This window comes from Lynx rufus, unplaced genomic scaffold, assembly GCF_022079265.1.
Source record: "Lynx rufus isolate CCGP_SWC_20201006 ecotype Redwood Valley unplaced genomic scaffold, mLynRuf1.p SCAF_11, whole genome shotgun sequence".
In the NCBI taxonomy this organism is placed as follows: domain Eukaryota; kingdom Metazoa; phylum Chordata; class Mammalia; order Carnivora; family Felidae; genus Lynx; species Lynx rufus.
This window is the reverse complement of record NW_025814825.1, coordinates 12,581,900-12,641,646: the sequence shown is the minus strand read 5'-3', so window position 1 is coordinate 12,641,646 and position 59,747 is coordinate 12,581,900. Positions and strand designations below refer to the sequence as shown.

The 59,747-nt window shown below is 47.8% G+C and overlaps 1 protein-coding gene across 1 annotated transcript; it reads right to left on the bottom strand.

Annotated features, from left to right (window-relative positions):
• Positions 1-1,134: 1,134 nt before the first annotated feature.
• On the bottom strand, positions 1,135-21,211 carry EIF4EBP2 (eukaryotic translation initiation factor 4E binding protein 2). Its single transcript, XM_047072884.1, has 3 exons — positions 20,989-21,211; positions 4,259-4,444; positions 1,135-3,342 (listed from the first exon to the last, which is right to left on the bottom strand). The coding sequence occupies exons 1-3, from the start codon at positions 21,131-21,133 to the stop codon at positions 3,311-3,313; spliced, it is 363 nt and encodes a 120-aa protein (XP_046928840.1). The 5' UTR covers positions 21,134-21,211; the 3' UTR covers positions 1,135-3,310.
• Between the last annotated feature and the right edge of the window lie 38,536 nt (positions 21,212-59,747).

The window sequence follows — 59,747 nt, the reverse complement described above, 5'->3', positions numbered from 1 at the left end:
TCACGCTGCCCTACTGAGACACCCCTGCGGAGGGAACCCAGGCTTCCTACCAACAGCCACAAAGAGAGCGTAGCAGTGGCCTCTCCGGCCCCAGATGACTGCAGACCCTACCAACATCTTGCCTGCAACTTCCTGAGACCCTGTGCCGGAACCGTCCTGCTCAGCCGCTTCCCAATTCCTAACTCCAGAAGCTGACAGGTAATGTTTGCTCTCTCAAGACTCACGGTATGGGAATAATCTATTACACGGCAACAGAGAATGAAGACAGGTAGAAGGACAAACACGAAGGCCGCTGCTCTACAATGTGCTCTTGAGAATGTGAGTGAGTGGGGATCTGGGCAAACCGTACCAGAAGGAAGCCAGACCGAGACAATGGGCGTCTCCTGCTGGAATCTGGAGGAACAAGGTCATTTCTCATTAAGATGGACTGTCCCCAAAGCACAGAAACATGGTTTCCCCATAAGGGCAACAAGTGATCACCAAGATTTTAAGAACCATCTCATTCAAAAGGTACCCTCAGGGGACTCCCTCCCCAAGGGACAGATTATTCATTCTTCTGGATCTGGCTTGCCCTGAAAATCATTCTACGAGGCACGGCACAAAGGTGCCGTCTGTTACAAGTTACTCTGTTGCCTTGTGAAATGATCTTTAAAATGCAGACTCACGGAGGTTAAGGTATCTCTCCTAGTAGTGGCCTCCAGGAGAGAATTGCACCAAGCAGTAAGGGACTCCTTGCAGAGAAGGACTAAAGGACTGGGCCGCTGCTCTATTATACAGCTGCTAGAAAAATGGCCTTCGATTAGGGAGCTATGTGCAGAGATTCCCCAGAATGGCCAAAAAGGGGAAAATGGCACCTTGATATTACCCAAGCTGGCATGTTTCCAAGGCACTCCCCGCTGCTCAGCAAGGAGGCCAGGTTTTCATGTGCAGCAATAAAGATCAAGAAGGGGGCGCTCTTCTGCTCGTGGTCCAACCAGCCTAGCGGGAGCTGGAGCCAGGTTCCACGGATGCCAAAGTCAGCTATGAAGAACGAGAAGCCTCATTCCCAAGGAATCATGCTCCTAGGGGACAAAGGGGTCCTGAGCAAACTTCCCATGCAAACTGCAGTGCAACTGAAGTTTTTCCAAGAGTAGGTAAAGTGAAATTTGGAGTTTAATTAAAATCAGAACAGGGATACATTAAACAAACAAACAAACAAACAAAAAATACTTTTCTGATCATCAATTTTTGAGACTGAAAAGCATCCCCCCCAATTTTGGAGATCCAGCTTATTCCTGAGAGACATCAACCATCACAAAAGGTTCACTCTTTGAACTATTCACATTTTGTAGTAAAAAACCAGAACAAAGTTCCTCAGACATCCTTCCTCTCTTCTGTCTAAAATGTGTTTGTTAACAGGGTCTTTTCATAGCTCGAAAGAAAAACAAACAGCTTTCTTTCTTAGGCAATTGGTCTGTTATTCTCACTCTGGGATGTGATCTCTTCAGAGGGCTCAGGATACCACACGTAACCAGAAGTTCCCAGGACACCAGTGGCTACTTTCCTGGTGGTTCTTTGAGGGGACGGAGGCGTTAAGTCTTTCTACGAGGGGGTCACTCTCCCGGGATCACCATGCCAGTCAATAGTGAGGAGAGCGGGACAGGGAGGACAGGGAATGAAAAAGCAAAGGGTGAGGGAAAAGAATGAGGCTTTCATAAACAACCCACGGCAAGGAGAATGGTCCAGTTTTACAAACCACCCACTACAAACTGCAAACATGCACACCCAAAACTAGAGGGAGAAGCAAAGAGCTCATCAGGAACTGGGGTAGACAGAGGAGGGTGACACGGAACAGCAGACTCGCCTGTGGACATCTCTCACCTTCCTAACACTGGAAGATGTGTAATTAAAAAGTTGCTGTTCAAAACTGTATTGAAAACATATCTAAAAATAGGTCTGTAGTCATCTTAAAAATAAAAGACCCCTCCTCAGATAAGAGGAGTGAGATCTTATCAGATACCAACACTTGAGGTATCTTTGATGTATATCTGAAAAATGGCCTGGGAGAGAACAAGGTGGGAAGGAGGGCAGGAAGCGGGGAAAGAGAGGGACAGTTCCGAGTACGATGGGGAAGGCAAGAGAACCGGGGAGGGGGTGGGGGTGGGGACACACTTTTAAGCCCATGCTCATCTACCCCAGCAGCCTAAGCAGGTCCACAGAGAAAAACAGTTTCGTTCTTTTCTAAGAGCATTCTGAAAGTCACCTTTTAAACTCAAAACATAAGAAACTGCAATCAGAGACAGCAAACATCACAACGCTCAGTGGACTGAAAAGCAAGGACTACTGAGACCAAGCACCCTCGGGGTTCGCCACGCTCCCAAGGTCATTCTTCGGTGTCACCCAGCGCAACACGATGACCAGGCCTTCCCCAGAGCGCCTGTGTCACTTGGACAGGCCTGTTCCAGGAGCGACAGAACCACTTGGGCGGCTCAGAGACAAGAGGACCGTGGGCAAGGGGAATGCCAGCAGGGAGGCAGGACAGGAGGAGAGCCCCGCTGCTCACCGAGGACGCCCTTCTCAGGTAGAGCTCAAACCTTTCTGCACCAATGTGCTAAGCGAAGGCCTGGGAAGCTGAACTCGGCTCTCAAAGACACAAGACACTCCTGCCAGAGGAAGGTGGGGAAGCGGGCCTCCAAACGGCACCACACAGGGATGCTACCAGAACGCACAGGCTGTGCTCTGCCCCTAAGGACAAACACCTCAAGGTAAAAGGGAGAGCGCGCCCTTCTCGTTTATCATTTCCCTCTGGTGGCTGTGAAGACCGAAAACCCAGATTCTTGCAGCTCTGAACCACAGATGGGAGACACGGAGGGCAGATAGAGGGTTAGAACATGCATAATGCTGAGCCCAGCAAACCTATCACTTCCCCAGACTTCCCAGGCAGGCAATTGTTGGTAGGCTGATACTTGATTTGGGATTAAAAGAAGAAAGAGGGGGCTGGGGGAGGGAGGAGAGGTTTTCTCAACAGTAAAATGACCACGGAAGCCAGAGTTGAACTGCTTTCCTCTGTGGGCTGCTTAGGTCTAGGGAAATATGCCAAGGACCTTGGAGCGAACTTGACTACCTGGGAAGGGGGGCAGGAAACGGAGAGGAAATAGTCAGATGAAGCTCATCTTTGCATCATTTGGCACCCAGAGGAAGGAAGAAGGGGACGCGGGGGCTGTGACGCTTGCCGACACCGCCCCTCCTGTCTGCTGGTTGTTGGTCCTCTGGGCCCCATCCGGTGACACAGCCTCGGTGCTGCCGCTTTTCTTCCGATCCTGCAGGGCACTCAGATGTCCATCTCAAACTGAGCGTCATCCCCTGGTTAGAATCAAGACAAAGTTTAGTACAAAAAGGAAAAGCCAGGCAGCTCTTTTCTCTGCACGTGGGTCAAAAAATAATCCAAACGCTCCCATTCTCTGCTGCCTTAAAACAATGATTTGTTTGCTTTGGCTGGGCGTTTTAATCTGGGAGGGGGAAAAGTGGCAGTCGGGGCCCCTGGGTGGCGGTTAAGCATCCGACTCCTGGTTTCCCCTTAGGTCATGATCTCACGGTTCGTGGGATCGAGCCCTGAGTCAGGCTGATCGCTGACAGCACGGAGCTCGCTTGGATTCTCTCTCCCTCTTTCTCTGCCCCTCCACCACGCGCCTGCTCTCTTTGGTGGTCTCTCTCAAAATACTTAAAACTGAAAAAACAACAAAAAAAGACTGGCAGTCGAACCACCCACAAGGAGGAGCATCTGGGGGAAAAAAATGCAAGTGAAAATCTGCCTAGCGACCCCTCCGTCTGCAGGTGGCAGTCCTGGAAAATGGGGGAAACAAACCATATTGTTTCCCCTGGCACCACAAAAAGGACATTCTTCTTGTAAGCAACGGGTCTATTTCTGGGAGGCAATGGAAAAGGAACCTATTCGATTCTGTTTTCTGTGTGTTACTCCCAGTCCAATACAGCCCAGGCTAGGCAGTACCTGAGACCTGGTTTCATGACGCATCTTAAGGATTTACTATTCCCTGGTTTTGGATTTCCCGCCGCCCTCGGGTTAGATTTGCTTATGATTTAGAACACAGGATTTCCAGAACATTTCAATGAGCCTTGCTGATGGGAGGGGAGAACCTGAGAGACACATGAATGAATGTCAATTGTAACTGAGGCCTCGACAACTGTTCCACCCACAGCCGAATGACATTTGAGTTCCCAAGCGTACCCTCTTGGTCCCCCAAAACCAGCACTCTCTTACCAACTGCCTGCTTCCTGTCATGATTGTTCAAGTTGTTCAAATTGTTTACTTCTACTTTGGAGTCTTCGATTAAGGTGCCAGGGCTGGTGACCCCTGGGATATTGGGCAGATGGCAGGGCGGGGTCTGAGCCATGGGAGAATTGCGACGATCCAACAGAAACTTTCGATCATAAATGATTCGCGTTCCTGGAAAACAAGGTTGAAGAGTCTGAAACGAATTAAGGGGTTCTCAACAGATAATATTCCCCAGGAATTTATTTTAAATTCCATCCAAACCTAGGCCTTGAGGGTTCACAGTTCAAGCAAACAGGCTAAGTTCTCCCCTCCCTGCCTGGGCCCAGGCTCCTTTGCCACTCATCTTTTAAGGCTCAGCCCCAACATCGCTACCTTTACAAAAAAAAAACCTTGAGGGGCGCCTGGGTGGCGCAGTCGGTTGAGCGTCCGACTTCAGCCAGGTCACGATCTCGCGGTCTGTGAGTTCGAGCCCCGCGTCGGGCTCTGGGCTGATGGCTCAGAGCCTGGAGCCTGTTTCCGATTCTGTGTCTCCCTCTCTCTCTGCCCCTCCCCTGTTCATGCTCTGTCTCTCTCTGTCCCAAAAATAAATAAACGTTGAAAAAAAAAAATTAAAAAAAAAAAACAAACAAACCTTGAAAAAAAAAAATTCTGCCCCCAACCTTACTCAATACATATCACCTATCATAAATGTCCAGTTTATCGATTTGCCTCTGTAAAGACTGGGATTTCCTTATGCCAGGGCTAGGTCTTATTTCTCTCTGACCAAGGTCCTGCCATGTAGAGTTTTTTTTAAGCTTACTTTTATTTATTTTGAGAAAGATACAGAGAGACAGCTGGGGAGGGGCAGAGCGAGAAGGAGACAGAATCCCAAGCAGGCTCCCTGCTGTCAGCGCAGAGCCCCACGCAGGGCTCGAACACACAAACTGTGAGATCGTGACCTGAGCCGAGATCAAGAGTCAGACACTTAACCAACTGAGCCACACAGGCGCCCTCTAGAAAGTTTCAAATGAAGTAATAAATAAGTATGTGAAAAAAAAAAATCACCAACAGATAGATAGCTGCCTGTAAGTTAAAGGCTTTCTAAAGGCACTGAGGCCAACGTTCTTCCCAGACTGAGCTAGAAGGGGCAGCCCGTCTCTGAGTAGAAGCTAGAGTAGAAGAACTGAGTAGAAGCTAGAAGGGGCAGCCCGTCTCTACTTTACAAAACAATCTGCATACCAAGAAGTGCCACCAGAGTGTTTCACAACAGTTCCGAGGAGTGCATTTGACCTGACGAACAGTTAAGAAAACCTGCTGCTGCTGTTTCTTCTGTCATGGTCTTCCCAAGGTACTAATGGCCAGAAATAAGATCTAAAGCTAAGCAACAGGGGCACCTGGGTGGCTCAGCTGGTTGAGTGTCCGACTTCAGTTCAGGTCATGATCTCACGGTTCGTGAGTCGGAGCCCCGCGTCAGGCTCTGTGCTGACAGCTCAGAGCCTGGAGTCTGCTGCCGATTCTATGTCTCCCTCTCTCTGCCCCTTCCCCGCTGGTGGTCTCTCTCACTCTCTCTCTCAAAAATAAACAAACATTAAGAAATAATAATAAAATAAAATAAAATAAAAGTAAACAACAACTTAGAGGAGCTGATGTTGGCTTAAGGTAGTGGATGCCTGGGGCTCTGCTGCTGACTCTGAGTACAGCTGGCTCAGTGATAAAGAACTTGGCCACATTTAGCGATGTCTGCTGAAGGCGGGAGGGGAGAAGGGGGGGATGGCAGCCACACGCACCCGCCACCCCTGCCTACGGAACAAAGGGAAGTGAAGGCATCTTGCTCACACCAGGCTTAAATCCAAAGAAGGAAACGGTTCGGGCATCGACGTTAAAAGCAATATTATATGAAAATGAGATTGTGTACCAAGTCATCCATTTAAAGAGGTAGAATGTAAACACTACCTGCTGCTCAATGCTTTTAAATTCTCAAGTGAAAATACTCCCGTCATAATAATGAGAGTCTGATTCAGGCAGATTTCCTCAAACAACACGTGACAGCTATGCCCCAGGAAACAGAAGGACAAATAAAACAGCTAACACATCTACCTGAAATGTGAGGAAGCAGGTAGAAAAAAGCAAGGCATTTATTGCAAGAGGAACGGAAACTCTGGACAGTGTTTCTAAAGAACAAAGGAGATGAACATTTAATCTAAAGAAATGATACCAACATTACGCTAAAGGGCTGGAAAAGGAATTGCAAACTCAGTGGTTTTCCTGGGATTCAAATCTGTGGTAGTACCACGACAACACTTTCATGCAAATGCCAGGAAGTCATTTCTTTTCAACTAGATGGAAAATAAGAGTCACACTAATGGCTTCGAGGTGAGAAAGTGGCCAGGAGAGACTCTACCCTGCAATTTGCCCCCCTATCCTTCCTTTTGCAACCAGAATCAAGTGCTAATGAACATATTCTCCTCTCCATAATACTACAACACCTGTCACAGGAAAGAATGACTAGGTGTCTCAGGATGGAAATGTTCTCTGATGGGCACCCATCAGCACATGCAGGCATCTTAAAACAAAACCTTTAAGGCTTTCAAACCAACTCCAAAGGATATCAATTTTGTTTTTACTACCTAGTTCCGTTAAAACTACACTGCACAAATAATCATATCTACAGCTTGTAAGAGGTGAAAATAAAGTATCTAGCTCCCAGCCTCTACCTGATAAAGTACTCAGAAAAATGCCGTGCCGTATTTGGAACCTATTAGGACAGTCTTTTTTGCAAGTAACTGCATCGGAATCTTCTGACAAGCTTGTTAAAAAAGATTCTATCTGAATCGGAATTCTTAGGGATTAGAATCTGGAAATCTGTATTTTTAGAAATTTTTTAAATGTTTATTTTTGAGAGAGAGACAGCGTGAGCGGGAGAGGGGCAGAGAGAGGAGACCCGGAATTCCAAGCAGGCTCCTGGCTCTGAGCTGTCAGCACAGAGTCTGATGCCGGGCTCAAACTCACAAATTGCAGGATCATGACCAGAGCCAAAGTCGGACGCTTAACCGACTGAGCCACCCAGGTGCCCCTGGAAATCTGTATTTTTAAGTTCCCCAGACCATTCTTCTGTTCACTAAAGTGAAGAACACAGCTTCAGGGGTACCTGGCTGGCTCAGTCAGTGGAGGATGAAACTCTTGGTCTTGGGGTTGTGAGTTCAAGCCCTATATTAGGTGTAGAGATTACTTTAAAATAAAATCCTAGGGACACCTGGGTGGCTCAGTCGGTTAGCATCTGACTTCAGTTCAGGTCAAGATCTCACAGTTTGTCGGTTCGAGCCCCCACGTTGGGCTCTGTGCTGCCAGCTCAGAGGCTGGAGCCTGCTTTGGATTCCGTGTCTCCCTCTCTCTCTGCTCCTCCCTCACTGGTGCTCTCACTCTCTCTCAAAAATAAAAATAAATAAATAATCCTTAAAAAAAAAAAAAAGAACCCATCTTCAACCTTCTACCAAGAGCCTAGTAACAGTGATCCGAGAATAGATGAAATACTAAAGAAGTATGAGGAATTAGGAGGAGAATGATGAAAGGGCCTATCGAGGTCACCCCAACAGGTGAAGCCGAGACCCAGAGAGTGACTTAATGGAGCTCACAGCAAACCAGAAGCAAAATTGGAACTGAGCCCATGGTCTCCAGACTCCCAGGGCAGCCCTCTTGCCACTCGGCCCCAGTCTCTGGGCCGCCCAAAGTGGGGGCCACACCGTCCGAAGCGAAAGCAGTGGGAAGGTAACTGCCGCTTCCCTATAAACAGGGCGACAGTAGATGGTACGGGTTTACACAGCAGACCCCACCCCGCTTGCCCTAAGCACGGCTTTTCCAGAGGGAAGAGTGGGATGCCGGTGGGGTTACTGCCCCCTCAGGAGTGTGACAGAGATGGGCAGAGGTGGCTTCTGGGTTTTTTTTGGTCTTCTAGTTTGCCAAGGCCTGAGTACTGATGTTATTTGATAAATTAGTTAATCCGGTTTTGTGTACGTAACAGAAATAAACAGTTTTGAAGGTCCCATAGTCTAAGAAGTCTATTTCAGAATAGTAAACGGGGACTTGCAGACTACTGTAATAAAGGAGGCGCTGGAGAGGATAACCTCTGAAGGACGGCAAGGCACAACTCAGGTCAACAGCTCTAATTACCCTAAGTGCTTTTTTTGTTTTGTTTTTTTGTTTTTAGTTTACTCACTTATTTTTGACAGCGAGCGAGCAGCGGAGAGGCAGAGACAGAGGGAAAGAAGGAATCCCAAGCAGGCTCCACGCTGTCCGTGCAGAGCCTGACTCGGGGGCTCGAACTTACAAACCACGAGATCATGACCTGAGCCAAAAATCAAGACTCAAGAGGCTTAACTGACGGAGCCACCCAGGCGCCCCTGGTTCTTTTCGTTTTTAAGGCTCCACGAGATCAGCAAAGGCTGCAAACTTCAAAAAGGAAGTCTCCGAGTCGTAGAGGGGGCTAGAATCAACCTCCTATTTTTACTCACAGGATGACTGAGCCACAAAGGCCCGCAGCCCAAGCGCGGCAGGACTCCCACCACAAACCCAAACCCAGCAGAGCAGCTTTGCATACGCCTCGCTCCAACCTTGGAAGAATACCCGGAAAAGTTGGAAATCCCTGGTTCCTGGTTTAACGAAGACACATGTCTTACGTCCCATCTCAAAATAAATTCAGGACAAGGACAGTAAAAATTTACCTCCAACCCTCTTTGCTTTGAAAAAATAAGAACTATAGTAACACCTTAAAAAGGCATCTGGAAATGATGAGGAGTCATTCTGGATGGCAGAACACTTAGTTCAACTTTCAACAAGTGAATAATGTGAATTATTTTAGATGGCAATTTTCTGTGTACAGATTTAAAATTTTTTACCACCTTAAACAGAAATCAATCCAAGCCTTTCTTGATGAAGTGGGGTCGCGGGCGTGAAGATCACTTCATAAACTGCGCTGTGGCCCACGGAGTCTCTGGGCTCATGCGCCTTATCTGCCTTCCACTGCACAGCCACACCAGCGCCCCTTCCCTCATCTGTAGTCCCTCCCTCACTGTTAGGCCTCTGAACTGCCTTTTTCCCTCCAAATCTCAGTCAGCTCAGGCTGCACAACAAAATACCACAGACTGGGCGGCTTAAACAGAAAGTCATTTTCGCACTTCTTGAGAAGTCCAAGATCAACATGCCAGCCAAGGTCTGTTTCTGCTGAGAGCTCTCCCCTGGGTGTGTGGACAACCACATTTTCATTGTGCCCTCAGATGGGGCAGGGTGGGGGAGCAAGCTCCCTAGGGCCTCTTCTTACACGGGTACTGATCCCATCATGAGGGCCTCGCGACCTTATCTAAACCTAATTAGTTCCCTTGGCCCCATCTGCAAATATCATCACCTGGAGGTTAGAACTTCAACATATGAACTTGGAAAAGGGGGCACACCCTCTATACCCATCCTAACTCGATGCTTCTAACTTTGTAGGGCCTTCGAAATCAGCGATATGCTTATTAGAAGGCTATGTAAAATAAAAGCAAACAGGCTGAGGGGGGGCCCCGATGGCTTTCCAATGAAAGGGACGGAGCTTTAGTGGATGGACTTTACACATTTGCTGTGTCACCTCCACTTTTGTTCATAGCTAGGTTTCCAAAGAGTGAGATTTCACTGTGAGATGTTCTTCGACTAACATTCAGCTTGCAAGCTGGAACAAGATTATTCTTATTTCTGTAGTACGCCAAGCTTGGAAACTCTGGGGAGGAGATGGTAAAAAAAAAAAAAAAAAAAAAGCACAGGATAAAAGCAAGCTTTATATTTCTAAATTATATACTGGCAATAACCCATGCTTTAAAGAACTGTAATTGGACCAACTAGGAAATAAGTAGTAGAGATTCTAAGATAAACTTTGAAGAACTTCTAAGACCTTGCAGAGATGAAAAAATACATTTTTTTGCAGCTTTACTGAGCTATAGTTCACATATAATGCATTACAAGTATATAAGTTTTTAGTGTATTCACAGAATTGTGCAACCATCACCACAATTTTAGAACACTGCAATCATCCCAGCAAGATAACCCGTAGACACATGCAGTAATCCTTCCCCATTGTCCTCTGACCTCTACAGCCCTAGGCAACCACTGTTTTCTGTCTCTACAGATTTGCCTATTCCGGACATTTCGTATAAATGGAATTGTACAGTATGTGATCTTTTGCGGCTGCTTCTTTTAGTTGCGTATGTTTTCAAGGTCCGTCCTTGTTTAGCATTTATCAACACTTCACTTCTTTCTAGTGCCAAACGATACTCCATTACAGGTATATATCACGTTTTGTCCAGGAATCAGTTGCTGGACAACTGGGTTGCTTCGACTTTGAATAATGCTGCCATAAGCGTACACCTACATGTCTTTGTGTGGACATGTTTTAATTTGTCTCGGGAATATACCTACGAGAATTGCTGGATCATGTGGTTAACTGTTTAATCTTTTAGGAACCATCAGACTGTTCCAAAGTGGCTCTACCATTTTCACATTCCCACCAGCAGTGAGAGAGGGTTCCAATGTGTACACATTGCAGGCAACGCTTGCTATCTTTTTTATTATAGCTATCTTTTGGGTATGAAGTGGTATCTCATTGTGGTTTAAGTTTTTATTGAAATTCCAATTAAGATGCAGTGTAAAATTAGCTTCAGGTGTACAATACAGTGAGTCAATACTTCCGTACATCATCCTGTGCTCATCCCAAGTGTCCTCAATCTCCATCACCTATTTCACCCATCCCCCCACCCACCTTCTCTGTGGCAGCCATCAGTTCTCCATAGTTAAGAGTCTGTTTCTTGATTTGCTTCCCCACCCCACCCCCGCCTTTGCTCATTTGTTTTCTTTCTTAAATTTCATTGTGGTTTGATTTTATTTACATTTCCCTGTTGGATAATGGTGTTGAGCACCTTTTCATATGCCTATCGGCCATTCTGATGTACAATGTCTACTCAGATCCTTTGCCCATTTTTTAGTGGGTTGTCTGTTTACTATTAAGAGTTTTTTATATCCATGAATACAAGTCCCATATTGATCTATGATTTGCAAATATTTTCTCCTACTCCGTGCATTGCCTTTTCACTTCCTTGATATTCTTTGAAGCACAAAAGTTTTTAACTTTGATGCAAGTCTGATTTATACCCTTTTCTTCTGTTGTGTTTTTGGTGCCACGCCAAAGAAAACTATTTGCTAATCAAGGTCATAATGATTTGTGCCTATGTTTTTTTCTAAACGTTTTACAGTTTTAGCTCTTAATACATTTAGGTCTTTCAGCTGTGGGATCAAGTTTTTGTGTGTGGATATCCAGTTGTACCCAGTAACATTTGTTGAAAAGACGATTTTTCCCCCATTTAATTGTTTTGGCATCCTTGTCAAAGACCAATTGGTCATTAATTGTGACAGTTCATTTCTGGACTCCCAATTCTATTCCACTGATCTATGTTTATCCCTATGGCAGTGTCACACTGTCTTGATCTGTAATCATTTCAAAATGTGAGTCTTCCAACTTTTTCTTTTTTTGAAATTGGGCTATTTTAGGTCTCTTAAGTATTAAATTTTGGGTCAGCTTGTCAACTTATGCCAAGAAGCCAGCTGGGATCGTGATGGGATTGTGCTGAACGTGTAGATCAATTTGGGAAGCACAGTCATCTTAACAATGTTGTCTTCTGATCCATGAAGGTAAAATGGCCTTCCATCTATTTAGGGCTTCTTTAATTTCTTTCAAGAATGTTTTGTAGTTTCCACAGTGTAAGTTTTGTGGTCTTTTCATTAAATTAAAATCCTACACATTTTATTTTTATGTTGTTAGAAACGGAATTGTTTTCATTTTTGTATTGTCCATCAAAAGGGTACAGAAATACACTGGTTTTTGTATACCAATCTTATAGCCTGGAACCTTGTTAAACTCAATGAGTTCTAAGTGGATCTAGTTGTTTAGTGGATTCCTAAAATACATTTGATTTTGAATGCAAACAAAGCAAATTAATTCAGAAGAGACGACACCCTGAAGAACTGGAGTCTTAAGTGATGCCATTAATATTCTCAAATATGGCCAGGGAAAATAGAAGTACAGAAGCATAGAATTTTAAGTGCTTGAATTTTAGATCGCTGCTAGTTTAATTGTAGCAGGTATAGAGCAAAAATGAGGAATCAGGCTGTCAGTGGGTAGCTAAGGATCTATGGTGTGATTTAAAAGCACCTGATCATTCAAAAAACCAAAACTATTCAAAGAAAAACATTAAGACTCAATTATGAATAAAATGGCAAGAAAAAAAAAACCCTTTGTTTCCTTTGTCACGTATTGTGTTTACCACGAGATTGTACTTTTTCCAAGAAACTAAAAAACCTAAAATACTCAAGGTCTCTCATACGTGTCCCACGCAGAGGCATACAGTTTTCTGAAGCAAGAAATTCCTGGTAATTCACATTTCACCCAAACTACCTGCCACATTTATGTCAGGCCAATTTAATGTCAACCAGTCCGGCCACAAGTGACTAGAAATGAGTTAATCCTGAATTCCTGAAGAAGGAAAACGAAAGACCACACAAGAAATTCAGACCTTGAATATAACATTTTTTTAATGTTTATTTTTAAGAGAGAGAAAGACAGGGAGCACGAGCAAGGAGGAGCAGAGAGAGAATTCCAAGCAGGCTCCACACTGCAACACAGAGCCCGATGCAGGGCTCAAACTCATAACTGCAAGATCATGACCCGAGCCAAAATCCAGTTAGATGCCTAACCGATGGAGCCACCCAGATGCCCCTTGAACATACCATTTTAAAACGGGGCATGATTCTGATCAACTGATGGGAGTGTTAAAAAAAAAAAAAAAAAGTATTTCACCTTGACCATGGACGTTTTTCCTTCTGGTGAGTTTTCTCCATTTCCTTTTCTATGAAAATAATCACACCCCTTGGTTTTATATGGAAAACCTAAGAACCAAAATATCATATACGGTATACACAGCTTTCAATGATTATAATCAAACTATAATAAAAGCGAAGCAAAATAAACACAGGAGAGTATACAAATGTTACAGGCCCTGATATTGCAAAAATTATGGAAAAGTTGACCTATCAGGGGAAGTAGAGGCAGGACGGATGGTATAATTTCATATAGTGGAGAGCTAAATTGACAGATTGAGACACGGAGGTTTGGACTCCATTGTTTTGCACTTTAAATAAAGGCAACTACCAGAGGAACCAGAACCAATAATACAATTTACAAAAGTTGGTAGATGGAGAGGAGGGGAAATGAGAGGTAGAAAGTAATGAAAATGTTCATCTTTCGTAACAGGGAGTCAGAGGTATTATCGAAGGTTAACCAAGAAACTGTGGCACACATATGTATGGCAACAGTGATAACCAACAGAAGCACTATACACAAAAACTGTTAAAAGTAGTTGTCTACTGGCATTTTACTTTGGATTTTAGGTGCTTCTGTTTTAATTTTTATTTTTCTATTTTATTTTTTAACTATGCATATAATACTTCGTTCTTCATGTTTTTACTTCAGAACAAACAGGAACTTTTCGATCTAGGTTAACATTAGATATTTATAAATTTTCTTCATCCCTTGATGAGCAGTTACTAGGATAAATCTGATACCTTGACCCATTACTTTCTAGATGCTGACATTACTAGGAAAACATAAGAGTAAAACGGCAGAGTTCCTTTGGCGGAGAACAGAAAGGCGGGGGGGGGGGGGGGACTTCTACCCTTTGATCTAAAAACTAGTGATTTTCAAGTGGCAAGGAACAAGAAAGCCAAAGAAAGAGACCCAAAATTACACTTGCCAAGATGGTTAGGTACATCAACAAGGTCATTCAAGCCTAAGGGTCTCTTTCAAGACCAAGTGACTTAGTTTAAGTAATTAATCCAGGCATTATGCTATAAACATCCAAGAAATTGCATTAAGTTCAAATTAAACCACCTAGAGAAGGCCCATTGTAATGCGGTTAACTGACAGAGTAGTAGTTACTGTACTTTCACAGAGTCCCCATCATAAAATTCTGTTCAACTAAGGCTGCTTGCTGTATTAGAATTAAGCATCCACTCATGCAAAATGACAACTCAGAACAAGAAACATCAAGTAACTTGCCCAAATCGCATAGCTTGAACAAGCTGGTGACAAAATCTTCCAAAGCCTGAGATGGACCTACACCTCCATACAACAGTGTCTCAAGGAGGAAGGGACAAGGACTCAAACAGGGTGTCCCTCGGGGGATTTTTTTCTACATCCAAGAGAATATCTTTCTCAGCAAACCCTTAGCAGATTTGCCCCTACATCTCATTTGGCCAGAACTGGGTCAGATGCATTCCAGACGAGACACTGGGGGAAGCCATGACTGGTAGCCATGGTGCATATCCTGGGGCTTGGCACACTGCCACTCTATAAAAAAAAAAAGTCTGTTTAAACCTCTGTTCTTCAGGGAGGCTCTGGATGAAAAGACAGACTCCTAAAACGCTCTATGCCAGATAACCCAGAGGAAACTAAAAGCTGCTCAAGCCAGCATCCTCCAGGTATGCTGATGATGGCCAAACCACATTCGGTGTGTGCAAACAAGTCCCTAAAGGGATAATAAAATCAAGAGAGGGACAATTTTTTACATCAACAGAAGGCACAACTGGAGCCTCAGGATCTTATAACTTAGTATGACCAAAGTATTATGGCTAATGGGACACATCTAAGATGTGTGAAAAGCCAATCCCACTATCCTTTCACTCCAAGTCTCAGTAAGTGGGAGCAAAGATTTTCAAGATATTGTCAAAGGATGGCTCCCGGCCCAATCACTTAGGACACATCATCACAGAACACACACCCAAGGCTGAAAGTTGATAATGACCATGCTCCTATCCTGAAGGCCTCGTGTTAGAAGAGGCCTTAGAGATCATCTGGCAAAAGCCTGTCATTTTCGACATGAAGAAACTAAGATCCAGAGAAGTTAAAAGTATTTGTGAAAGGACACACAGTGACACAGGGCTCAGGAGACCAACACAAATGAGCTAGCGTGCTAAGCAACCCTGGTGTTCTTGAGTCTCAGCCGCAACATGAGTTGGAAAGATGATCTTTTTAGCTGGTAACAGGTCCAAAACGGTATACGAACCACAAGCTAATCTTAAATAAGTGCCAAATGATTTTAAGTCTGTCTAGCCTTGACCATCAGAAAATCTGGGTCAAAATAAAGTACATCAAATATGCAAAAATCCTCAATCACATATTAGCACAACAAATTTAGCTACATACAGAAAGGGCTATATACCATGACCAAGTGGGATTTATCGCAGGAATACGAGGCTGGTTTAACATCCAAAAATGGACATAACACATCATGTCAACAGAATAAAAAACAAAATCACACAATCAACTCAAAAGGTGAAAAAAAAATATGCATTTGACAAAATTCAACCCCCTTTCATGACAGGAATAGTCAACAGACTAGGCATAAAAGGGAACTTCCTCAATCTGATGAAGGGTATCTATGAAACTCCCCAGCTAACCTCTTATCTAATGGTGAAAGACTAGATGTTTTCTCTCTAACACTGAGAACAAGTCAAGGGTGTCCGCACTATCTTGCCACTTCTGTTCAACATTGTACTGAAAGTTCTAGCCAGAGCAATTAGGCAAGAAAAAAATAAAAGGCACCCAGATAGATAAGGAAGAGGTGAAACTATCAGTATTTACAGATGACATGAGCGTGTCTATAGAGAATCCCATGTAATCTACAAGAACTGAATTGTATTTTCCAGTCAATCTGTCCTTGCTCGCTAAGGCTTTTACTTTCTTAAACTACTCGATGAAATGAAGAGCTTCTGTTTGTCGGGGCATTCATCCTAAAGATACGAAAGATTATTTACTTAGATGTAAACACTCAGATATCTGAGCTTTTGGCTTCAAGCTACAGCCTGAGAACAGGTGAAGGGGCCCTTCAAATACTAGTCACCCTTGGGATGGACAGCTGTCGGGTGTTAAAACTCAGGTTCTAAGGGACCTTCATAAAACAAAGGTCCATGATGAACAAATTTGAAAATGGAAGTCTAGGCCTTACCTATTCAGTAAGTTGAATGGCCGCAATTCTCAACTGCCTTTTATTATAAATTACTGAAGTAGCGAAAATCTTCTAAACATTAGTGTTTTCATCCAAATACCTGGAAGCCAAGAAAAAGGTCTGCCACTCACCAACAAACTATTCTCCTGCTCAGGCTGTCTTCCTCTCCAACCAGATGGACTAGCCTACTGCACATTAACTGTACCACGTCTGATCCGCAAATCTACACACACACACAGACACGTGATCAAGCCGACGCTGTGGCCAAACCATGCAAGACCCCTCTTATAAAATTGTCTTTAGGACTCCAGTCCTACAAGTCTTTTGTAGTAACCCCGCTAGTGCCGGTTTACAGATTCGTCACTTTGCCCTCTTCCTCCTGCCCACAACAGGCCTCAGCAGAACTGAAGGAGCTGTGCACAGCGCCTTGGTGCATGCTACCCTCCTCCCTGGTCAGACCGCTTCTGGCTTAGGACAGACATTGCTATAGGCCTTCAGGATGCAGACTGCTGCCTCCCCCACAGGCTCAGAATTCAGTCCTGCGGAAGCCGAAATGCACAACATAAAAACTGAAGTACATCCTCCTTAATATATGGTTTGGCAGCTGATGAATACGAGACTACAGCTGAATCGCCCACAGAATGACAAATATGTTAATAATTAGCATTATTCTGAGATGAGTAAATGCCATCTTCCTCAAACACAAGGCAGAGAGACTGAACGCCTTTCATTATGTTTTTCATGTACTTCTCACATGTAATAATGAAGTTCTTTGGTTAATAATGAAGCTAGAGAGCCAAATAAGTACAGTTGTTGGTTTAGAAGGTTTTGGCCTAGAATAAACCCAAGCCAAGGTCACAGACAGTCAGATACTGGCCTTCCTTCCCCAAATCTACACACAACTCCATTCGTCTCCCAAGAAACAAACCAGATGAAAACTTAGGACTCCCACCCGATACTCTTATTTTATTATAGCTCACTCCAAGTGGATTATTTTCCCTTCTTCCTACCTTCTCCTGTATTTCCAGACCTCCCAATGGCCTTCAGGTAATTCTGCCTCAATGAACCAATCACAGCAACTCTCCAGCTGGCAGAGAGGAAGCCCAGCAGCGCGAACAAGATTTTAGACCATCAGTTAGTTCCCCTCTGGTGCTCTTGTTACGGCAACAGCACTTTTCCACAGCTGATGAGGATGTTATGCAGGAAAAGAAAGGCAGAAAGAAAGGCTAAAAAGAGTTCTCTATGTTTCTGCTCATTTCCCAGAGCACAACACTCCCAGAGGGAGAAATTTCAGAACTTACGAAAGCATTAGCTCCCTTCCAGCTAACCAAAGTGTTATAAAAGTGAAGACAACTACGGTAACTTTCCCTTCCATTGAGGCTAGATGTAGTGTCTCAAAGGAAGAACCAAATATCATTCTCACTCCTCCACAGGCAGATAAAACAAAATAAAATCCAAGGGCTTTTTTTTTTTTTTGGCCTTGAATTTACTTAAAAATTGTCCTCCTTAACAATGAGAAAAGGTACTCTTCCAGCAATTTGAGAAACCCAAAGGTCACAGAGCAAGTTGTTTCCACCCACCTCTCATTTCCCAAACCACAGGAAGGCAATTGTGAGAAACCTTTTCAAGGATAAGCTGTATCCTCTGATTCCCAATGAATAAAGCACTCTCAAAGAAGGAGAAATGGTAAGTTCACTGTGTTGTGAATGTCCCTGCCCAGTCTGATCTTTTAGGGCATTCAGCACATCAACTGTTATCCTGGAATGCTCCAACATGTGTAAGACACTCCAGAAGGTCTCCAGAAGTTTGAGACAGGACATGCCAATCCCCTTCCTTCCCACTAAATAGAGATCACCAGTACGAACCTACTATCATTTTTCTCAATGTTTTCACATGTTAGCACTTGATTCTATACGTCTTTTGTTCTAGAACGAAAAATCTTATCACTCCCCAACCCCCTTCAAGATTTTATGATCATTCAGAGCAAGGACTGCATTTCCTACTTTTGTCTGTGGTCCTCTTTTGTGCAAAGCACTGCACTAAGCCCACAAAACTCATTTAAGATACCTAACCACATTAAGTCAGGTGCCTGGAAGAGACCAAATAACCAACTATCTTACCCTGGTTCAATTACATGGTGGGAGAGAGAGGAATGTAACAAGAGAGATGAACAAACCTTCAGAGGATGGGAAAATTTCCAAAGGGGGGAAATTTAATTAGTAAGTACTGTACATCTAAACGGCACTGAGTTAATAAGTGATTAAATCCAATCCCAACAGTGCTATATCCTATAAACACATTATGTAAGTCTTTGTGTTAAAAATCCAAAGAAAGGGCGCCTGGATGGCTGAGTCAGTTAAGTGTCCGACTCTTGATTTCATCTCAGGTCATGATCTCACGGCATCAGACTGAGCCCCGAGTCAGGCTCCTCGCTGGGCAAGAAGCCTGCTTACGATTCTCTCTCTCTCCCTCTGCCCCTATAGACGCGTTCTCTTCAAAAAACAAACAACAAACATCCAAAGATTACAACCTGCTCTACCAACAAATACAAGTTCAATATGATAAATAAGCCAAGACGACAAGTATTTAAATGAGACAAAAAAAACTGTGGGTATCGAAACTATCTGGAGACAGGCTAAGCGATATTTGAGAAAGCAGTAGTGGCTGTGTAAGTTGGGAGGAAGGGTAAATGAATCAGTATTTCTGGCGGACTCTTTCCAAGCATTTTAGGAACTAATCCAGACTATGAGACAGGCTTCTATCTTTAAAGCAATTCTTAAGGACTATGCCCTTATTTTTAAAAACACGGTAGCCTGGTTGGTTGAAATACACCCAAAGGGTACCCCCTCTGTAAGTCTTCCTTCAGGGGAAAAATGATTAATATATAGCTAAAAGTTTAGTTCCTCTCCCACATAACTAATAGCTGAGTGCAGTTGTTACCATGACATATGTTCTCAACTGCTGAAGGCACAGGCATTTACTGACAAATAGCACAAAGAATTCTGCAAGAATCCACATATCTCTATCACCTTGGAAAACAATACCCATTTCTTAAAAGCTCTCAGTTCAAGTTCAGGACAACTCTATCTGGAGCAGATACTGGTCTGCAAAAATCTTTCAGGATCAAAAAGCAAGACCTCAGCACGCCCAGGGGCTGGCCTTGAACACATCAGGTCAGGAGAGAGGGTTGTCCAATGAGGCAAGTGGCCTCGCCAAGTCAGCTGACTGGCCTGCAAAGTTAAAACTTCTTTACTCCACACATATTGAGGAACTCCTCCTGTTTGGGTCATTTTAAAGTCCTCCATGCCCCCCTCTCCCCCCACAGTGGCCTGGATGGATTCCTCGGTAGAGCGCTCTTCCTAGATTTTTATCCCTTGTTGTTGGCAAGAAGGTCTTCCTACTCTATGGGCCTTGCTATTGTGCAACCAATCCAAGGATCGCCCAGGCCTAACTGCACCGGGTTGGTTGTAGTACAGCTGGTGAGCCGGCCCACAGGAACGAAGCTAGCAATCTCCTAGGGCAGGGGCTGCAGCAAAGTTCAACCCTCTCGAGAGGCCACGCCATCACCAAAAGAAGGCAAAGTTCCGAAGTTAAACTGAAGCGCCATTCCCTTCAATAAGGTCCCATGAGATCGCTCTCTAGTCTCCTCCTCCCTCTGGAGAACAGCCCAGTCAGGGTACAGACAACCTTTGAGCTCCCTTTTCCCGTGACCAATTCAACATGCTTCACCTCTACCCCAGTGTTCTTCCTTGTAAACAGTTCCTGGTCATACTTCGAAAAGCAATGCTCAGGAAACTCTACCTGCACTGCCCTTGCCCAGGGTCAAGCAATCCCATCGATCCGAATGCCCTTCCTGACAATGCCCTCTTCGTCTACCCCCAAAAGCGTCACCGCCAAAACCCTACCGTTAGGGCTGCCAAGTGCTCCACTACCCCCTTGGCTATTACTTGAGTTATTTCTTTAGCATTCTCTCATTCTCCCCCCCTAGCCTGGGGACTCCCCTCCCACCCCCCCTCCGTGGGGCCTCGTCCAGCAAGTAAACAATGCTGTCAAAGCAGGATAACGCTGGGCGAGGCGTCCAAACACTGCATTCCAGCCTCCTCCCGCTGTTCTAAAAGCAGCAAAACAAGTCATCTCAGGGTCCCAGGAGCGAATTACTCTGCCCAACTTCCTTTCTAAAAAAGCCCGGGAGAGAGCTCCAAAACCAAGCCCTGGTGTGCACAAACGCACAATATGCAAGAAACAGAGGCAATGCAGGGTGAGAGCAAGGCCAACTATAGACGAGTTTGCCCAGGAGGAGGCAGAGAGGGGGGAGAAAACTGGGTCGAGCGCGTAAAGCTGCCACGAAGCGGGAACAAGGGCTTTTTTCACCGCCCCCCCCCCGCCCCCAGCGACGGGAGAGCCACGTTCTCAGAGTCGGCGGCGCTGAATCGAGTTGCAGCCAAGAGATAATGCGAAGTTAAGGTTCCCGAAAGCAGTCTCCCGGGGGCTTCCGCGGAGCTGGGGTGGGGGGGAGGGGTTGGGGGACTCCGGTAGAGCTGCGGTGGCCGAGGTGGCCCAGCGTGGACACGCCCTGAGTTAAAAGCCCGCGGCGGGAGAGCGGCGTTAAGAAACCGGCTGCAGGCTCGGGGCCGCGGCTGGGCGGCCGGCGCTCACCTCCCGGCGTGGTGGAGAAGAGCGTCCCCCCGGGCGTGGTGCAATAGTCATGAGGTAGCTGCGCGGCGTCGCTGATGGGCACGGTGCGGGTGGGGATGGCGCGGCTCTGGCTGGGCTGGTGGCCGCTGCCGGAGGACGAGGACATGGCTCTGGGCGCGGGCTCTCGGGCTTTGTCCGGCGGGCGGGCGGGCAGGCGGCTGCGGCGGCGGCGGCGGCGGCTGGGGGCCGGGGCTGCTCGGGCTGCTCCGGCGAGCGGAAGGGCGGGCGGGGCTGGGCGCGCTCCGCTAGCTCCTCGCTCGCTTCCTCTCGCTCCCTCGTCCCGCTCCGCTCCCGCCGCCGCCCTCTCAGCCGCCGCCGCCGCCGCCGCCCGATCCTCCGGCCTCCGCCAGCAGCCTCAGCAGCAGCAGCAGCGGCAGCAGCGGCGACGACGACGACCGGAAGCGGGCGAAGGCGGGAGCCAGAGGGAGTTCGGGGAAGCGGATCGGCGGAGGTGACGTCGCGGGGGGCGGGGCGAGGCGGCGAGGGGCGGGGCGGGCGAGGGGGCGGGGCGAGGGCGAGGAGGGACCGAAGACAGGCGAGCCGGACGCAAGTGGGTGGGAATCTACGCGAAGCGTTTGGCAGCAGCTCGAAGGTCGGCCCGGAAAACTTAGGTGTTGTTTGTTGCTGTTGTTGTTTTGTTTCAAATTGCCAGTCAACACTACTTTACTTGAGCCAACTTCTGTTTTCTAGCCACGTAAACAAAAGTGTAAGTTTACTTTTAATTGCTTCGTATTAAATATAGGCAATGCCCGCACTATGTATTAGGAAAAAAATCAGAGCTGAAAGTTTAAGTACTGTCTACCAGTTTCCCAATTTCCCTTTCCCGGGTAAACCATTGGTACCAGCTGTGTACTTGTGAATCCTTCCGGAGACAGTCCTTACACACACACATAATGCAACATATAAACATTAACAAAAGAAACATTAATAATTCTCCGTGTCGCAAGGATTATTATTATGTTAGAGAGAAAGGAACCGAAGCACAGAGAAAGGTTGAGAACACAAGGTACCTGAAAATTCTAGATTTGGAACGCCATTCTTTCCTCTAGGGGTTCTCAAACTTTTCAGTCTCAAAGTTTACATTCCTAAGAATTATTGAGGAGCCTGAAGAGCTTTTGTGTGTGTGGATTATATCTGTTTATAATTGCTATATTAGAAATTAAAACTGAGAATTTTTTAAATGTTCATCAGTTTATAAAATAATGTCATTACATGTTAACATGACATGTTTATTTAAAAAATTCTATTTTCCGGGGCGCCTGGGTGGCGCAGTCGGTTAAGCGTCCGACTTCAGCCAGGTCACGATCTCACGGCCCGTGAGTTCGAGCCCCGCGTCGGGCTCCGGGCTGATGGCTCAGAGCCTGGAGCCTGTTTCCGATTCTGTGTCTCCCTCTCTCTCTGCCCCTCCCCCGTTCATGCTCTGTCTCTCTCTGTCCCAAAGATAAATAAACATTGAAAAAAAAATTAAAAAAAAAATTCTATTTTCCAAAACAAAAAGAAATCACTGAGAAGCGTGGCATTGTTTTACTTTTTGGCAAACATTTGAATGTGTGTTCCATAGAAGTCAGCTGGAGCCTCACATCTGTTTCTGTACTCAAACTGTTGTGATGTATTATTTTGATTCAAGTCTGTGAAGGAAACCCAGACTCCTACAAGTACGTCCTTAAAAAGAGGAAACTTCACAGAACCTTGGAAGGGGTCTCAGGGACCCCCAAAATTCCAGACCACTCTTTGAGGACTGTTGCTCTAGGCAGCATTGTCTCTACCCGCAACATATCCAAGATGGAATTGAAAAGAGAATCATGACTACCACCAAATATCTACCATCATTCCCATTTTGCGAATAAGGAAATTGAAGCTACAAGATATTAAGTGTTTAGCCAGAGTAAAACGGCTACTACCTCACTACTGAGAGAGCCAAACAGTTGCTTAGTAAAGATGGAAACAAACAAACTTACATAGTGGAGCAAATACTGTGATTGGTGGTCAGGTTGGGCCAGAGCATGACATGGAACCAATTTTGTGGTGAGTGTCCAAGAATTCAGGAAGAAGAACCTTTGACGGTCCCCAGGGTTGGAGGGGACTGAGCTCAACCTTGGAAGTTCTATGGCTTTGCATATGTCTAGAAAGGAGGCACTTTCCAGGGGAAAGAAAAGGTGAGATACTCGTTTACATCTGTATAAAACAAAGTGTGTGATTACAGCGTGCACCCCTCCTTGATCTCGCTTTTGATGATAGATTTTGGGATGTTCTGAGACGAACAGGGAGATCTTTCCGGCCAAAGATTGGGTTGGAATATGGAATGAAATGAAGTAAATAAGGTTGACACCAGGGTTCAATTTTGAAATTGCAGAGACAGGGAAGTATCATCTGTTTTTTAATTCATCTTGACAGGCAGCCTGGAGTGCAGGAAGGAGCTCTTCTATTAACAACTGTGTGACCCCAGGCAAGGTACTCACACTCTCTGGGCCTCATTCATATTAACGCCTTTACCTCACTGAGTAGTCCTGTGAGCGAAGCATATAAGGTGTTTAACAAATAATCGTCTCCTAGGAAGGTCATATTGAAATTAATGGAAGTTTATTATTTTCCTCTTGGGAGCTCCGGTGTCTTCGTTCCCCACATGGAAGGTATCATAGCCACCTGTCCTGATTTCAGAAACCCCACAAAACTGCTTTCGTGGGGCTTTTGAAATTAAACATGTGTGTGTGTGCACGTGGTCGTGTGTGCGCATGAATGGCTGGATATTATCACCTCTAGAATACCCTAAAAAAAAACACACACACACACACACAAACCCTCAACTAATTTTTTCGCACCCTTTCGAAAAACTTGCTCTTTTTTGTGTGTAACAGCTTTATTGAGATATAATAGTTTACCATAAAATTCAGCCCTTTAAAGCTGATTCAGTGGTTTTTAGTATAGTCACAAAATCATTCAACTATCATCACCACTGTCTAACATCGGAACATTTTTTCACCCCAAAAAGACATCCAGGATGCATTAGCGGTCGCTCATATTTACCTCCAACCTCCTCAGCCCTAGGCAATCACTACAGTACCACTACTAGGTTTCCCTATTGGGACATTTCATATAAATGAAATCAGAGATCATGTAGCCTTTTGCAACTGGTTTCTTCCATTTAGCGTGTTTGAAAAAAATTTGTTGTCAATGTTTATTTGTTTTTGACAGAGAGAGAAAGAGAAGGAGCATGAGCGGGGGAGGGGCAGAGAGCGAGGGAGACACAGAATCCGAAGCAGGCTCCAGGCTTGGAGCCGTCAGCACAGAGCCCTACGCGGGGCTCGAACTCACAGACCGAGAGATGGTGACCTGAGCCGAAGTCGGACGCTCAACCGACTGAGCCACCCAGGTGCCCCTTTAGCATGTTTTTAAAGTTCAACTTGGGTAGTATATATCAGTACTTTGTTCCTTCTTTTTTTAGACTCTTTTTTTTAAGTGTTTATTTATTTTTGAGGGAGTGGCAAGAAGGGGAGAGGCAGAGAGAGGGGAACAGAGGATTTAAAGTGGGCTCTGCGCTAACAGCAATGAGCCCGATGATTGAACTCACGAACCCTGGGATCATGACCTGAGCCGAAGTTGGATGCTCAACCGACTGAGCCTTCCAGGTGCCCCAGTACTTTGTTCTTTTTAATGACTGATACTGTTCCGTTGCATGGATATACCTACCACATTTTGTTTATCCATTCATGAGTTGATGGAAATTTAGTTTGTTTCGATTTGGAGGCTGTTAGGATCACACTGTTATGAACATTTGTGTGCAAGTTTCGTGTGAGTATATGTTTTCAATTCTCTTGGGTGTACACCCAGGAATGGAATTGCGGGCTCATATTGTAACTCTAGACGTAACCATCTGGGGAACTGCCAGGCTGTTTTCCAGAGTGGCTGTACCATTTCACATTCCCACCAACGATGTATGAAGGTTCCAATTTCTCCACATCTTTGCCAATACTTGTTATTATCTGTCTTCTTGATTATAGCCATCCCAGTGGGTATGAAGAGGTATCTTATTATGGTTTTGATTTACATTTCCCTGGTGACTAATGACGTTGAGCATCTTTTCATGTTCCTATTAATGCTCCAAAGTATATCTTCTTTGGAGAAATATCTCTTCATATAATTTGGCCATTTTAAAATTGGGTCGTCTTTTTATTGAATTTTACATGTTCTTTATAAACATTCCCAAAACTGCAACCTTATCAGACAGATGATTTGCAAATAATTTCTCTCATTCTGTGGGTTCTTTTCACTTTTTTGATGGTTTCCTTGGAAGCACAAAAGTTGTTAATTTCAGTAAAGTCCTATTTTATTGATTTTTTCCCCCTTTAGTTGCTTGTGCATTTGGTTTCCTAAGAAACCATTGCTTAATCCAAGACCACAAAAATCCATGCTTGTATTTCTTTCTAAGAGTTTTATACTTTCAGCTCTTACTTCTGGGGCTTTGCTCCATTATAAGTTAATTTTTATATATGGAGTGAGGTAGGGGTTCAACTGGCACCATTTGTTGAAAAGGTTATTCTTTCCCTGTTGAATTGTCTTGACAAAAACCTGCTTCTTAAACTAGCATTCTGTGGGGAAACGTACTTCCGAATGAGGAACTCGAGGAAGTGGGACCATTGTAGGTTGGCAGAATACTTTTAGAATCAGCAGAGCAATGACTGTCACCACGACTCACGTCCAATGTCTCACTCTTTTAAGTAATTTATGTATACCACTGCTTCATGTATTCCTGACAACAACCCTATACAGTAGCCTCCATTATTATATCCGTTTTACAGATGGGGAACTGAGGCTCAAGGAAGTGGAATAACTTGCTGTATTAGTTATATATTGCTGCGTCACAAATTACTCCAAACCTTGTGCTTAAAATTACGCATATTTATTTTTTTAATGTTTATTTATTTTTGAGAGAGAGAGAGAGAGAGACTGAGCAGGGGCGGGGCAGAGAGAGAGGGAGATGCACAATCCTAAGCAGGCTCCAGGCTCCCAGCTGTCAGCATAGAGTCCGACACGGGGCTCGAACCCACGAACTGCGAGATCATGACCTGAGCCAACATTGGACACCCAACTGACTAAGCCACCCAGGCACCCCAACAATGCATATTTATTATCTGTCAGTCTTTGAGGGTCAGGAACGTGAAAGCCACTCTCTCATGAGGTTGCAAATGAGGATGCTTGCCAGGTCTTTAAGTATCTGAAGGCTTGACCGGGGTCAGAGGATTTACTTCCAAGCTCATTCACATGGCCAGAGGCAAGAGGCCTCAGTTCCTCACCATGTGGACCTCTCCAGTGTTGCTTGTGTGTCCTCATGACATAGCAATTGGCTTCTCCCTGAGTGATTGAACTGAGAGGGAATAGGGAATGAGTTACAGCGAATCTCTTGACCTGACCTTGGAAATCACGAATCATACCGTTACGTCTGCCACATTCTATTCATTAGAATCAAGTCACTAAGTAAGGCCAGCATTCTCTGGGGAGGGAATTAGGCTCTACCTTTTGAAGGGTGACATATCCAAGGATTTGTAGACATATTTTAAAACCGTGACACTTGCCCAAGCTCACAAAGATTATAAGTGCTTTAACAAGAGAAACCCACTGTGCAAGCACTGCTAAATCCCTGCTTGCACCACACTTGTTAATGTCCCCTTGGCCAAAGCAAGTCACGTGGCCAAGCCCAAAAGCAATGGGGAAGAGGACAAGAGCCTCTCAACTAGGAGTTCGAGTTCACTGGGGGCCAGCAATATAATAGTCTAGATAATGCACTGTCTTTTATCTCCCTGAAATGTTGGAGTCTTCTGGAATTGTCTTTTCCAACTTGCATTGTCTCTATTTCCTTGGGTTTACTTTCTCTGCCTGTTTTTAAGCCACCGTTTTTCAGGTTAGAAACATTCCTCACATGCCTGATGATCTTTGGCTCTCCATTAATGAAGGACTAAAATACTTAAGCTCTGGGGTGGAGAGTGAGGCTTGTCTCAGAAGGAGATTCTCTGTATGGTAATCAGACCCAGACCTGCTGTCTCATAGGACAGGGGGGTGGGGGGGTGGAGGAGGGTGGAGGGGTGGATCCCCAAACGTCAGTATCTATAGATGTTTTCTCTTCTGCTGGTCAGTATTCCCCAAAAAAGCAGCCTCCATATTCCTGCCAGGGGAATGGAAGTCCAGGCCTGGGTTCTGAAAACCAAGCTGGGGCCAGGCAGGGAGTAGGGACTCTCTCCATTCAGAATGCAGACTTTCACTTGCTTTCAGTACAGCGCCTTCCCTAGGCCACAAGGCCACGCCTGGAGTACGTCTCTGAAGACCCCGGTGTCCCCCAAACCTCCTGTATCTATTGTTCAACCTCTCTCAGAGGTAAACCTCCCATCATCTGTGGGTGTCACGGAGGGAAAGGTGCTTGGCTGGGCAGGATAGTGAAAGAGATTTGGGGATCCCAGCTGTTCCTTTTAAAGACTTTAAGCCAGTCCTTCTCTCTCCAACACCACCTTGCTCTCCAACTTCCAGAATGTTGTAACTATCACGGGTCCTGTGCTGTATCCTTTCCTGACTTCTTAGTCCTTATGGATTTATGCTTTAAAAAAAAATTCCTCTGCTCTCATTTAAGGGGGAATCTAATGGGAAAACATGTAAATAGCTAAACACATATGTTTACGTGGTTTCATTTAAAGAACACAACATGTTGGGGCACCTGGGTGGCGCAGTCGGTTAAGCGTCTGACTTCAGCCAGGTCACGATCTCGCGGTCCGTGAGTTCGAGCCCCGCGTCGGGCTCTGGGCTGATGGCTCAGAGCCTGGAGCCTGCTTCTGATTCTGTGTCTCCCTCTCTCTCTGCCCCTCCCCCGTTCATGCTCTGTCTCTCTCTGTCTTAAAAATAAATAAACGTTGGAAAAAAAAAATAACACAACATGTTTTTATCTTTTTAAATGTTCATTTGTGAGAGAGAGAGCAAGCAGGGGAGGGGCTGAGAGAGAGAGAGAGAGAGAGAGCAAGCAGGGGAGGGGCTGAGAGAGAGAGAGAGCAACCGGGGGGGGGGGGGGGGAACCGAGGACAACATATGTTTTTAAACAGCCTATCAGTTAGGAGTCAGTTGTAGTAACAGAAGAGGTTTATTCAGAATAGTAGGTGCTTAAAACAAACTGCATGCACTAGAGGAATGGTTTCCAGGCTAGGCCTCCAGGGATGACCTCAGAACCCTGCAGAACTGACCCTCCAGGAGAGCTGCTACCCAGACCAGAGTCAGGAAACTGGGGAGTAAGCAGCTGCTGTCCCAGCTGCCAGCCCCACCTTAGCCACGATGAGGGATCCGAGAGCTGCCGTCAGACCGTTGGCCTCAAAGCCACACAGAGCTCACTAGATCCATCCAGAAAATGGATGCCTGGAGCAACAAAGCCGCTCCCCCCTCTACTTAACTCCATTCTGAATTCAAGTCTTGTGTGAAGGCGTCTGACTGGTGGAACCCCAACCCCTGACACGCATCTGGGGGGGCTTGCCATTGTTTAGCTTTCCAGCCCCTGCAGTGCAAGAAGGCACAGCGGAAAGAAGTTAGAACAGGTGTTGAGTGTACCAATCTACCTATCCACCACAAAGGGTAAGAAGATGTGGATATCTGTTTTGTAACTGGACACTAGGATTCATTCCCTTGTTCTTCTCACCTTACCTAACTTCCTTCCTCCTAGCCTTGAGTTAAGGATTAAACTCCAGGGGCGCCTGGGTGGCCCAGTCAGCTAAACAATAGACTCTTGATTTCAGCTCAGGTCATGATTTCATGGTTCGTGGGATCAGGCTCCGCTTTGGACTCTGCTCTGATAGCACAGAGCCTGCTTGGGATTCTCTCTCTCCCTGTCTCTGCTCTTCCCTCACTCGCGTGCATGCTTGCACTCTCTCTCTCTCTCTCTCTCTCTCTCTCAAAATAAATAAATAAACTTAAAAAAAGGAGGGGGGATTAAACTCCAGAAGCGTCCCCTCTTGCCTTTGGTCGGGGGTTAGCAAACTTGGAGAGTAAATACTTTAGGATTTGCAGGCTAGATGGGCTCTGTCACAAGTATTTGACTTTATTGCTATGGTGAGAGGGAAGCCATAGACAACATGTGCACAATGAGTGTAGATCCAGTAAGACTCTTCACAGAAGCAGGCAGCCAGCCGGATTTGGCCTGTGGGCCATCGTTTGCAGACCCCCGTGTTTGCTGTTACTGTCTGTTGACTCAACAAATCCTTACTGAGCATCTACTATGTGTCAGGTGCTTTCTGGAGGAGGGGATATAGCAGTAAACAAGGCAGAGACGCCCCATGTCCCATAAAGTGAACATCCTACCTGGAGTGATTGTCTCCTCCCCCCACCCCTTCCCTGCCTAACACACACTCTTATTTAACACTCCATTTAAATGTTTTTTTTTTACTGTTTATTTGTTTTTGACGGGAGGGCAGGGAGGGGCAGAGAGAAAGGGAGGCACAGAATCCAAAGCAGGCTCCAGGCTCTGAGCTATCAGCACAGGGCCCAACACAGGGCTCAAACTCATGAACCCTGAGATCAAGACCTGAGCCGAAGTCGGATGCTCAACTGCCCGAGCCCCTTTAATACTCCATTTAGGTCGACCTTCCTGGACTTTCCTCTCCCCAGCCAGGGTTGGCACCCTGCCTCTGAGCTCTGGCAGGTCCCTGTGCACACTGAGGTCACTTGTACCGACCTTGTGCAGGAGCATTGTCTGCTTCTGTATCTGGTCCCCTGCAGAACTGCTAACTCTACAAGGATGAGAACGTCCTTGCCTCAAATCCCACGGGGTCTGGCTCAGAAGCAGCCTGTGGTCCGTATGTGCTGAACTGACTTGAAAAACCTTTTGTGGAAGCTGAGAGATAAAACAGCAGACATAGTTGTGGGCACATTGGTCTGGCGTGGCCCTATTCAGATGAGAACTTTTGTTTCTCAGTTGAGCGATGGTGTAATTGACATGCTCCCTTCTCAAGTATGCTTGCTTATGAGTTTGGTCAAATGTTTCCATTCTTGTGAACACCACCACAATCAAATGTAGAATATTTCATCATACCCAGAAGTACCCCTGAACCTTTTTGCAATCAACCATGCCCCTGTCAAAGCCCAAACCCCAGGCAATCACTGATCTGCTTCCTATGGCTGCTGATTAACTGTGTTCTAAAACTTTATATACGTGGAATCATACCGTATGTATTATTTAATGTCTCGCTTCTTCATGCATCAAAATGTTTTGCTTGTATGAGTAGTCCGTTCCTTTTTATGGCAGAGTAATAGTCCGCTTATGGACATACCACAGTCTGTTTGTCAGATGAGAATTTAAAGATATCTCTGCCTCTTCCCCCCAGAGCCTACCATGGGGGACTAGGAGAGTCTCATGTGGCCTCAAATGTACTAGTTGGGTATTATCTCTGAATGAGGTTATCTAGATAGTTGGGTTTGGAAAGCTGCAGTGCAATTGTGACCCCCCCCCCCCCGCCAGCCAGACACAGGACCTCTAGGTCCATACCTGAGTTACTGCCATTGAGCATGCAAATTATTGATGAAACATGCAAAATACACCACATTTCGGCAGCTCTTTCTTGGAATGTTTAACATTTGATAATATAATTGAAGTTGCAAAAAAAAAAAAAAATGGAAATGGCCTGGGTGTCTCTGACCCAGGGATACCCTCCCTGTAGTCTATTATTGTGGTTAGCCACCGTGGCTTTCCAAAACTCATTCCTTCTCCCTACATTTATCTGGTGCCTCTGTTCCCTCTAGTTCTGTCTCTCCCAAGGGTGGAAGGAGGCTGGCCCCACCTCCTATAATGAGGCCATCCACACAAGATCTGTATCACCATAAGGATAATCACCCCTTATCTTTGGATAATACTTTTCCGCTTTACAAAGCACTTTTGGACCATTATTTCACTTAAGCTGAGCCACAGCCCTGCGATGGAGGCAAGCTGCTTATTATTCTCACCTACGTTTTACAGATAAAGAAACTGAGGCTCAAAGAAGTTATGACTTCTCTGAGAGGCCAGGGAGCTGGGACTAGCGTTCCCGCTTCTGGCTGGCCATCAAGTGCATTTTCTCCTGCCCCTGTGGCTTCCTGCATTGTAAAGAGGGCAAGATGTCCCTTGGGTTCCCATTCTTTATCGTCACATTTCTGAATTCACTGGGCAATGAACAGCATCCATTTCCTGAGCTCCTGAAACATAAGAGACAGAATGTGTTCAGAAGGTGATAACAATCATAGATAATTTTGTAGGCATGCAGGCTGAGTCAGGTGCTGTACTAGGCCTTCTAGGGATCTTATCTCTGTATTCCCAACTGCCATACAAGGTAGATATTATTATGCATGTTTTACAGATGAGGGAGCAGCCTTAGAGAAGCTAACTTGCCCAAGGTCACCTGCTATATTTCTAGAAATTCTCTAGCCTCTTGCCGCGGTTGGGAACAGTCTACTGTGCCTAGGCTTTGACATGCCTTGATTCAAATGCTGGTTTTCCAACTGCTTCTTATATGATCATGAACTGTGAAGCTATTCTGTCATCTGAAAGATGGGAGGACGAACCCCTCATTCACAGAGTGCTCTTCTGAGGATTACACGTCAGGCCCAGCCAAGGTTCGGCCAATGAGAATGGTGGTCAGGCACCAATCTGATCCAACAGGGTTCCAGGGGCCACGAGGCTGGAAAAAGAGGGGCAGGAGGCATAGCAGCATGTGTGACTGTTGGGTATGCCAGAGGGGCCATATTTCAGTCTCAGCATCTCCTCTTTTGGGAACCTCTTTTCGAGGTCTTGTCGGGTGATGCCAACAGAAGCCTGTAGTTGTCGCCTTCAGAGAACGAGGTTTGGTTTGTTCAGGGTCACTGCAGCGTAATAAAGTCCTCCATCCAAGCCGGTGCATTACCTGCCTGTTTACTTACAACTCAACACCTGGAGCTCCTGCCTTGCTCCCTCCCCATTCCAATATTAAGTGGAAGATTCTTCCTGGGTACAGCCCTCCCCGTATTCCCTGCAGGGGGAATGGGGGCAGTACACTTAATGCATCACCACATCTTTTGAAATGGAAAGGTACTGTCATCCAAACAGCGAATGGGGCGCCATGCCCTGTGCCCGCCATAGCCCAAAGGCAAGGCACATGGCGTACAGAGCCCGAGAGCCAAGAGTGGGTGCTTGCCATGTTGAAGCAAGAAGTACTCTGCCCCGAGGAGCTTCTGCTCTCTCTTGGGTGGAGCCCAGGGTTTTCAGGGGGAACCCTTTCATAATGACGAGGTAGGCGCTGTCAGATTCAGGGTAAAGAGTCTGACTCCGGGAATCTTATTCTCCACATGGGCTCTGGACAAGGTACCTGACTTCCATCTCTCCATCAATTAATTCACTCAGAAGTATGTACCCCAGATGCTGGTATGGTCCCGACTCTGGGTTCGGCGGTGAACAAGGGCAAAGCTAATGGAGCTTCCATCTAGCTCTGGGACTCACCTGCCTTGGTGACAGCTCCTTGCACCCAGGCCTTCTGGCTGGATTTGCGTGGGGTTATTCATCCATCCACTCTGAATTCAGCTCAGAAGCCCTGGGGTAGCACCGACTGCCAGCGTATGCTGGATTATATCACCACCGTCCCTTCCGTGGCTTCCTATTATTCTTAGAATCTTGGGGCGCCTGGGTGGCGCAGTCGGTTAAGCGTCCGACTTCAGCCAGGTCACGATCTCGCGGTCCGTGAGTTCGAGCCCCGCGTCAGGCTCTGGGCTGATGGCTCAGAGCCTGGAGCCTGCTTCTGATTCTGTGTCTCCCTCTCTCTCTGCCCCTCCCCCATTCATGCTCTGTCTCTCTCTGTCCCAAAAATAAAAATAAACGTTAGAAAAAAAAAAAAAGAATCTTGAGCGAGGCCTTCCATGGTCTGGCATCAGCCCCTACGTTTCTCCCTCTCATTTTCTGTGCTCCTGTTCCTCACATGGACCACACTCCCTCCCGTGTGCTTTTGCATGTGGTGTTCCCTTTGCCTGGTTGGTCTCTGTGGTGAACAGACTTTAAGGTGACCCCCATGATGTTCACCTTCTGGCCTTCACACTCTTGACTGTGGGGGAACCTGTGACTTGTTTCTAACCAACAGAATGTAGCAAAGGCTATGGAATGTCACTCCTGTGATTATGTAATGTAAGACTCCATCATGCTAACAGACTCACTTTAGAGCCCCCCACCTCACCCCTGCCTCTCTCACTCTTGCTCTCACTGGATTTGAAGGAGCAGGCTTCTATGAGTCCTGCTGTGACAAGAAAACGAATCTGCCAAAGCCTGAATGAGCTTGGTAGTGGTTCCTTCCCCAGTCAAGCCTCCATGTGAGAATGCAGCCCCTGCATCACACCTTGATTACAACTTTGCAGAAGATCCAGCTAAGCCATGCCAGGACTCCTGACCCACAGGAACTGAGAGATAATAAATGCATTACGTCACGAAGATTTTGTTTAAAACAAGGAAACTATATAAATGTGTTACTATTTTCTGTATGCGGCATAGAAAACCAATGTATTCTTTAATATTCATCTAGCTGACTTCTACTCATTCCTTTTCATCCCCATCCCCCTCAGATGCCTTTTCTCAGGGCAGCCTTCCCATCCCTCTCTGCCAAGGCCCAGTCTCCTGTTAGAGGCTCTCAGATCACTGTATGCCTCGCCTGCACATGACCTGTCCAGGTGTAGTTGTGTGATCAATTACTATGTGCCCCTCCGCTAGACTGTAAGATCCATGCAAGCAGTCTATCATGGTCTCTGCTTCTCCCCACAGACTAGCATGGTGCCTGGCACATGAGTGTGCTCAGTAACCATCTGGTGAATAAATAAAAATTTATCAGGAGGAGTCAGGATGAGTGCAGTGAGAGACGGGGATTGTGCGGTGGTTAAACTCGGGGGAAAGCAGATAATGGCATCCTAAAAACTCACTTTTGTCATGACTTATCTGGACAACGGAAGCTAACCTTGTATGTCGGGGCATCCTTGGTGGGAATAATGTTCCGTACAACAGTCACACTGAGCCACCCCCAGGGCTTGGCATGAGTGTGTTTCTCTTGGAAGTTTCAGACTCCTTCCTTCTTTCAGAAGAACATTTTGTATTTTGATCACCAGGCAACTCTCTTAACAATGTCCTCCCTTTGAGTTTCTGCTTTGAGGATGGAAAACACAGGGGGAGAAAAGAGGGACAGGTCAAGCGAAGGGAGCTTCACTTTGGCAGTTCGGGAAGGCCCACGCAATGCCAAATAGCCTGCTCCCATAATAGATAAATGGGCAAGTATGTGGCGCGAGGTGCTGGATGTGTCCCCTCTCCCCCCAATCCATATGTTGAAGTTCTAACCTCAGGCACATGTTGTATTTGGAGATGGGGTGACTATACTTGGAGATGAGACCTAGAAGGAGGTAACCAAGGTTAAAAGAGGTCATAGGGGTAAGGCTTTAATCCATAGGGCTGGTGCCTTTATAAGAAGAGGAAGAGATACCAGAACTTTCTCTCTGCTATGTGAAGATAGAGTGAGAAGGTGTCCATCTACTGTCAGGAAGAGAGACCTCACCAGAAACCAAATCAACTGGCACCTTCCTCTTGAACTTTCCAGCTTCCAGGACTATAAAACAACAAATTTCCGTTGTTTCAGCCCGCCAATCTATGATATTTTTGTTATGGAAAGCTGAGAAGATTAAGACATGGAGTTATCCAGAAGGCTCTACTCTATGTTGTAAAAATAAGGTTGAGGAGCCTCAGAATTTAGTCTTGTGTTCTCCTGTATCTTCAATGGGATTTTTCCTGTCTTCTCTGGTTCTTCTGGCATCAAAGTTTAAACGTGCCCAGGTCTCTACAGCTTTAAACACCCCTCTCTGGGGCCCAAGGCCCTTCCTCGCTACGGCCATGTTTTCCTCCCTACCTACCAGCCAAGCTTCCGGATTGTCTACACTTGCTGGCTTATCATGCTGTCATTTCCGTTTATTCACTCTTCAGTCGCCTCAGTGAGGCCTCCACCCTGCAGTAGCTCAGAAGCTGCTTTGATGTCCCATCCAGCAGACACGTTTTGGTCCCCATCTGACTGTTCTCTTTTTCTCCGCCCTTTCTCCTCCTTTGAGTTTCTGGACACTGGTCCCTTCTGCTTCCTTCTGTCCCTTCCTGGAGTCTCCTTTGCGGTCTTTATCTGCCATCTGCTACTCTTCTGCCCTCATGGAAATGTTGATGTTCTCCAGGTTTTGTCGTTGGTCCCCTTCCCTTCTCACCCCACACCTCTGTCCATTAAGCTCCCCCAACTCCTTTATGCTCCAAGCATCCGCTGCGGGCTGCCAAACCTATAGCTTCAGTCCAGATTCCTCACTGAACTCCTGGCCCAGATATCTAACTGCTGCCTCGGTGTCCCTCAGGCACCTCTAACTGTACATCTTGTAAGTCGAGCCTGCCGTCTGCCCCCTCCTGCCTCTCCACATCCTCCCCGCTCCCGCCTGCCCTTTCCCGGAACATGAGACCATCATCTTCTGCTCACTCCGGCCAGAGACTAAAGATCAGACTCCAATTCCTCTTTTCCTCACTCCTCAGCTCTAGTCAGTCCCATGACCTACCTTTTCTGCCTCCTAAATGTTCAGGTTCATCCACGCATTTCTATCTCCTTTGCCTCTTAATCCAATATGGAGAGCCTGAAAGACTCTGACATGCCTGTTGCCTCCGTATGGCATTATTTTAACAGCCAAAGGGAAAGGTGCAATAGAGGTACCGAGGAAGAGGTCTTTGCTCCTTCTAAAGCTGCAGGAGAGAAGTGGATTGTAGGGTTTAGTGGATTTTTAATGAACGCTGCGTCATTGGAGGCACTCAAGGCAAGGATACTGTAGTGTGGTCTACTGCTTTGCGTGTGACATGGGGCTGGACCAGAGGTGGCACTCTGGTGACCACGTCTAGCTCACAGATGCATTCCGTTTGGCTCATATACGGTTCAAAGTTGTTAACGAGTTTCCAATATTAAAAAGCTGGAGAGTTCAACATAAGAAAATGGATGTCTAGCTTTTCTGGAAAAATCAGGTTTGGCAATTCTGGGCCCAGAGCGCAGGATCCAGACGGGTTGCTGACTGAGAGCTGCTGCATCCAGTGGCCTGTTCTCCACGGTCTTCCCCTGCGGCTTTGCCTACTCATGCTACTGCCTGGACTCTAGAAGCATCCGAGTTTACTAAGCCTGAGCTAGGTGTTCTCCAGTGTCCATCCAGCCTCTGCTTTTACACTATCTCATGTCAGCAACGGAGGAAGTTCCCTTGGGATTTTCTCTAGGCTCCGCTATGTCACTAATCCTGGAAAAGCCCCTTCCCTACTCGCCGCAGTAAGAAGCGTTACTGGACCTGTCTGCTTTTTCCTCTGCCTCCACTTCCCTTTCCTGTCCACCCCGCTGGTCTTACTGCTTCGGATACGCTCGTGGTTCAGCTCTTCGGTTCTCTGCGGCCCATTCGGTTCCAATATCGCATCTCTTCAAAGCCCAGCCTCTTCAGGCATTTCGGTAGAGGATGTGTGCCCGTGTCTCGCCATTGCTCTGGAACTTACATGACTTGTAGAATAAGACATGGGAAGATAGGTGAATGGGAAGTTCTCATATAAAGGTTCTGAATGTCCCCTAACAGATGCAGAGGAACTGACAGCTGTCCAGGGAGATGCTGGGCTGGTTAGAAATGCTTTCAGCTGCAGATAAGAGGAAAATGTCCTCAAAATCCTGAATAAAAGCCATGGAGGCAGGTGTCCAGAGCCTTGAGGTTGCTGGAGTTGGTTCAGGGCCCCTGTCACAGTCAGAGAACTATCGTAGTCACATTCAAGGCAGGAAGAAAGTTGTCTAATCAGGAAAGTAAATACTTTCCCGAATACCCCCAGTTGATTTCTGTTTTTATTCCACTGCTGTCACGGGTGTCCTTCCAAAAAGGATACGTTGGTATTCTAAGCATCAGTACCTCCGAAAGTGACCTTATTTGGGGATTGCATCTTGAAAGAATCAGCCAAGGTAAAAAGATGTTGTTAGAGTTGGTTCTAATCCAGTAAGACCGGTGTCTGTGTAAACACCAGGGAAATTTGGACAGAGACAGGCGCGCACAGAGGGCAGGCCACGTAAAGAAACAATGGAAGAAGGTGGCCATCTACAGGCCGAGGAGAGAGGCCTGGAGCAGAGCCTCCCCTCAACCCTCGAAAGGAACCCGTCCTACCAACACTCTGCAGGTCTGTGAGACAAGAAATGTCCACTGGTTAAGCTACCCAGTCTGTGGTACCGTGTTATGGCAGCTCTAAGACGGTAGGGTCAGGCAGACCATGACATATGGCTTCCTCTGGTTTCAAGAGAGACAGAGAAAGCAAGTATTTCATTGACATAGTGCTGCCCCAAACAAAATGGGATTCAACTGACGAGAAGAAAGAAGGCAGCAGAATTTGGAATGGCCACCAATTGCATCAGCCAATATCCTGGGGAGTCAGAGACAAGAAAAGCTGATCCATAAGAAAGAGTGCAGAGAAAGGATGCATTTCCTGGTCTGTTGATAAACAAACAGTTGGCTAATAAACACTCCCTAAGCACGTAGGGTCTCCAGCCCTGTGCCATTTAGAGGCTACTTCCACAATCAGTCTCTGCCCTTCCCTCAAGTAGCTTGTAAGTAGACTATAAGTAGCTTGTAAGATAGACACAAAGTCTGTATTTATGGATCATATTTTCTTGGGCCCCAGTAGTCTGCGCATGAAAAACAAGGTTTATTCCTTTTTTAAAGTTTATTTATTTATTTTGAGAGAGAGTGAGCACGAGCAGGGGGGTGCAGAGAGGGAGGGAGAGAAAGAATCCCAAGCAGGCTCCGCAGTATCAGCATGGAGCCTGACATGGGCTTGAACCCAGGAACCGTGAGATCATGACCTGAGCTGAAATCAAGAGTCAGACACCCAACCAACTGAGCCCAGCACCCCAGCATTTATTTTTTTTGGCTTAGTCCCCACCTACTGAATTGTAGGAACCCCTACCTCAAACCTCCCTCTGGTAGAGACACTAGTTGTTCCCCAGTATCCATTTTCAGCTTCTTCTTTTTCATAATAAAATTCACAAGTTTTAGTTCAGCATATGACCCCTCAGCCATGGACTGTCTTTACCCCAGCCTCCCATGCAGTGAGGTGTGGTCACATGACCAAGCCAGGGCCATGGGATGTGAACAAAAGCGATGCATGAAACATTCGGGTCATCTCCTTAAAGGCAAAGTGGCTTGCTCCGGACATTTTCTTTTCTCATTCCTGCCAGCTCAGAAATGTTCCAACTCCAGGAGCAGCCTGGGACCCAGAGGTGGAAGAAGCATATTGAGGATGACACAGGAACTGGCCATCTGGTTTTTAGATGACCTTTGGAGCAGGCCTGTCAACCTTCCCTAGATCACCGGTTTCAGGAGAGACAGAAACAAGTATTTTATTTCAGTGGAAGTATTTTTGGGTCTTTCTTAAAGCAGCCTAGCTGTACCCTACTTGATGTACCCCCTGAGAATAAAGTGGGGGCATCCCATGTGTATTTGCAGACATAGTACCTTTAATGCAGTGTGCAGTGTGTGTGTGGGGGGCGGGTGCTCTCACTGTGACATGTCTTACATGTGCTTTGTTCCCAAGTCACATAGCAGGCCTGTCTCTGGCTTTCGGTTTCTCACTAGGACCCAGGAGTTAGGGGCGGGGCTAGGGCAAGGCCGCACCTAAAGAGGTACTTTGAGGCTGTGCGAGTGTGGGATTGGCAGTGCAGAGTGAGTGGCTCCTTAAATTCTGTACCCTGGGGGCCTCTGGTAGCACTCCCCAGTCTAGGACTGTCAGAAGCTATAGCTTCATTGGGGCCACCCTCTTTGTCTCTGAGGGTTCTTCTCCTGTCACATGCTTTCGACCAGGGCCTTGGACTGGTGAGACTGCCTCCTGAGCTCCGGCCCTGGTCTGTCGCTGGACCTCCTGACTCTATCTCCAAGACCTTGTTGGACAGCTCCCAATGGATGTGCTTCTCAATGTCCCCTGAATCTCCCTCATCTTTATTTACTCCTAGACCGCATGTCCTTTGTTCTGTACAGGGCATAGCCTGGTCCCCCACACCTCAGCCCTCGCCCACACACTTTTCTCCTTCATCTCCACATCCTTACCAAGTGCTGCCCAGTCTCTCTTGAAAGCATCTCCTGAATCTGTCCCTTTTCTGTTCTCTCGACAGCTACCTTACATCAGGTCCTTGTCTTCCTCACGTGGACCACCATCTCACATGGGCCCTTCCAGAGTTTGGTCACTATACGAGCAGACTGTGGAGTTGGGCTACCAGAGGTTGAATTTGAATTCTACCACCATGTGACCTCGGACAAGCTCTTTAACTGCTCTGTGCCTTAGTTTCCTCCTCTTTACTTATTTATTTCTTTTTGGTTTTGCTCAAGATGACTTTAAAATTTTTTTTTAAATTTTTATTATGATTATTTTTAAAAATTGAAATCCAAGTTAGTTAACCTATAGTGTAATAATGATTTCAGGAAGAGAATTTAATGATTCATCACTTACATATACCCCCACCCAACAACCCTCCAGCAACCCTCAGTTTGTTCTCTGTATTAAGAGTCTCTTATGGTTTGTCTCCCTCTCTGTTTTTATCTTATCTTTGCTTCCCTTCCCCTTGTTCATCAGTTTTGTTTCTTACATTCCACATGTGAGTGAAATCATAGGATATTTGTCTTTCTCTGACTGACTTATTTTGCTTAGCATAATACACTTTAGGTCCATCCATGTTGTTGCAAATGGTAAGATTTCATTATTTTTGATCTCTGAGTAATATTAAATTATATATATGTATATTATATATATGTATATTTTATATATATGGGTATATATATATGTGTATATATATGTGTGTATATATATATATATATATATATATATATATATATATAACATTTAGATGTTATGTATCTATATATCTCTAGCTATCTCTCTCTATACATACCCAGCACATTTTCTTTATCCGTTCATCAGTCTGTGGACATTTGGGCTCTTTGCATAATTTGGCTATTGTTGATAGTGCTGCTGTAAACATTGGGATGCATATGCCCCTTCAAATCAGCATTTTTGTGTCCTTTGGATAAATTCCTAGTAGTGCAATTGCTGGGTCATAGGGTAGTTCTATTTGTAACCTTTTGAGGAACCTCCATACCATTTTCCAGAGTGGCTACACCAGTTTGCATTCCCACCAGCAGTGCAAAAGGGTTCTTCTTTCTCTGCATCCTTGCAAACATCTGTTGTGTCCTGAGTTGTGAATGTTAGCCATTCTGATTGGTATGAGGTGGTTATCTCATTGTGGTTTTGATTTATATTTCCATGATGATGAGCGATGTTGAGCATTTTTTCATGTGTCCGTTGGCCATCTGGATGTCTTGTTTGGAAAAGTGTCTATTCATGTCTTCTCATTTCTTCACTGGATTATTTGTTTTTTGGGTGTTGAGTTTGATAAGTTCTTTATAGATTTTGGATACTAACCCCTGATATGTTGTTTGCAAATATCTTCTCTCGTTCCGTTGGTTGCCTTTTAGTTTTGTTGATTGTTTCCTTCACTGTGCAGAAGGTTCTTATCTTGATGAGGTCCCAATAATTCATTTTTGCTTTTGTTAGTTACCCTTGCCTCTAGAGACACGTCATGTAAGAAGTTGCTGCAGCCGAGGTCACAGAGGTTGTTGCCTGTTTTCTCCTCTAGGATTTTGATGGCTTCTGTCTTACATTTAGGTCTTTCATTCATTTTGAGTTTATTTTTTTGTATGGTGTAAGAAAGTGGTCCAGTGTCATTTCTCTGCATGTTGCTGTCCAGTTTTCCCAACACCATTTGCGGAAGAGACTGTCTTTATTCCATTGGATATGCTTTCCTGCTTTGTGGAAGGTTAGTTGGCCATACATTTGTGGGTCCATTTCTGGGTCCTCTGATCTGTTCCGTTGATCTGAGTGTCTGTTCTTGTGCCAGTACCATACTGTCTTGATGATTACTGCTTCGTAATACAGCTTGAAGTCCAGGACTGTGATGCCTCCTGCTTTGGTTTTCTTTTTCAAGATTTCTTTGGCTGTTTGGGGTCTTTTCTGGTTCCATACAAATTTTAGCATTATTTTTTCTAGCTCTGTGAAGAATGCTGGGGTTATTTTGATAGGGATTACAGTTTCCTCATCTTTAAAATGGGGCTGCTAACAGGTGTGTGTGTGTGTGTGTGTGTGTGTGTGTGTGTGTGTGTTTAAGACGGAATAGATAACACAAAGTGCCTGGTGGAAAAAGTGACATTTTAGGTATAAACTGTTTAGGTCTAAACTATATCCCATTTAGGTATAAGCTGTTGTTGTTGTTGTTGTTGTTGTTATTTCACATCATGCCACGCTCTGTTCCTTCCTCCCAGAGTGCCTCCCTAATCAGGTCACTACCTTGCTTGTAGGTTTTCAAAGCTTTCCGTTATGTGCTGTGGGGGGATGGTTGCAGTTACGGTTGCAATGTGTTTACTCCTCTCTGTATCTACTCCCTTAGTGGCCCTTCCATATTGTCTCTGTGCTTGGCCATGTTTTGGCTAATGAGGTAATGGAAAGTTTGTGCCACTAGGCAGAGGCTTGAAAGGTGCTTTCACCATGGGCTTGTCTTTTAGACTGAGCTGGTCCCCTGGGTCGTAAGAGACCACGTAGAGCAAAGGTCCCAGTCTGTCCTCACTGAGGCCCCTCCACCAACAGCCTACCAACTGCATGGATAACGGGAGTGAGGCTGTTCTAGACCATTGGCCCCAGCCAGGTGCCAGCTGACTGCAGAGATCAGCCCAGCCAGTTCAGACCAGAACTGTCCAGCTGACCTACAGAACTGTAAGGAATAATACATGTCTGTTGTTGTAAGCTGCTATAATTTCAGGGTGGTTTATTGCAAAGCAAAAGCTAACTGAAACACCCAGGAAGTCAAGTACCACCTTGTCATCCCAAGAGCAAAGGTTCTCGTGATGACTCAACATACATTTGCATGCCATTCCCACGGCCCCTTATCCTCGAGGCCTCAGTTGGAGGTGAGCACTTGGGTGTTCCCAGAATACTTTCTGCCTCCTGGCTTCTAAACCTGTGCTCAAGCTGAACCCCACTCCAGGAATGGTCTTCCCTTCCCTATTCCTTTCTCTCTCACATGCCCTTCCTGGCCTTCTGTGCCTACTGGAATTCAGCTCATCCTTTAAGACTTCTTCAAGGGGAATATTTTCCTGTGGTTGGTGGGCAAATTGGGAGCAGCCTTCCCCTGAAACACTTTACTTGATATCGCTGAACCCCCAGTTCTCCATTGTAATAGGACAGTCTTTCCCAAGGTGGGAGCTGTATTCTTGGAGGTCCAGGAGCACTGCTTTGAGAGAAGGATTCCCTTTTTAAATTTCGTCCAATCGGGGCGCCTGGGTGGCGCAGTCGGTTAAGCGTCCGACTTCAGCCAGGTCACGATCTCGCGGTCCGTGAGTTTGAGCCCCGCGTCAGGCTCTGGGCTGATGGCTCGGAGCCTGGAGCCTGTTTCCGATTCTGTGTCTCCCTCTCTCTCTGCCCCTCCCCCGTTCATGCTCTGTCTCTCTCTGTCCCAAAAATAAATAAAAAACGTTGAAAAAAAAAAATTAAAAAAAAAAATAAATTTCGTCCAATCATTGTGAATTAACCAAGGCACTGCCGTGTCTTTACTCTCTCCCTAGCACTTGCTGGCCTCCTTTTATAACAAAGAGAACAGCCTCTGGAGCAGGCCATCAGCAGGCAACAATAATGCTGTGTCATTTCAGTCATTTCATTATGTGTAACATGTTTTTCCAGTTTTATTGGGATATAACTGACTTAACCATATTTATTTTTCTGGTTACTTTCTATCTATGACAAATGATACTACTTTCCATGTGTAGTAAGGATACAAAGTTTTCTTTTAAAATAAACATTAAAACATGAGTCAATTTAAAGGGGAAAAAAGTAAATAGTAGTATCGTGTGCTGGTAAACCACCTCTCCAAGAGAAAAAGTCCCAATTTAGAGCGTGTGCTGATTCCCATGGTATAAACCCTCCCATCATACAATTTCCAATAACGAAGGTGGCACCACTGAGTGCAGAGCTGGAAAGGAATGTGCAGAATGAACTCTCTGAGTCTGTACAGCTGGCTCAAGTTCACTACGAGGTGGGTGGGTTCAGGTAAAGCAAATATCAGCCACAGCTGAAGCTTGAGAAACACTTTATTATTTTTTTTTTAATTTTTTTTTTCAACATTTATTTATTTTTGGGACAGAGAGAGACAGAGCATGAACGGGGGAGGGGCAGAGAGAGAGAGGGAGACACAGAGGGAAACAGGCTCCAGGCTCTGAGCCATCAGCCCAGAGCCTGACGCGGGGCTCGAACTCCCGGACCGCGAGATCGTGACCTGGCTGAAGTCGGACGCTTAACCGACTGCGCCACCCAGGCGCCCCGAGAAACACTTTATTAAAGTCACTTTTGGGGGGCACCTGAGTGGCTCAGTCAGTTAAGCATCTGACTTTGGCTCAGAGCATGATCTCACTGCTTGTGAATTCGTGCCCCCGTGTCAGGCTCTGTGCTCAGAGCCTGGAGCCTGCTTTGGATTCTGCGTCTCCCTCTCTCTCTGCCCCTCCCCCCTCACACTCTGTCTCTCTCTCCTTCAAAAACAAAAAAATAAAAAAAATAAATAAACATCAAAAAAAATAAAGTCACGTTTTGTACAAATCGTACTTGTCATGGCAGAGTGCTTGTGTCCTGAGGGAAGTGACTGCTTCCTGCTCCTCTTTGCAAACCTTGCAGTCCTGGAGGGGTCCCCACGGTGGGTACCTCCGACCAGGCTGAAACTTCTGGAAGAGGGTCTGGGTGAACTGCTCTTCCGCTTAGGATGATAGTGATGTGTTGGGACCTCGAGTTCCTGCCTGTTGCTAACTCAGCTCCAGGCAGGGGCGTGGCCCACCGTGGAGGACTCAGGAAGGCACAGGATGATATGCAGGCTCTGGCTCACACAGGTCAATGGGACTTCAGGTTTTGTTCCTACCTAAATGTACTTTTCCCTCAAGGGGTGTACAATAAGGACAAAGATGGGGAGAACCGGCTGGAGAAGGAGACATTAAAGGTCTTGTATTGGTTTTCTAGGGCTGCTGTAACAAAGTACCACAGTTGTCTCACAGCTCTGGAGGCCGGGAAGTGTGAAATCAACATGTTGGCGGGGCTGGTTCCTGCTGAGGGCTGAGAGGAGATCTGTTCCAGGCCTCAATCCTTGGCCTGTAGATGTCCCTCTTCTTCCTGTGTCTCTTCACATTGTCTTCCCTTTATGCATATTTGTTTGTGTCCAAATTTCCCCTTTTTATAAGGACACTAGTCGTATTGGATTAGGATTCATCCTACTTGACATTGATTGTAGTAATTTCTTGATGGGAAGTGGTCCCCCGTTAGGGCTCTTAGTCATTGGAGTTGAGCTGCTGGCTTTGGCCACAGGATAGTGTCCACAGGTACGCTGAGAATTTATCCTGCTGAGCAAGGGGCACCCCCTCAGGAAATAGCCAGATAACGATTTGCCATTGCACAAGAGGTTTCCTATCTGGCAGGCAGCTGGGAGGCTTTCAGGAAAGCCACTGGGCCGTTTTTGAGCTCTGGCAAATACCCAAGCCTCTCTCTGTTTACAGGTGAAGGTGTATGGCTTCCATCTGGGTGACCACACTTGGACCAGGTCTCTATGGGGCCCAGACCTCCAAAGATGCTCTGTTTGGGAGCAGGAGCCTGTTTGGGGCCAGCTGAACTTCTTAACTGAGAAGCTTCAGTGGGGCTTTCCCTTGCCCAGCCCTGACCCTCTCATTTGTTATGCTGAAACTGAAGGTGGCAATGGATATCTTGTGAGTGAGAGATAACATTTTACCACTTCACTGTGTTGAATGAGATCAGTAAACATCACGATTGAAAATCTTAGCACTGCCGATCGATATTGACCGAGCACCCACTGTGTGCTGGGTATCATGGGAATATTTATTGAGCACTGCAGTAGAATGCAAAACTAGCCTTGATTCTCTACCTGCCCCTGTAACCATGTTCCTTGCAATGGGACATTGCTGCTCCGGCCATCAGAAGATGGAGTCTATTTCCCTGCCCTTGAACCTGGGTTGGACTTGTGACTTGGTTTAGTCAATACGACTACGGAAGTGTTGTTTATGCCAGTTTTGAGCCTAGACCTCCAGAGACCTTCCTTGCATGATTCCACTCTTGCTCTGGGAACCACGTGGCTGTGTGTTAACCAGCCTGGGCTAGCCTGCTGGTGGATGAGAGACCTGTGGCCCAGTTACCTCAGTTGAGAGTGAACCATCTCCCCAGAAGCAGAGGCCTCTGGCTGCCTAGCTACTCTCCCCGGATGCATCAGGGAATCCAGCTGAGACCAGAAGAACTGCCCAGCTGAGCCCAGCCTAAAATGCTGACCCGTAAAATCACGAACTAAATAAATATTTATTGCTTTAAGACACTTCTGCCTGTTGCAGTGCTTTATTAGACAGGAAAACAAAGTGCTGACTGATACAAGCACTTACCGTGTGCCAAGCTCTGGTTGATTTGAAATCAGGCAGAGTCTTGGGAGAAAAGACTGGTGCAGAGATGGCAGAGTAATGGGCATGGCGCAGTAAGTGCAGAAGACGTGGTGTTTGAGCTGGGCAGGAGTCTTGCCCGTGTAGAGTTGGAGGGTCCAGGATGAAACTCCTGGGAGATGGGACTGAGTATGATAAGGCACGAATATGGGATGCCTTAGGCTGGGACCATCAGCCAATGGCATTTACTGAGACCTTACTATGTGCACAGAAGCACCGCACTGGCAATCTCAGATCTGTGTAAGGCCTGGCAGGGAAGAGTAGACATCCACATGTGGAAATCGGCCAGAGATGTAAGGCTGGTGGCTTTTTTTTTTTTTAAAGTAAGCTTTATGATGATACCCAACACAGGACTAGAATTCCTGACCCCAAGATTAAGAGATGCATAGTCTACCGACCGAGCCAGCCAGGTACCCTGTAAGGGTGGTTTTAAGTGAAACAAGTGGCCGGGGTTGCTTTGTCCAGAGTAGTAAGGATCTTGGCTTGGGCAGAACAGGACTTGATCCAATTATTATTTGTATCTTGTACCTGGCATGTATGTGGCAGGGATAGAGTGATGACGAGTTTGGGGAAAGACTTCCGTAGACAGTCTTCCTGAGAAGGAGTCAGAAAACATGGCCACTCAGGCATCCACCTGAGTGGTAACCCCTTGAAGGCGGGTCTGTGTCTCTTTGCTCTTGACACAGGATCCTGCATACACAAGGCATTCAGGTTGAAAGACTTTCTTTGGAGGCATTTCTCCTCCCCTTCCCTTTATTCCTACTCATCCATTGTATTAGTTTCCAAATTGCCACAAACTGTGTGACTTAAAAGAAATATGTTTTCTCATAGTTCTGGAGGGTTGAAGTCCAAAATCAGATGTCTGCAGAGTTACTTCCTTTCTTGCTTCTTCCTACCTTCGGGTCCTTGCCCACACAGTCCTTGGGGTTCCTTGGCTTCTAGGCACATTACTCCCATCTCTGCCTCTGTATTCACATGCCCTTCCCCCTGTGTGTCTCTGTCTCTTCCTATCAGAACACCACTCACACCCTACTCCAGTATGATTTTATCTTACCTAGTATCTGCAATGATCCAAATAAGGTCACTTTCTGAGGTACTGGGGGTTAAGACTTCAGGATACCTCTTTTTGGGAAGACAATTCAACCGGTAACATCCATCAAGACCCAGGGGAATGTGTGTTCCTTATCTGACTGCCCCAGTCCCCGGAGGCCGAGTTAAATGTTCTTTCTTCAGAACTCCTACATATTTAATACACGCTTTTAGAGCATTTGACATGTTGATCATTGCCATGGGTTGAGTCAGGAGCCTCGCTTCTTTGGTCGTCTCCATAGTGCCTTGTAAAGGGTATATGGTGAGTCCTCCATAAATAAAGACCTGTGAAGCAGCCACCTTTCCCTGAGCTGTCATGCTCAGCGCTGCCCGGAACATTTCATGCATTAATCCTCACAGTGACCCCCTGTAAAGTATTTATGTATTTTAATTCCTACTGTATAGAGGAGAATGCTGGAATTTAGAAAGGTGAGATAACTTAGTGCAGCCACAATTGTCTCTAACAACCCGAATGGGCAGCTGAAGTCATCACATGAAAAGTTTTCTATCCCCCCCATCTTCACGTTTCTCAAAGTGCCCCTGATCTGGCTAATTCAACTCTATTCTGTCGAGAAGAATCTGGAGTCCTATTTATTGATTTCGGGGTCTGTGCGACACGTTCGTTGTTTTCCCTCCAGAAGCCGCACACAAAGCGGATCCACCCTGCGGACGAGAGCGCGCGGGCCGCTTTTCCGCGCGCGCCGCTCCTGGGCGCAGCGTGAGGACCGGCTCACTGATTGGCTGCGCGCGGCCCGGGCCCGCGGCCTGCTCCCGCCCCGGCATCTATGCCCGCGCGGCGATTGGCCGAGCGGTCGTGCGCGCAGAGCCCGCGGTCCCGCGATCCGCGCCCCGCCCGCTCCAGCGCGCCGCTGTTGCATGGGGCGCCGCCGGCGGCCGAGGGAGCGTGACTGCGCTGCGCAGGGCGCTAGGAGGCATTGTCGCTGTAAGTGGAGCAGAGAGCGGCCCAGAACGGGTCCCCACGCTTCGTGCCCCGCAAAGTAAATGTAGTCTGAGGCTGAGCGCTGGAGGGCTGGGGGCGAGAGGGAGAGAAGTGCCCCCGTTTCTGCAGCGTCCTCACCCCTCCCCCAGGTCACCGGGTGGAAAGAGCAGCGGTGCATCAGCTGCGGCTTCTGCAGTGCCAAGGGGCCCGGCGACGTGCCGGCTCCTGTTTGCAAACTGCTGCTGGACCCCGGTTGGCTCGCGGGAGTGGGCGCAGCGGTGGCAGGGAATAGGGAGCCGGGGGAAGCGGTGCCGGGCCTTGGTCCCCGCGGGAGGCGCCCTTGCCGGTAGAAGCTGTTGTGTATTTCGTTCCTGAAGCAGCGTTTTCTGGGCTTGCTTCCGTTCTGAGGGCCTGCAGACGCCTGCCTCGGAGCATGCTTCCTGGCCTCCGGGCAGCGCGGGAGTCCTCGGCCCTCGGCTAGCATCAGCGTTCCCCCACTGCCTGCTTTATTCTCCCAGTCCCCGCCTGCCGCGCGAGCCGGGGGCCGGCGACGAGGAGCCATTGGCTGCGGGCGCCGGGGGGTGGGGTAGACGAGTGAGGCGTTCCCCTTGTGCCAGGCGCGGGGACCCTGGCCTGGTCCAGGCGCACACACCTTGGAGACGCCGTCCCAGGGTGCCTAGGTGCCCGGAGCAGAGCGCGCACGGCGCTTCGAACCCCGAGGCTCAAAACCAGGCGCCGGCCCGTCCCGCTCATGCCCCAGCGGACTGCTTTCCCTTGGGTAGAAAAGTGGGTCAACCCTGTCCAGGTCTCGAGGGCTTTTGGGGCTATTTGGATACCATCCAGCCCTCAGCCTCTCACCTTCCCACCTGCTCCCCAGCTTGGCGTGGCCGGAAGGACCCGCAGGAGCCAGCGGTGGGGAAGCTTGCACACATGGCTCAAGAGGCTCGAGTTGCCCTTTGGAGCGGCTGCCAGGCTCTAAAGTTCCCAAGTGACCACACCAGTAACTAAATATAGGAGCAGCTGGTGCGGAAGGGGTGTCGCAGCAGCTCCTTTGCAGGGATCTCGGGGCTCCAGATAAGGTAGTATTCTCACTGGTGATGACAGGAGCCCCAGCAGCGGGCTGCAGTCAGGGTTTAAGCAAAAATCCTCCCTCCTCCAGCCTTGTCTCCGGGTGAAGCTAGGTTATAGATCCAGGAGGGCCTGTTGCCAGCTCCCACAAAGGAAGACAACTTTTCTGGCATTCAGTTTATTATATCCTAACTTACCGTCTGTACTTGTTCAATCACCGACTCGTCATGCATCAGTGTGGGAAGTGCTTAAGGTTTGCAAAGACCTTTCTAGAAAGTTATATCTCATTTACTTTTCAAAACCCAGCAAGGGAGGTGGAATTTCCGTTTTACAAATGCGGCTGCTCACAAACACTGATAACTTTCCAAACTCTGGTCTTAGGCTGTCCTCAAAAAACTTTCCCTAGCTCACTGCAGAAAAACCGACGACAGAGTTCTAGGAGGTCCTACACCTCCCTCCCCCAGCAGTCTGGGGACAGACAAATTGGCTACCTGTTCCCCTCTTTCTCTCATCTCTCTGGGTCCCTTTGCTCAGACCATTGCTCTCTCCCCTTCATGCAGAGGGCACACATGCTCCTTGGGCCTGGCATCATGGCCCTGCCGGCATCTGGCTCATTCTTCCTTTTGTCACTAAGTTTCTCCTAGTCAGGGGAGGCTCATTCTGGCCCATGCCCTGTCTCTGTAACTTGACTCCCCCCTGTGTGGGCCTTTTGGGAGGTGCCCAGAAGATATTTGCTGGATTTAAACATTTCCTGAGACTATGATGCACACTCTGAGGAAAGGGGAGGTGGGGGTGTATGGAGAGGAATGTGTTGCTGGGGTAGCAGCAGCGAGTATGGCTTTGGACCCTGTGCTCCAGAGTCTCCACGATTTGGAGCACTTGCCTTGAAATCAGCTAAGGCTTCCCTCAGCAGAGGCAGTCCCTTGGGGACACTCTGACTTCCTTCTACCATCACCTCTGCCTGTGGGGTTGGCTAGATGCCTCAAGGAGCCCAGACTTGACCTTGTGGGGCTATCCTGGGGTCCTGTAGGTGGGTTCTGGTTCCAGGAGGGCTCCCTCGCATGCTGATTGCTTCCACTGGCCAGCATAACATTTCTTTTGTAGGATTGCAAGAGATTTGGTGGCCAGAATGGTGCTGACATGCAGATTTTGGCTGACTCATGTTGTTTATATAGACAGGGGCCCTGATACCCTGGGGGCAGCCATGCCTAGGGCCCTTTGCATTCAGTTAGAAGTAGGTCCATAGCTCTCTGTGCCACTTATGTGACCCAGAAAGTTTCCTATTTTTCTCAAAAACAGAAAACAGGAGCAACTTTATTTTTATCTCTACCTCCTTTTGGGGGTTGTTATATGCTAAATATATCTTCCTTTTTTTTTTTTTTTTTTTTTTTTTTTTTTTTTTTTTGTCAAAGAGGACTAGTATTGGGTTGGATCTAAAGGGAGCAGTCAGTGAAGTTGGACAACCTTGCAGTGCCCTTTTAGGGACCCAGTACAGGCTCCCATCATCCCATCTGGTCTCCCCTCAGTCTGGACCCCTTGCTCCCATCTTGGGCCTTATGCCATACCTGGCCCTGCCAGGTTCCTATTTCACAGTCCTTTCTGTGCCAGAGGGACAAGCCTTTGTCGTCTGACCTGGGAGAGGGACAATCAGCTGGACTTTATGAAGGAATTCTCCCTTGAGAGGGAGGGGAGGTGAGGGGAAGGGGGTTTCCTGGCCAGTTAGTGAGGGTGGCGATTTTAGGCAGCAGGAACTTCTTGGAGGTCTAGGGTATATCTGTGCTACCCAGAGCATCCTCTGGATTGTACGGGGCCCTTCCTCCTAGTTACCTGCTCTGCCTCCCAGACTTTGCAGGTCACTCCTGTTCCTGCTTTGATGCCCATTCTCTGACCCACACCATAGAGTGTCTTAGCTTGCCACCAGGGGTGAGGTTTTTAATTTGACTGGTTTTCATCAGTGGGCTCAATGGCCTACGGCACCCCCGCCCTGTCCCCACCTTACCTGGTGACAGCTAGTAGAATTGTAAGTATAGGGCCTGGTTGAAAGTAAATCAGCCTAGGGAATCCCACTCAGGGCTAGCACAGACCCTGGGCGGCTTAGAGATCTACCTTCTCTTGCCCTTGTGCCGTGTGGCCAGGATTGCCTCGGTATGTTTCCTAGAAAGCTCTCCATGAAAATCACAAGTCAGAGCTATATCCTGTATTTCTGTCCTCTTCATTCTTATGCCGATACCTTAGTGGATGCTCAATACGTGTTTGTGATTATTGATGACAAATACTGGAAGGGCAAGGAAGGAACGTGGAACAGTAGGAAGACTCCTAGGCTGGGATTAGGAGGCCTAGGTTTCTGTTTGCATTTAGCTCATTTACCTCCCTTCTGGGACCCTCAGTTTTCCCATTCATAGGGGTTAGAGTAAGTCGCCGAGACCCCGACGACATTGCTATGACTCAGGCTTAAGGGATGGTCCTAAGGGCAGCATGGTGGAGGTGTTGGGTTTCCTCTGCCATAGTCACCACTATTCCCCACTGTCCCACCCTGGCCCACCTTATGCAAGTTGCCTACCTAGCACTTGTAGGCATTTGACTATAGGACCCTTCTCATTTAGACGGTGCCTTAGATTTATTATAAGAATCCACTGGCTTGTCTTGTATGTAGATCTGAAACCCAAATGGTGGCTGTTGATCATCATCATCACCACCGAAGGATACTAACTAGGCATCTGTATTCAGCATGTGGTATAAAATGCAGGGGGAGAGCACAGTGTAGATCTGCTCCCTGTCTCAAGCTGCACACAGGCTGACTGGGGAGACAAATATGTATACTATAAAATGCTCATAAACAACCCAAGTGGCTTGTGCTAAGACCTTAAGTGCTGCTGAAACTCAGAGGGAGGAGAAAGCACTGAGGGCCGAGGCAATCAGGGAGGACTTCCTGGAGGTGGAGAGGGAGATTCTAGTCATTCCTCAAAGATGAGTTCCACTGAGTTGTTTGTTCAAAGTCACATGGGTATGAAACTGGGATTAGAGGCCAGTGTCATGTCTGCATGTGTACTGTTTTATCCTCTTTATAACTTGTTCAGACCTACATGTCCTGGGCCCTGGGCCCAGGAAAGATGTATGTATTTCTGTTCAGTCCTCATATGAATCCAGTGAGGTGGGTGTTACTAAGATCCCCTTCTCAGATGAAGAAACTACAGCTGAGAGTAGTTAGGAATCTTTCCCAGGGCTTCTGAACTAATAAATGGCAGAGTTGGGCACTAGACCTGTCTTCAAAAAACGGTCTTTTTCCGCTGCACTGTGTGTCTCAAACCTTCAGTGTCAGCCTCCTTGGTGAGATGCACCCGTACATGGAATTCACCCCTGTCACTCAGTGGAAGGAGGGCTTGGCCAGCCCCAGCTCAGCCTTGCCTGCCCTTCCTGTGTAGCTGAGCACATAGGGCCTTTTTCATGGTCTCTGTTAGCAACTCCGAGCACTACCCTCACCTCCTTCTCTCTGTCCTCACATGCTTCTGCCTCTGACCCTCAGGGCGAGTTCATTGAGCAACCTAGCTGTCTTTGAAGCTGGGAATGGGCACTGACCTTGGCCCCAAGTTCATTCTGTCCCTGGGGTGCTGCTGCCGGTGTTGGGGGCAACTTTTGTAAAGAGGTGAGCACTGGATGTGGAGCTGGGCTGGCCAGATCGTTGCCATTTACTCTCTTTGACCTTGGCCAGGTCATCTGGTCCCTCTCTGTGCCTCAGTTTCCTTCTCTGTAATAAACAGGGAGTTGGAGACCTGTCTAGTTTGCTCCTTCATGTCTTTGCCACCTAAGAATTTTGATTGTGTTCCACAACCTTCTTTAAGCCTTTTCTCCCCCAGTGATCCAATTTCCCTTCTCTGGTTTCCTCACCCCACCCCCTCTTTTTCCTTCTGGCTCTGGCGGATAAACTCTGCACCAGGCTGATCATCAGGTCTGCTGGCTAAAGCCGTATAAAACCGTAGCCTTCCCTCCATGTTGACAGGTGGGAAGGGAATTCTTAGAGGCCACAGACCAAGCAGACTGAGCTCTGACTGGTCAGACCGGCTGCAGTTGCCTCTGTGTCCCCACTCCCCAGCAGGCAAGAGGGACCCCGCAGAGGTACCGGGTGAGGTGAACTGGGAGCTAGGGGACCTGTCCTGGTGGTTGTGGACAGGGCACCAGCCCAGAGCTGTGCTCCGCCTCCTCCCCTCTGCTCCGCCTGTTAAGTGAGTCACAGGCAGCACATACCTGCGTCCTCACACCCGTCTGGCCACTGTTTCAGGCGCTTGCCCTGTGTCCGGTGAGGTCACACGTGTGGATCCACCCTCTGATGGGCACATCGGCTGCTCCGAAGGCCGAGCTGCGTGTGGCCTGGTCTCTGGGCCTCTCGGGAGGAAGTGAGTGGCCTGGGCCCTTCCCTGCAGGCTTCCTGCAGCCTGGGTCCCACGGGAGGGTGGATTCAGGGATGGGTCCCTGGCTGGGGGGTGGGGGTGGGGGGCGGGCGCTTCATGGCCCTGTGTCTTCCCCAGGCACAGGCCCCCTTGTGAGCAGCAGACCGGCCTGGTGGCCGGCAGCAGGACCCCCTCGCCTGCATGCTGAAGAAGATGGGTGAGGCCGTGGCCAGAGTTGCAAGGAAGGTCAACGAGACCGTGGAGAGCGGGTCTGATACCCTGGGTGAGTGAGGGCACCCTGTAGGCGGTGTGCGAAATCAATTTAGATATGAAATCGAAAGAGAAGAGCAAAGAGACCATGTCCGTGCGCGCCCTCGTCACGAGGAGAAGCGTGCCAGGGAATCTCATTGCGGTCGTTGTTCAGTTTGTGTATACCAGGCCGCAGTGCGAGACTTATCATGGCCGCGGACGAAGAGGTTTGAAAAACACTACGTGAGGGCTCCCGCTTGCTGGGAGCCGATCTGCCTGCCCTTGCACTGCCGCTGACTCTGAGTGTGTTATGTGCCCTTGACCCAGGTGACAATAGCTGGCACTGCTGAGTAGCCCCGTGTACCAGGCCCTGTGCAGGTGCCTTATGAGTGGTGCCGTGTTGACTCTGCACAGTGGCCTTGTGATAGAGCGGGCACTCGCCAAGCATGACCAGCCTTGGTCTTCAGATGAGGACATGAGGGTCGAAGGCAAAGTGGGCTTTTCCCAGGTCCCTCAGCCTGCAGGCCCCTTTTCACGCCACCGTTTTACCTCGGTTGTGTCTTATGTATTTTTTGCTTTGACTTGGTCATGGCATTTTAGGCCAGACAGTTATGCCAAGACTTCAAGCATCTAAGCAAACCGTCCTATGTGATTGAATTCAGATATTTATTGCCTATTCGCGTGTACAAGGATTGTGTGCATGTGTGTGTATGTGTGTGTGTCTCCCGCTGGCATGTGTGTGCCCCCTTAGAGCCACTGACATGTTGTGAGAACCCAGAGGAGGGGAGCACACTCCTGCCTTGGGGATCACTGCATACACAGAGTGGGATTTGAGTTGGGTCTTTGGCACCCAGAGATGAATTCACAGGTAGGTCGGGCTATCTGTGCCCATGCGTGTCTGTGTCTCTCCAAGGAGTGTTTCCATGGAGGTTATTGGCTGACCAACAGCCCAGGGACTGGGAAGATAGAGTATTTCTGTGCGCAGCCTTTGGTCCGGCGTGTCTGAGGCTCCCGGACAGGGCGTGGTAGCCCGGAAAGTGGAGGGTCACTCGGCCTTCAAGGTGAGCTAGGTCACTGCCTCTTTCAGGAAGCCCTCAGCCCTACACTATCCACCCCTGGCTCCCTTCCTCCTCTGTAGCAGTCATGCAGTGTCCCTAGAGGGCAGGGACTTTTGCCCCTGTGCCCCAAGAGCCAGAGCCGTGCCAGACGCCTTGTGTGCACATAGCATTTGCTAAACTGAGCTGAAGGGGGAGAGGCATCATCTGTGGCAGACGGTCTTGCGAGTTGTCGTCGGTTTTGGAGGCAAGGTTCTGGGGGAGGCTTCAGCTGGTGAGCTGACGGCCATAGGCCCTCAGGAAAAGCAGCCTGGATTGCTGTGCTGGCCTCTAAGGCGGTTGTACTTAGCCTGGTGTTCAAGATTTGCCACCTGTCATGTGGGCTGGATTGGAATCCCCACTCTGCCACCAAATAGCCTGATACCCCAGCAGGCTGCTTAACCTCTGATTTAAGCTGGTTTTCTTCATGGATGTAACGGGGGTGTTAACTGTGCCCACCTCGTCAAGGGAGTTCAGGGGAATGGGGGGTCTGTAAGGTGTTGCCTTCGGGTAGTTCAGTGAGTCTCTGAGGGCTAGGGGCGGGGCCTAAGTCCCTCTCGGCCACAAACACGCCTCCTGCAGCCGTCAGCCGGCCACCAAGCTGGGTGTCTTCACGCTGTCTTCAGATGGGGAGTTCGGTGCAAATCAGCACGTCTCTGCAGTGAATAACCTACCCCTGCCTTAAAATGCTGCCGGGGAGAGGGACACGCGTGCAGCTCAGCCTCTTCCAGATGCGTCATGGGAGCAAGGATGGAGGGGTGGCAGAGGCAGGAGAATAAATTCTGACTTCCTGGAGTCGGTGTTGTTAGCGAAAGGACTTTGGGAGGCTGATGTCCCAGGCAGCGCTGGGATCTCATGCATGGCAGCACCACAGAGTTGCCCCCGTGGCATGGAGGAGCCGGGGGGACGGTGCCCTGCAGCTGGGGAGCCTGGAAGGCCACATGGAGTCTTGACTTCAATGTCTGTGGACCAGAGACTGCAAATGCAGTTCTCTGTGCAGGCCAGGTGCGGATTTCTGTGAAGAGTGGCCGCCCTGCAGGGGTGCGGTGCACAGGGCGTCTAGAGTGGGGTGTGCTGTGACCAGCCCCTTTGCACTGCCCGGCGCCGTGTCCGTTGAAAACCCCGAGGCAGGCGTCAGCTGCCCTGCCTGGCTGCTATGGTACTGGGATTGAAACCCTGAGTGTCCGACCCCAGAGCCCGGGAACTTTCCCTGCCATGCTGTGTTGGGGTGGGGCCCTGGGCAGTTGCTGGTCCCCGGCGTTGTGCACGCTGTAAAGCTTTAGTCATCTTGGGAGGGGAGTCGAACCTTTCAGCCTTGGCTGTCTTGACTGGAGCTCCAGACTTTCACGGGGAGATGACTGTGTCTTTAAAGTTAGGGCAGACTGAGGGAGGCTGGTTTATTACCTTTTTGGTGCCCAGTGAAGAAGCAAAATGTCAGACCAGGCCACTGTGGGCACCTGCAACCCAGGCCCTTCAGCAAGTGGAGCTCATTGGGCTCCTGCGGTCTGAGGGGTCTGGGGTCTAAGCTGTCCGTATGTACTGATCATCCGCTGTGTGCAGGGTGCTGGGGGGCTCCCGAGGGTTCTGTGCAGTAGAGTCGTGGAGTCCCAGCCCACCACTGTGGGACAGAGAGCAGTGAGTGACACAAGGGCTCCATGCTGGCCCTGGTCAGACACACACCGCAGGTGGTTGGAGTTCACAGGTGGGAGATGTTGCCAGGTGTTGAAGGCATCCAGGAAGGCTTTCTGCAAGAGGTGGGAATGGAAGTGGGTCTTGAAAGATGCGTGAAGGAACCCAGTGTGGTTCTCATGTAAAACAGCAAACAACCTGAAACAGCCTAAAAAACCAGCAGCGGGTAATCACTTTAATAAATTTTGTTACAGCTGTACAATGCAATTTATGTAGCTGTTAAAAGTGGTGCATGAAATTTCATTACGTGCTTGAATGAAGACTGGCAAATCTTTCCGTATAAGATGACTTGGAAAAAAGCAAGGATCCCAAACGGTACAGACAGATACCAGTTATGTTAAATGTGTGTACACTGGAAAAAATTGAAAGGAAATAAAACGAGACACAAAATGGATGTTAGAAAATACTATTGTGCATTTTCAGAACATTCTGTGATACACATATTACTCTTTTAAGTAGCGAAGATAGATTTTAAGGAGAGGACCACCCCCTTCCCCAAAACAGATGAGAGTTACGGAGGTAGCTCCTTGTGTAAGCCCTTGGGTGTGGAATGGGCTTCTCCGGCTTCTCCCTTCTGCTGAGTTCCGCTCCCTACCTCCCCACGCGCAGGTCCGGGGTGCAGCCCTAGGATGGCTGCTCAGAAGCCGCAGGTATCTCTCTGCAGAGTGGAAGGTCCCAGTAGAGACCCGGCTGGGAGAGCTCAGTTACAGGTTCTCACCTTACTCGGGTAGGTCACCCTGGAAAGCTCCACACACGCTCCGCCAGGCGCCTGTGGCTGCCCTCCGGAGCCAGGCTCGCTCCTCCTGCAACCTGAGCTGGGGTTCCCAGCCCTTGTCTCCCCACTGCAGGCCTCTTCATCCTCCGAGAAGTGGGTTTCTTTCCCTCTGGCCCCTGGTCTGCCCCTCAGCTTGAGTTGAAGCCACTTTTCTCCAGCCCCTCACCTCTCCTCAGCATTTTCGATTGAGCTTGTGCAGAGTCAGGAACTCAGGCTTTCCTCTCCATCCACTCCTTGTGTCCTCAGGTTAGTTCTTTCTCTTGGTAAAGGCCTCATGCACATCTGGGCTTCCTGGGTCCTTGAACCCCTGGGGGCCTCTGTCTGACCTCACTGTTCCCTCTGGCCAGTAGACTGGCGGGCCTCGATGCCCTGCACCCCACTTCTCTCCAGGGGAGAGAATCCCAGGCCTTTGGGGATGACTTTTAAAAACTGATCCTCATTGCCAAGGAACGGGGCTTGGAAAGGCCCGGCAGAGTGTGGGAAGGGAGGGCATGGCCGGCTGGGACAGAGGCCTGACAGAGCTGGTGGGAAGGAGTGCCCAGCACGAGCTGCAGAGGAAGGAGCCAGCGTTGCCCGGGGCCCGCTGTGTGCCGGGCACCGGTGTCTGAGACCACCTTTCTGTGGTCTTTGGTACTTTCTGCCTGCGGATTCCCATCTGTGTTCATTTCACAGAAGTCCCAAGTCATTAGCTCAGGGTGTGTGTCTGCCCCCTATCCCTCGGGGTCTCTTTGCCTGCACTTCCTCTTGGGGCTTCCATTCTGTGCATCCGTCCGTTGCACTAGTATATTTCCTTTCTCTTCCTCTCTGCTACATTTTGAGATCTGTCTGCTGGTTCACTATCTGCTGTCCATCTGTGTTTAGTCTGCTCTCGAACCCCTCATTGAGTTTTAATTTTTAAGGCTACCTACTTTATTTTCAAAAGTTCTGTTTGGTTCTTTAAAAAACCTGATTTCATATACTCTGGTTTCTCTTCAGATCTGATAAATCTTTTACCTTTTCTTTTAAAAAAAAATCTGACTTAAGGGAATAATATCTTATTTCTGTTTTATGTGTTTAATCTCTTTTTTTATTTCTTTAATCATTTGACTATACTTGTCTTTTTTCATCTTTTGTACTACCTTTATCACAGGGAGTTCTCAGCGGCCCACATCTCCTGCTCCTGTTGACTCTAGCTCACAGTGGGTTGTTCTGGGTGGATCTGATATAATTTGGGACCCTATACTCCTGCCTGATGGAGCCTGGCCTGCATGACCCTGGACTGAGGGTGTGTGCTCCAGAAGGGTTGTGTTTGCTTGCAGCAGATGCCTGCCTGCCGCTGGGTTAGAAACACATCTTTCTCAGCCTAAGGGGTGTCGGGGCCTCTAGGGAACTGAATATTCAAACCCTACACCCACCTGTGGTTTCCAAATCTCAGGGGGGGTGATTTGTTTGTTGTTGTTTTTGGTTTTTTTAAAGTAGGCTCCGCGCCCAGCTCAGAGCCCAACGTGGGGCCTGAACTCACTACCCTGAGATCAAGACCGGAGCCGAGACCACGAGCTGGTGCTTAACCGACTGAGCCACCCAGGTGCCCCTGTTTTCTTTTTTTTAATTCAGTGCCCAGGCAAAGACAAAGCAGCCTTCTAATTATGAAAAAGCGGGTCTTATCCCTAGTCCAGTCTTTCTCTGAAGGTAGTCCTTCAAAACCCCCGCTTTCCGCGGGGCTCTCGGCTTCAGCCTCCCTCAGGCAGGCCAAGCGCTGCATTCCTGACCTCTTCTAGGCCTTTCAGCCTGAGCCCCTTGGGAATGCCAGCCCTGGCCAGCAGAGCAGCGGTAGCCTCCTGCCCCTGTGTCTTTGACATTCCTCTCTGACTCGTGCAGCTTGCTCTTGTCACACACCAGGCCGGGTTGCCGGCTCGTCGTTGCAGGCGTTGTGCCATTTAATCCTCACGCTGACTTTGTGAGAGGGGTGATGTTAATATCCCCGCGTTACAGATGCAGAAACCAAGCCACAGACCTTTCTAAGTCCAGGGTTTCTAAGTGTTCAGTAGCACGGAGGCATTCAGCTTGCCCCTCCGCCGTGCTGCTTTTGAATTAGGAGTTCCCTTGTTTTCGAGAAGCTGGAGCTAAGGCTGAGGGCGTGACACAGGTGTTGGGAGGTGGGGCCGGTTTCATCACAGCTCTAGGTGACCCTTCCCACTGAGGACTTGGGGAAGGAGACGGGGAGAACATGGAGCCCCTGCTCCTCCTCATGCTGGCCTCTGGCTCACACCGGTTGGAACCACAGTGGGGCCTGCCCTGTTTCTTGAAAAGGAGGAAAATTATCAGAGGCTAATATCTGCCTGGTCATTTAAGGTGTCGCCGGTGGTGATGGGGACAGCCGCCATGGGCTGCTTCTGTATACATACAGATTCATGGAGCCCACTCTAGAGGTTTAAAGGTGACATCCCGGGGTGGGCTGGGTGACCTACATTTTAACATGAATCCTGTATGATTCTCCCCTGCCTTGAATTTTGAGAACCAGTGGTTTATGAATTATATTCTAGAACTTCCTTCTCCTGGTAGGTTCTGGGTGGCTGGGCAGGGAAGGGCATTGTCTGGGCTGGCCTGGATGTGTGTGTGTGTGTGTGTGTGTGTGTGTGTGTGTGTGTGAGAGAGAGAGAGAGAGAGAGAGAGAGAGAGAGAAAGGGAGAGAGAGAAAGAATGAATATGAGTGTGGTGTGACCCATCCTCAGGGAACTGAGCAGCTGGGCCACGAGCTGTGAGATGGTCAGGTGGGCAGACCAAAGCTAGTGACAGAAGGAAGGGACACATCCCCCTTCTCCTACTTCCCCTGTCTCCTAGGCTCACGCCTACTTTGCTGGGGTGAGTGATTG

What these genes read in the sequence shown, in the direction of transcription:
- EIF4EBP2 (XM_047072884.1), bottom strand. Translation starts at nt 21,133, where the DNA reads ATGTCCTCGTCCTCCGGCAGCGGCCACCAGCCCAGCCAGAGCCGCGCC. An exon ending in CTTCTCCACCACGCCGGGAG is followed by an intron (nt 4,445 to 20,988) that starts GTGAGCGCCGGC and finishes CTTGTTTTCCAG; the next exon opens with GAACGCGAATCATTTATGAT. An exon ending in TGACAGGAAGCAGGCAGTTG is followed by an intron (nt 3,343 to 4,258) that starts GTAAGAGAGTGC and finishes GATTCTAACCAG; the next exon opens with GGGATGACGCTCAGTTTGAG.